General features: G+C 40.6%; 2 protein-coding genes, 2 long non-coding RNA genes and 1 pseudogene across 4 annotated transcripts in view; all 5 read left to right on the top strand.

Annotated features, from left to right (window-relative positions):
- Window positions 1-1769, top strand: part of LOC112193475 (xylan glycosyltransferase MUCI21) — a 3262-nt gene extending 1493 nt beyond the window's left edge. Inside the window, exon 3 of the mRNA XM_024333641.2 lies at window positions 344-1769. Coding sequence (XP_024189409.1) covers window positions 344-1608 — 1265 coding nt within the window. The 3' untranslated portion in view covers window positions 1609-1769. The remainder of the gene's footprint in view (window positions 1-343) is intronic.
- A 12221-nt stretch (window positions 1770-13990) lies between these two features.
- On the top strand, window positions 13991-28496 carry LOC112193186. The gene is made up of 4 exons (XR_002933795.2): window positions 13991-14096; window positions 14933-15009; window positions 27136-27212; window positions 28471-28496. It is a non-coding gene; the product is annotated as an uncharacterized LOC112193186 (long non-coding RNA).
- Window positions 28497-30426: 1930 nt separating this feature from the next.
- LOC112193187 lies at window positions 30427-32998 on the top strand. Its single transcript, XR_002933796.2, has 3 exons — window positions 30427-30622; window positions 31340-31416; window positions 32711-32998. It is a non-coding gene; the product is annotated as an uncharacterized LOC112193187 (long non-coding RNA).
- Window positions 32999-48659: 15661 nt separating this feature from the next.
- LOC112194407 lies at window positions 48660-59252 on the top strand (annotated as a pseudogene).
- Window positions 59253-63984: 4732 nt separating this feature from the next.
- On the top strand, window positions 63985-66790 carry LOC112192812 (xylan glycosyltransferase MUCI21). Its single transcript, XM_024332690.2, has 3 exons — window positions 63985-64611; window positions 64732-64809; window positions 65239-66790. Exons 1-3 carry the CDS (start codon window positions 64395-64397, stop codon window positions 66549-66551), a joined length of 1608 nt encoding a protein of 535 aa, XP_024188458.1. The 5' UTR covers window positions 63985-64394; the 3' UTR covers window positions 66552-66790.
- Window positions 66791-72089: the final 5299 nt, after the last annotated feature.

Genomic DNA, 72089 nt, shown 5'->3' with positions numbered 1-72089 from the left:
GTCGTAAGAGGTGTAATTACCATTATTAGAACTAAAATTACAACATTGACAACAAATTTGTTCAAAAACTTGTAAAATGTCGTAAGATGTGTAATTACCATTATTAGAACTAAGATTACACAAAGTAGGACTCAAATTACAACTTTGACAACAAAATTTGTTCTCACTTTTGTAAATGTGGGTATCAGATACCCACCACTACACTAGAATTTCCCTTAGTTTCTACTAAATCTCATACACTTCTTGTTTTTGTTTTTCAATCTCTCACAACTAGTTGTGTCTTCTTATGTGTTCAAATAAATTACACTAATTAGTTGTAATTAAATTGTCTGTGTTACTGCAGGAGCTATATGTTGTGATAGAAGCAGTATCCGTTCAGATGTTTGTACCATGAAAGGGGATGTAAGAACACACTCGCCTTCCTCTTCTATCTTCGTCTACGAATCGCAAGACGAAGCAGTGAAGAATGAGGAGGATCTCCAACACGAAAAGATCAGACCATACACCAGAAAATGGGAAACAAATATTATGGACACCATTGATGAGTTGGATCTCATTGCAAAGAAAAACACTCTGATCATGAACCATCATAAATGTGATGTCCAACATGATGTTCCAGCAGTGTTTTTCTCAACCGGGGGCTACACCGGCAACGTCTACCATGAATTTAATGATGGGATAATGCCACTGTACATTACTTCCCAACATTTCAACAAGAAGGTTGTGTTCGTCATTCTTGAATTTCACAATTGGTGGGTCATGAAATATTCAGACATTCTTTCCCATCTCTCAGATTATCCCTTAATAGATTTCCGTACTGATAAGAGAGTTCATTGCTTCCCTGAAGCCATTGTCGGTTTGAAAATTCACGATGAGCTGACTGTGGATTCTTCATTGATGGAAAGGAATGCGAGCATAGTCGAGTTTCGAAATCTCCTAGACAGAGCTTACCGGCCTCAGATCAGAAGTCTAATGTATGAACATGCAAAGCTTTCTGTTGTTCCCAAGTTGAAAAAACCATCAAGAATCAGGAGAAAAGTGCAAGAGCATCCATTTAATAAGCCGAAGTTGGTTATTATATCTCGAAATGGATCAAGGGCAATAACAAATGAGAATTTTCTGGTGAAAATGGCTGAGAAAGTCGGGTTTCAAGTCCAAGTTTTGAGGCCAGATAGCCGGACAATGTTAGCAGAGATTTATTGGGCTCTAAATTCGAGTGACGTCATGATTGGGGTTCATGGGGCTGCCATGACACATTTTCTGTTCATGAAGCCTGGTTCTGTGTTCATTCAAATCATTCCTCTCGGAACTGAATGGGCAGCAGAGGCATATTATGGAGAACCTGCAAAGAAGCTTGGGTTGAAGTACATTGGATACCAAATCCTTACGAAAGAGAGCTCATTATATGACAAGTATGATAAGGATGATCCTGTTCTTAAAGATCCAAGGAGTGTAACCAGAAAGGGATGGCAATACACAAAGATGATCTATCTTGAGGATCAGACAGTAAGACTACACCTCCCAAGATTTCGGAAGCAGTTGGTTGGCGCTTTTGATTACACCATTGATAGATTGAATCAGCAGGGTCCTAATATTCAGTCACATTGATGTCATTGATATCATATGGTATTTTCTTTCCTTGCATCACTAGACGTTGTAGATGGCACAAAGTGAACTAGGAAGAGTTGTATGTATAAAGTCAACAAATTGATGAACAATATATACAAGACCCTGTAAAATATAAAAGGATTAGAAAATGATTTCTCTGCAGAAACTCTTTTTTCACGACTCGACTTTTTTATTGTTTGATCTTGTGCATCAAGAGCATTTCTGTTATAACATATATCGTCGACAGAATCCGACCCTGAATGTATTCTCTCTCTCATCCCTTAATTTTTCAGTATCACGTGAGCACTTTGTGATATAAGTTGAAAACTGGAAAGCATGCATATGATCATTGGGCTCAATATAAGAATACATAAATTTACCTGGAGCTGCAGCCATTGATGAAGACAATAGTTTGAATTTGTGAGCTGATGTACTTGGTTCGTTCTCCTCTGAGCTATCCTTTAGTGAGAGTCTCCAATGGGCAGAGATTATGAATTCTCAATTGATGATGGTTGCTGATAGCTAGAGCAGGGACCAAGTAGTCCTATATATAGGCTTTAGTTTAGGCTCCTTCCCATAAAGGTTTTCCTAAACCTATTAGCAATAGGAACTATATTCCTGAAGTGTGTACAGAACAGTTTTACCTAATGTAATAAGGCATGGCCATGTAATACAATCTTCATATCCTTATTGTAACAGGAATGCAATTAGCACAACATAACTTAGTCCAATTACATGTTCTGTATGAAGAGTAATAAGTTACTGTAACTTTAGTTGATATTGATTAGTCCACAGAACCTTACAGTCTCCCACTTGGACTTATCAATTGTTGATGTTTGTGACCTAGGGGTCTAATTAACGTTAAGTAAAGAGAGAGAAGAAAGAGAGAGACACACAAGAAGTATAGTGGTTCATCTCCCGCCTTAGTGGGAGACTACGTCCACTTGAAAGCTTAACTAGTGTGTTTGGGCCTTGCGGCCCAAAGGGACTACAAAAGATGTAATGGGATGGTGATCTAAGTGATTGGAGGTCCCTTTTATATGTAAGGAAGCCTCCCCTCTTACACTTGCTTTCCAATGTGGGATGCAAAACATAACTATTCTAGTGTAGAAAGCATGTTATGGAGGTATGTTGGCAAGGCCGGGAAGGTGGCTTCCTGTCGAGGTATTGGCCGCGTCCGACCACCGTAGCATAGCTTGGACATCGGACTACGGGATGCATGTCGCGATTGGGTCCCACCATGGATTGTGGGCCCCCCAAAGAGGGTGTGATATATGCTTGGTGACATAGAAAATAGCCTTGCTAGTAGAGGTATCCAAGTCCCTGAAGTCCCCAAGTAAGAGGTGCTTCTTGGTTGGGGAGTTATAAACATAATGTCATCAAGCATAAGTGACACACGGGCGGCGCCAAGCCCCTACAAGTCCCCGAACTCTGTAAGCAAGAAGGGAGTCTTCAACAAATATAGGCTCATGCGTATGTAGAATGCTTGTTGTATTGGGCAACGATTGTGAGTTGCATTGATATGCGTTGGCATATACGAATGTACGATGTGTATGATACATGTTGATGTATACGTGTGAATGGCGACGAGTATAATCGTTTATGACGTACAAACTTGAGAACGTGTATGGTTGTGTGAGCAAACGGATTTGCATATGATAAATGCGTGATGCATAAGAGAACGAACGAGGACGAGGTTACGGTTGGTGTAAGTTGCATGAGTGTCATGAATGCAAGTGTTTGTAACTCATGAGCGACGAATACGTGAACTTGTGTTTGTTTGGTTTTCGCTCGTATTAATGGAACACGAAAAGAATTCGATTTGAGGTAATCAACAAATGGTAGAAGAATTCAATGTTCCATTAATGTGCACTATGTCGAGGAGAAGTGAGTGTAAAGCTTAGGAATGCCGGAAGGCAAGAGCGTGAAAGCTCGGGGTTGCCGGGAAGGCATGAGCGGGAAGCTCGAGGGTTGCTGGGAAGGCATGAGCGGGAAGCTCGAGGGTTGCCGGGAAGGCATGAGCGGGAAGCTGGATGGTTGCCAGGAAGGCATGAGCTGGAGCTCGGGGTGCCGCGAAGGAGTGAGAGGAAGCTCGTGAGCGGGAAGGTCGATGGTTGCCGAGAAGGCATGAGCGGTAAGCTTATGGGTTGCCGGGAAGGCATGAGCAAGAAGCTCGGGGTTGTCGTGAAGGAGTGAGCGGGAAGCTCGGGGTTTCCGCGAAGGCGTGAGCGGGAAGCTCGGGGGTGCCATGAAGGCGTGAGCGGAAGCTTGTGGTGCCACGAAGGCGTGAGAGGAAGCTTTGGATGCCGCGAAGGCGTGAGTGCAGAGCTCGTGAGAGGAAGCTCAGGGTGCCGTGAAGGCTTGAGTTTGGAGCTCGGGGGTGCAGCTGAGGCAAGAGCGTGAAAGCTCGGCGGTGCCGCTGAGGCATGAGCGTGAAAGCTTGGGGATTTCCGCTGAGGCAAGAGCGTATCTCGGCGGTGCCGCTGAGGCATGAGCGTGAAAGCATGGCGGTGCCACTGAGGCCTGAGCGTTAGAGCTCGTGAGCGGGAAGCTCGAATATGATGCCCTGAGGCGTAAACGTAAACGTTGCTAATTATGCTGGGCTGTATGTACAAGTCCCCGAAGTCCCCAGTGAAGGAGGGTTTTCTTGCGGGGTTGATACCAAAGCGTAACTTTACGCCGTATTGCGAGCATAATTAGTGCAAGTATGTCATCCATCTAGAATTGGTCGGAGCGAACGCTTATGCCCTTTCGGGTGGGCCCCTGCTAGGCCCTCGAAGGAGTCCCCCACTCCTGGCTGTAGACCTCCGTATGGTCGGAAAATTGTTTGATGAGGGGAGCTGCGTTTAAGTAGTGGGTGCTAGGTAGCGAACCTAATCTTTAATACCCAAGCGTCGGGGGTTACCTGCTGGATCAATGGCTGCTGTGGGCTGTGTTAACCCATCCCTTTACTCTTTCCCGGAGGAGAAAAGCTTGAATGTAATGCCGCGTAGCAGTCATCGTCATTATGAGGCGTTGCCTTACCGCTTGGCGGTTGGTCGTAAACCATAGACTCGTGGAGTCTAGACCCGTTTCGGTCTCTTTTCTGTGGGGAGAATTTGACAAAGTATGGTGCCCGAAGGCTAGACCATATGTTTACATATAGAGTATATGTAAAGTTTATAATTGTATGAACAATGACAAATAAGTATGGCAAGCAATAATATATGGATCTTATGACCATGTAACATGCATAATAGACAGTGGCAAGTGTGATGGTTGTCCATATAAAATTTCAGGAGTAGCTCCTGGTGACTAGTATGAAGTGTTTGTGAACTTGGAACCTTAATTAAAGCATGTTGGACATGATCGAGCAAGTTGGGTGTAGTTGAGCGTGTAGGCGCTGTGCAAGCATGCGGGGCGTGGCCCAAGCACAAGTCATGGCCATACTCGATACCCAAGCGAGTCGTAACCTGAGCAAGTCGTTTATCCGAGCATGTTTAATTAAGTCGTAAGTCTCACAAGTTTCTAGATGAATGTAACATGAAAGTGAATTTAAGCATGTATGTGTATAGCATGTACTTGTAGTAAAGTTGCTAATAACATTTTTGTGTGTTGCAAACATGCCTAAGGATCATGAAGACATGTAAATGCATATCAAGTGTGATATATTGTAGGCATGCTTAGAAGTAGTAAAAGCATGTGAAGGCATGGCAATAGCTCTAATTGCAAGAGCGTAAAAGATAAAATATAGTTACTTATCTTATGCCAATTTGGAGTGAGTTGGAGTTGAAATTGATAAAAGTACCCAAATCATGTTAGAGTTGTCCAAGCATGACGCACCATTGCTCCGGCGAAGTTCCTTAGTAGAAGGATGATGATTTTGCTAATTGGAGAGGTGATCGGTGATTATGTCTCCTTGAAACAAAATATAGGTGATTAGTACATGAGTACGTAAAATCAACACTAGTATCTTGCATATATACTTGATGAGATAGGCCAATTATTTGAATATATGTATCAATTGAGCAAAGTGTACAAATCATGTTCATAGCTAGTTGACAGATGATATGTGTGATTGTGTGTCACATATATGAATTCAAATTGATGATGAATTTATGGAGAATCAACTTTATCATGCAGACAAGCTGCAAGCTTATCAAGCTAACTATATGCACGTAGTCATTGATTAATAGACATTTATGTATGTGGTTACACATGGATCCACCTAACGGTGGCATACCAATATAGAAAGGGTATGTATGCTGCAAGTGGAGTAAGTAATGATAAGTGGACATAGGCATACAATTAATACATGGCACTAACTGGTAATTGTGATGAACTTGGAGCATTTGACTCATTTTGGTATGAGCAAGCTAGTTCTAGTATATATGCAATCATATATCAACAACATTCATATATAATCTAAAATGAAGCATGAAGCACTACTACAATTATGGGCTATTAGGACGCCCTATAAGCACACATTTTTATTGAGGTGTCCTAGTAACCTTTCAAGGACGACCTCGAGAAAACAGGCGCGGCTCGCCCTTTTTTTGCCAAAAGTTCAAATTCTCAATTTTTGTTTTCCCACGCACATCTTAGTGGACCGCTCTCTCACTCTGTCTCATCTGCATCACTTCCTCATTGAATGAAACAAATTGGAGCTCAGATCTAAGGCTTTGAGTGAAACAAATTCACTCACCATGGGTGATTTTCTCACCTTCTCGATCTGCCTCTACTAAATCTGTTTTCTAATTGAAATGCCATATTTCCCTCAAACCCTCGTTTTCTCCCACAGCCCCTCTTGCTCTTTCTCTCCGATCTCGATGTCACCCACCAAATTGAACTTCGTGGCCCTTGGGTTGACTTGGATTCAGGGATTATTCTTTTTGGGTAATCTCAATTAAGTCTTCTCTCTTGTCGAACCCGATGCAACTCGATGATTCAGATTCAATGGCTGGGTCACTTGTGTGAGGCTCGTCCGAGTGGCATACGAAGGCACTTGATCGAAGGAGCAGCAGCAACATGTTCCCCTCCACTATCGCTCATTCAGATGAATATTGTATGTAATGTCTTCTGGTCTTGAGAACCGTCACCTCAAATTTGGGGTATAATTGTTGTGTTTGTAGGTTTTGCCTATGGTTATGTTTACTTTGTTTTTGTTTTATTGCTTTGGGTTCTGGCTTTTGCTGGGTTGATTGTGATTGTGTGGCTTAATTATATTTGTATTGCTTATGGTGTACTTGGTTTCGCATCCTATGTCTGTGTGGACAGTGCAGAGAGATTGAGGTTTATACTGAAATGTGTTTGCTAGAATTTTTTGTTTTAGGGTTATGCTGTATCTACAACTATGGTTATGGATGAGCTATTCTAATCAGGTCCATTGTTTATCTTTAAGACAATGTGTTTGCTAGAATTTTTTTTTTTTGGGTTATCCAGTATCTATAAATATGGTTATTAATAAGCTATTCTAATAAGGTACAAGAGAGTTATACGCTATTGTTTGTCTTTAAGGCAATGTTGGTCAGCACTCCTCGATTTTAGCTTATTTGCACATATTTTGGTGGATGAGAGTGGAAAGATTTAAAAGGGTTCGAATGAATTCTTTTCTTTATTTTATGGTTGATAAGGAGGTGGTAGACGTGGCTTTTATGCTAAAACATACATCCCAGATCATGGATTCGTGATTTTTGTTCAATTGAAGTATCTTTCACTGTTCTTTGGTGTCATCAAACAAGCTGAAAAAAATCAACTTCAGGGATGTTGCCAAATGCAACTTTATATTTTGAACTTATTTGTGCAGTTCCCATTAGCTCTTTCTATGATGTCTCACTCTGCCTTCTAATGCTTTTCTGCAGACAAATCTGATCAAAGAAAGCATAAGAATGGGCTACAATGATTTTGGAGATTTCCATTATTCTCATGGAAACTTGGGGATGCTTTTAAGAGCTATGTTTGTACTCCTGATTATTGTACTACATCAAAGCATATTGTTCATATGTGCATGTGTTCCATTCTGGTCAGCATATAGATGGGTCAATTTACTCATGTCGCAAGCAATGCTAGCAAAGCAAAACAAACACTAGAAGCTATGTCGCAAGCTATGATAATCTTCACAAGTAGTTTGTTTCATGGTTTTATGATTATCATAAATTTTTTGGCCTATTAATGCTTAAATGTACATGAAAGTAAAGTTTTCTATGTTAACTGATGAATGCCTTAGGGACTTAACATAAATTTTTTTGGCCTATTAATGCTTAAATGTACATGAAACTAAAATTTTCTATGTTAACTGATGAATGCCTCAGGGACTTAAAAAATTTCAGTAAAGCTGTCAGGGTACTTATCATTTGCCTTAAGAAGATTGATAGGAACAACTATCTTGAGGTATTATATATCTTCTTTATTTGAGCTAAAAGATAAACTTCTTATGCAAATTAACTTCTGTATTTGATATATGTACTGTTTTATAATAGTTGAACTAAGTATCAATGTCGAAAGCTTGAATAATTTCATAAAAAAGTTAGAAATGATAGAAAGTTTCTTGTTTCTTTTTCTTATCTACAAGAACTCAGTCGTAAGCTTGCAGGAATTCAATTTGGGTGTGTTCAGATGATTCTCTTTGTTCCAAAGCGTTTATCCTTGTAAGGTTTAATTCTCTTTTTGTTATGTGTTATCAACTGATCATAGAGCACGGTACCACATGTGGAAGTCGCCTAAATTGTTTCTGCAGTTGGATATAATTAATGTATAAGATTATGATTTGCCCAGTTTTCTTAGGTATCGCTGCACCAGCTCCAGGACAGGCAGGACTTTTACTTCCTAATTTTGTTCCTAAATATGTTGTAGGACTTTTTTTGTGTGTGTTCGTGGTCATCAGGAAACACCCTGAACTTAAGGATAGGCCTGTAGCTGTACGTCATTCTGATAATCCAAAGGACACTGCTGAAATTTTATCTGCAAACTACTCTGCTCAAGATTATGGTCTGTTTTGGTAACAATTTTTCGTTGCATTTTTTTTTTTTCCTGTCGATCATTCTTTTGTTTCCACTGGGTATGTTCTGTGTGGTTAAAAGTATTTTTAATGTGTATTTTCAGGATTGAGGGCTGCGATGTTTGTCAGAGATGCTAAGGCTCTTTGTCCATAACTTGTCATTTTTCCTTATGATTTTGAAGCGTATGAGGATGTAGGTTATTGGAGGACATCAATGTCTTATGCCTTGAATTGTTGCTAGTTATCTTCTTTGTTTCTTATATCCTCACTTTAGCAAGTTTAGTGGATATCTATGACACATATGATCAGTTGTGCAGGTAGCTGATCAGTTCTATGAATTCTACATAAGCATTGCAGAAAAGTAGAAGTAAGCTTTTGGAAACCTATTTTATTTATCTTCTCAACACTTATTTCTTCAGTTGTGTTTTTGTTAATATGCATGTTGTTGAATTAGGTAGTAACCTATTTCACAACACTTACAAGCATATATTCTTAATACTTGCAACTGTTGTGCTTGTCATCATGAATATTATGTGCAGTCTGGCTTGCTTATATTTTATGGTTTTTATATTAGGTGCATGATTATTTATATGAACTTCCCATCAAGATGCTTCCAGGAATAGGACGCATCGAGGAGAAGTTGAAGAAGCGAAATGTTTTGATGTGTGGACAATTGCGTACGATTCCTAAGGTGTCTTTATTGATGAATCTGATGATAAAACGTTTCAATCTCTTTATTTTTCCTTTTACTGCAAGTTCTATACCTATAGGCTTTGTGTAATATGCTTCCTTGTGCCAGCTCCACTGTTTCCAAGTTTGCTGTATATTGCAGCTAGATCTAGTTTCTTGAATTTTTATTTATTTGAACCTTCCATGCTCTCTGAATGAGCACGCCGTGTTCATATTAGTGACCCTAAAGCCCTTTTAATTTCTCAGGGTGACCACCTAAGTCCGCTGCAGCTACATTACTCTTCCTCCGTATGCACTTGTAACACAGGTGAAGTATATTTGAACTGATATGGTCATAACTATAATACATATTGCTCTAACCAGAAAAACTTTTGATTTTCATCAAATGAAATTTGAGGATAAAATTTGGTTGATATCTGACTTCTTCTTTATATGTACACACAGATGGGTTCACAATTCAAGGGTAAGATACTAGAAGATAATATGGTTGGCATTCTAAAGTAATGGCACGGTGATGTGAGGAGGAAAAGGAAGAAGGAAGAACAAGTATCACAATCTGCACGCACGTCTCTTTCCATGGAATGGAGCTCCATGAGGCATAGCATATGTAAATGCAGATTTCTTACCTCTGGTATGAATCAAATTAGTTGTAGATATTCGAAGCCTACTTAGTGTAGCAGTAACTTTGAATTAAATTGGTCAAAACAGTAGAGTAGGACATTTTGGTTCTATACTCTCTTTTAATGATATGGACATATGGTGTTTGTGGACTACTTGTTATTGGATGTTTTCTATATCAGTTCTCATATTATAAAGACTTGTTGATGTGTCATACGTATGCAAATTTGATGGGAATGTACAGAAAATAGGACACAAAATGCATTCCTATATGTGTCCTAGTACATAAAAGAAGACATATGGGAATGTATTTTTTGTGTCCTCTTATTGATTTAAGGACTCCATTTTCAAATATTTGAGGACACAATTTGAGTGTCCTAGAATAGAAAAGAGGACACATATGAGAGTTTATTTTCTGTGTCCTCTTATGAATTTAAGGTCTCCATTTTCAGAGTTTTTAGGACACAATTTGTGTGTCCTCATATAGAAAAGAGGACACTTATTTGATAATATAAGGATGCAATTTAAGTGTCCTCTTATAGATTTAAGGACACCATGTCCACAGCTATTAGGACACATAAACTGTGTCCTTGTATAGATAAGAGGACACGTTTCTGGTGTCCTTGTTTGGGACTTACAATGACACCCGGATAGAGGACTCTTTTTTAAAGAGTCCTTGTATGTATTTAAGGACACTGTTTAGGTGTCCTTAAATCATGTTTTTGTAGTAGTGAAGCATGTGTTCACTATTTAATAATCAAATAATGTGTATGATTGGGTCTGTGAGCGGCAAAGGGTCTAAGCTAAATAGAAAACAGAGATGCAGACTTATGTTCTATAGTCCACAAGAAGTATAGTGGTTCATCTCCCGCCTTAGCTGGAGACTACGTCTACTTGAAAGCTTAACTAGTGTGTTTGGGCCTTGCGGCCTAAAGGGACTACAAAAGATGTAATGGGATGGTGATCTAAGTGAGTGGAGGTCCCTTTTATAGGTAAGGAAGCCTCCCCTCTTACACTTGCTTTCCAATGTGGGATGCAAAACATAACTATTCTAGTGTAGAAAGCATGTTGTGCAGGTATGTTGGCAAGGCCGGGAAGGTGGCTTCCCGGCGAGGTATTGACCGCCTCCGACCACCGTAGCGTAGCTTGGACATCGGGCTACGAGATGCATGTCGCGGTTGGGTCCCACCATGGCTTGTGGGCTCCCCAAAGAGGGTGTGATATATGCTTGGTGACATAGAAAATAGCCTTGCTAGTAAAGGTATCTACATCAATATTCAACACAGCAAGAATTATCACTTTAAACCAGATATTGTAATTATGAAGTGCGCACTGGACAAGTCATGAATTCCAAATCATCCTCATAGCTCAGTCAATCTGCAGTTAACACCATCAAACAATGAGAAGACAGATGTTCCAGTACCTCATTACCATAATGCAGCAACCACAGATCACAGGAGCAATTATCTGTACACAAAAATATATCTTGGTTACTTTATGAAATATAACAACACATATAAGGTCCTTACTAAAGGATTCAATAACAGAATCAAGCATGCACAAAAATTCAAGTTCATATTGACTCATCATAAGTATGCAAATCTGCAACTGATATTTGACATTCTTGAAAAATTCTAAACTTTCAAGCTTAACAATGTATGAGAACCTTTATAATGATGAGAGCCTTGAACAAATAAACTTCTCAAATAAATTTTACTTAAGGAAATTTTAAAGTTTTCAGATATTAAAGTATGATTCATATAATGAACTCAGAATTAACTCCCACTCATTCAGCCAAGTCAAAATTCTCTAAGACACCCATATTTTTGACATGTACCTGAAAAGGTGCTACTGCAATGGCCTTTGTGAGAGGATCTGCAAGTTGAGCTAGGGTGCCGATTTTGATTGTTTCAATTTCATTATTTCTCACACTTTCTCTGACTACATAGTACTTCACATCTATATTTCTCGAGGTTGTGGATCTCTTATTGTTCTTAGCAAAAAACACTGCAGCTGCATTATCACAATAAAGCTTTAACGATCTTTCTACTGAATCTACTACCTTTATTTCATTCATAAAATTTCTCAACCATAAAGCTTGACCAGTAGCATCATGAATAGCCACATATTTAGCCTGCATAGTTGAAGTGGCTGTTAGAGACTGTTTAACACTTCTCCAAGATATTGCACCTCCTGCCTACATATAGATATACCCTGAGGTAGATTTCAAGTCATCGATGCAAGCTTTGTAATCAGAATCTGTGTATCCAATGACCGCAAGGTCCTGATCTTCAATTCTTCTATACACCAGCATATAATCATTTGTTTTCTGTAAATACCTGAGTACCTTCTTGCCTGGAACCCAATGATCATTCCCAGGATTGGACTGATATCTTGCCAATACCCCAACTGAAAAGGCAATGTTTGGCCTTGTGCACACTTGAGCATATATTAAGCTCCCAACTAGTCTAGCATATGGTCTTTTGTCCATCTCTTTCTTTTCTAGTGAGTTTTTGGGACATTGCCCTAAGTGTAGCTTATCCCCTTTTGAAATTGGTGACTCACCCTGCTTTACATATTTCCATTGCAAACCTCTTAAGCACTTTGTCAATGTAGTTTCTTTGACACAATCCCAAAGCTTTTGTTTCTCTGTCTCTCTTGATTTCTATACGAAGTACAAACGCAGCTTCACCCATATCTTTCATATCAAAATTCTTCAAAAGAAAATTCTTTGTTTCTTTTAACATATTCACATCACTACTTGCCAACAAGATATCATCAACATATAAGATTAAGAAAATAAACTTGCTCCCACTGATCTTCATATATATGCATTCATCTAACCTATTTTCCTCAAATCCAAATGAAGTAATCACTGAATCAAACTTAAAGTACCATTGTCTAGAAGCCTGCTTTAAACCCTAAATGGATTTCTTAAGTTTACATACCTTGTCAATTTGTCCTTTAGCAATAAAACCCTCGGGTTGCACCATGTATATCTCTTCATCAAGATTTCCATTTAGAAAAGCTGTCTTGACGTTCATTTGGTGCAGCTCAAGATCAAAGTGAGCTACTAAATCCATTAAAATCCTGAAGGCATCTTTAGTTGACACTGGTGAGAATGTTTCCATGTAATCAATCCCTTCCTTTTGAGTGAATCCTTTGGCAACCAACCTTGCCTTGTGTCTTTCTATATTACCTCTTGAATCTTTCTTGGTCTTGAATACCCATTTGCATCCCACTGGTTTGTATCCTTCTGGTTTATCAACTAATTCCCAAACTTTGCTTATTTCCATTGACTTCAATTCTGACTACATGGCCTCTATCCATTTATCTGCATATGTTGATTGCAGTGCCTGCGAATAAGTAACTGGATCTTCTTCTTCTCCAAGATCAAAATCTGTCTCTGTCAGAAAAGTTGTTTCGTAACAATCTGGAATGGCTGATCTTCTTTCCCTTTGTGATCTTCTCAATTGTATTGGTTCTTGTTGTTGCTGTTGTGGTTCTATTTCTTGAGGTTGCTGAACATTTTCATCATGTCGATGAGGCTCATCATGAGGTTCTTGTTGTTGTGCAGCTTCATTTTGTTCAAATTGTGGTTGAATGTCATCATGTTGAACTGCAGGTGTTTCAGCTAGAGGCACAACATTATGCATAGCTGGTACTTCAATTTGATCCATCACTTCAGTGCTTATTCCTTCATCGCTGCTGTAAACTAACCACTTAAAAGTATCATTAGTATTTGTAATACCCCGAAAATTCAATTTAATTTCTGATGACATTTTGGAAATGATTTTGTGATCATGGGCACGAGTACGAAGCTTGGAGGAGTTGTGGAATTAGTTCGAACGATTTTATTTTCGAAATCGAACGTTATTTAGGGGGTCTCAAAAAGTGACTTTTTATACATGCGGAATTTGGGAAAACTTCCTTCATGAAAGTTGTAGAGCTCGTCGATACGATCTCGTGCATATGCGGAATGCGAAAATCGGAGTTCGTATGCCAAAGTTATGGGTATTTTTGTGTGAGGGGTATTTTGGTCATTCCATCACAACTTAATTATAAGGGGCTGATCAGCCCCATTTCCAGCCATTCTCGCAGAAACCAGAAAGAAAGAAAGAGAGAGAGAGAGAGAAAGAAAGAAAGAAAGAAAGAAAGAAAGAAAGAAAGAGATCTTCCGGCAAATTCTGGCAGCACAAAAATGGTATCAATCTCTTCCTTACCTCATGGATTTTCTTTCAAGTATAGTATTGCATAGATTTATTGGAGGATTTTTGAGATTGAAATCCGGCTACTATTTACAAATTGGAGTTTACTGTTTTCTTAATTGTTGAGGTAGTTCTAGTTGTTTTCTGAACTTGGTGTAGTTGAGAAAAATGCTAGACGGGTTGAGATAAAGCTTCTGTCAAAATTTGGTGACCATCGGAGGTGGTTGACCCCCGCGTTGACCACAGTCTGACCGCCGCTTGTGGCGGCGCGTCCGACCTTTTTTTGAGTTTTCATTATCTAGGCGATGATCTACGCATCCTTACGAGCGTTTTGATATATAACAAGGTTATTTTAGAAAAAGTTGATAAATAGTGGATTTACGTTTTGAAGTTACTATTTAACGTTTTTACGATTTATATTCAGTTTACGATCTGCGAAGATCAGACCATCGGTTTTACTTCAAATTTTAATATGTTGATCGTATGACTGTCCCGATGACTTTGTGAGGTCACGGGAGAAGATCCGACCGTTGGATCTTCGTATAATTGTAAAACAGAAATTCGGAAGGCGATTCGTGAGAATCCGACCGTTGGATTTTCATATAAAATTATGGAGATATTAGTAGGGACAATTCAAGAAGATCGGACCGTTGGATCTTTGTGTTAATTTAGGTGGATGATCCTAAAGGCGATCTGTGAGGATCCGACCGTTGGATCATCATTTAATTTCGATCAGATCGTTGGATCATCGTTTAAATTCGATCTGACCGTTGGATCATCGTTTAAGTACGTATATGAGTTGTTGGCTAAGTTAAGATCATTATTGGATTAGGTGATCGATGGATTGATTTGGCGGACGATTCGTGAAATTGTTGTTTCAGCTGTTAAGAAGACGCAGCTGGATTAGAGGTGAGTAAACCTCACGTGGTTCATATAATGAACCGAATAAATTTAATTACTTTATTTTTGTCGCAATTGTGTGAAAATATTTGTGGAATAAATATTTGTTTTAAATCATATGGACTTGATCAACTACGGTCCATAGGTAAGTAAAATTATTTTATTATACAAATGAATTTCACGGTTTTTATGCTTGAACTATAGTTGGTATTAGTGGTCATCCCTGAGCGGATGATTACGTATATATATATATATATATATTTACGTGGAATATATATATTGGTCGACGTGTGATTGGTGTGATGAAATGATTGAGAATGGATTGGATATTATACAAGCTATTAATCTCCCATTTAATTGTTGAATAATGAAATGTTGATCATGTGGTGTGAAAGCTATTTTATATGCCCAATTGTGAATATGTGGAAATTATTTTAAGAAGTTTAGATTTGTCTTGAAATAATATGTCTCTTTATGTGGGTGTACATATACATATATACGATCTATAAGCAATAGAATAAAAACAAACCCTGCACAGTCCACATGCCACGACTCGTCTTTTCAGTGATTTACGGAAATCAGATTCACTTTCGGCTAAAGCTTGTCTGCCACAGCACCTCGAGATTCGTTCGGTTCCCTTACGCGCTCTCCACGCGCCAACAACTTTTCCGTGTTTTAGGGTGACTTTAATCCAACGCGTAGTTTGAATCTCTGAGATTGTCCATCCAACGGTAGAGATTTGCACACCTTGTTCCTTAAATAGGTGCATTCTGGGGAAGCGACTGTTCACACCAAAGAAAAGAAAATTTCCCCAGAGTTTTAGCCATTCTCTCTCAATTCTCTCCTTCCATCCGATAACTCAAATCTTTTCTTCCATCTGATAAACTCAAATCCCCAACACCAGTTCATCAACTTCAATCCTTCAAACAGCAATCTCTCTCAAACACTCATCATCATCTTCTTCAATTCTCACATTTTCTCAACCCTATCTTGTGCTCTATATAAACCTCCTTTTGTCTCCTCCAGATTTTACTAGGGTTTGTCTAAGCGTGCAGTTTCAAATTCCTTCTCCTTCCTTATGGTTCGAACCAAGGTCACCGCTCGTATGGGCGTTAATCAACGCCGCGTTCTCTCTTTAGAAGAAAAGGGTCGTCAAGCGGCTGCTTGCGCTGGCCTCACTCGTCCTGGGGACCATCGTCCCATACGTGAGCGTAGCCGCAGTCCCCCTCCTCTGCCTCGTCGTTCTCCCAGACTGCATCCCAGCGAGTCCTCTTCCTCCCTAACTGCTCGTGCTCCTCGGCCTGTGGCCACCCTGGAAAGCTTGTCAGACTCAATTGATACACTGCGTTCCTCTCTCCGTGATGGTATTATGGTGACGGATTGGCGAGTCACATGTATGATCGATTACATCTTTGACATGAACATCTTTTTGATCTGCTGTCACACCGCAATGAACAAGCTTGCTCTGGAGGTCAATAACATGCAGTGTCATCCTCCTGGGTTTCCTTGCAAGGACGTTGCTGCGTCACTCCACAATGACCCTCCTCCTGAGGCTGAAACCAGCAAAAGGGCTGCCAGTCGCCCGCGCACTGCTCCTCATGTTCCTTGGGAAGATCTTGACTCAACCAGTTGTGACTTGCAGGACAGTGAAGAGGTCTCTGATCAGATCACCAAACTCAGGGAGGAGATTGCTGAGCCTTCCCATTCAAAGGGGAAGAAGTAAAAATAATTCATCTTCTAGTTATTGTATTTCTTTTTCCACATTTTAACTTTCGTTGGACAATAACTTTATTTCACTTCTGACTTGTAATAAGACTGAATGAATGTGGTAGTCTTTTCTTAAAAAAAAAAAAAAAAAAAAAACAAAAACAAACAAACAAACAAACCAACAACGACACCATGGATCGAATATGGTTAATATTTTAGGAAAGCCTTGTCTGATGCTTGTAGTTAAGTTGTCTTTAGAAAGTAGCTCTTAGAAGCCTTTTCTAACCTATGTGTAGTCCATTATGCTAGATTATGTTTAGTGTAAAATATTTGGTTTAAGAATATTTTGGTTTAAATTATAGATCACTTTCTTTAATTAGGACCATGGCCAATAGAAGGAATCCACCTATCGACGCAGACGATTTCGTCGAAGCCTTCGCAAGAAGGATGGAGGCAAATCAAGTCGGTGGGAGGCTCACTTATATTTGATCGAGTTTGCTTACAACAATAGTTACCCCTCAAGCCTAGGGATGGCACCCTTTGAAGCTCTCTATGGACGACCGTGTCGTACTCCAATATGTTGGGCTGAAGTTGGAGAAGCCATTCTTCCAGGACCTGATATAGTTAAGCAATCTGCAGAGGTCATCACTTCAATTAAGGAGCGCTTGAAGACTGCACAAAGTCGCCAGAAGAGTTATGCTGATCAACATCGGAGAAGTGTAGAATTTCAGGTTGGAGATCGTGTCTTGCTAAAAGTCTCACCGATGAGAGGAGTTATTCGTTTCGGGAGAAAGATTGCCAAGTTGTCACCAAGGTTTATTGGACCTTTCAAGATCATTGAGAAAGTTGGTAATTTAGCTTACCAATTAGATCTACCCCAACACTTATCCAACGTGCATAACGTTTTTCATGTATCCATGCTACGAGAATACAAACCAGACAATTCCCATGTCATCGACCATAGTACCATAGAACTCTCAGAAGATGTCACGTACGAGGAGGCACCTGTTCGTATCTTGGGTCGAGAAGTACGGAAGCTCCGTACTAAGGAAATTCCACTAGTGAAGATACAATGGAATCGACATGATGAAAACGAGGCTTCGTGGGAGCTAGAATCAGAAATGAGAAAGAAACAGCCGCAATTGTTCATAGAATAAGGTACGTAAAATTCGAGGACGAATTTTCTTTTAAGGTGGGTAGACTGTAATAACCCGAAACTTAGTATCACTGTAGAGCACTCTAAGATACCTTCAACTTAGAAATAATCCAAGTATCTTCTAAGCATTTTTCCGTTTAGAAAAATGATACCACATGCTATACTTACACGTTATATAGGTAATTTTTTTTAATATTAGAGTTCTAGTAAACTTACTAAAATACCTTAGTTCGTATTTCTTGTGTACACTCGATATTTGTTATTGAGCTCAAGACTCTCATCTATATTATTTGTATGGTGCATGTCATTTTAGTAGTAGTTATTGCCAACACATATTTGAACCTTAAGAAAGCATATCAATCTTCGTATTAGTTTGAGTAGATGTGTATCTATATGTATATGTATACACAATTCAAATGCCAATACATCTAGAAGAGCTACTCTGATATTTTCTTTCTAACAACCATAGCATTATAGGAAATTTCCTTGTAAATGCTTTGTAGACTTCCAACTCACTTTTGACTTACAAGTCAAGTGAGAATTGATTTTTAATGCATTTTTCTAGCCTATATAAACATATGATCTGATCATATTTCCTACAAGCTTGAAGATCAAGTGCAAAATTGATCAAAAACTCCCTTAGTTGTAGAGAAAACTCACCTCACAAATCGTTCATTCTTTTTCTCTTGAGAAGCTCCCTTTGTTTTTCTCAAAGAAGTCCAAGCTTGAATCCAAGACCAAAATATTCACTCCATCTCTGAGTTTCTTAAGTAAGTACATGAATACTCAAGAATGTAGGAATGTATTCATGTACTTACTTAAGAAACTCAGAGATGGAGTGAATATTTTGGTCTTGGATTCAAGCTTGGACTTCTTTGAGAAAAACAAAGGGAGCTTCTCAAGAGAAAAAGAATGAACGATTTGTGAGGTGAGTTTTCTCTACAACTAAGGGAGTTTTTGATCAATTTTGCACTTGATCTTCAAGCTTGTAGGAAATATGATCAGATCATATGTTTATATAGGCTAGAAAAATGCATTAAAAATCAATTCTCACTTGACTTGTAAGTCAAAAGTGAGTTGGAAGTCTACAAAGCATTTACAAGGAAATTTCCTATAATGCTATGGTTGTTAGAAAGAAAAAATCAGATTAGCTCTTCTAGATGTATTGGCATTTAAATTCTGTATACATATACATATAGATACACATCTACTCAAACTAATACGAAGATTGATATGCTTTCTTAAGGTTCAAATATGTGTTGGCAATAACTATTACTAAAATGACATGCAACATACAAATAATATAGATGAGAGTCTTGAGCTCAATAACAAATATCGAGTGTACACAAGAAATACGAACTAAGATATTTTAGTAAGTTTACTAGAACTCTAATATTAAAAAAAATTACCTATATAACGTGTAAGTATAGCATGTGGTATCATTGGTTTCTAAACGGAAAAATGCTTAGAAGATACTTGGATTATTTCTAAGTTGAAGATAACTTAGAGTGCTCTACAGTGATACTAAGTTTCGGGTTATTACAGTCTACCCACCTTAAAAGAAAATTCGTCCTCGAATTTTAGGTACCTTATTCTATGAACAATTGCGGGTGTTTCTTTCTCATTTCTGATTCTAGCTCCCACGAAGCCTCGTTTTCGTCATGTCGATTCCATTGTATCTTCACTAGTGGAATTTCCTTAGTACGGAGCTTCCGTACTTCTCGACCCAAGATACGAACAGGTGCCTCCTCGTATGTGACATCTTCTGAGAGTTCTATGGTACTATGGTCGATGACATGGGAATTGTCTGGTTTGTATTCTCGTAGCATGGATACATGAAAAACGTTATGCACGTTAGATAAGTGTTGGGGTAGATCTAATCGGTAAGCTAAATTACCAACTTTCTCAATGATCTTGAAAGGTCCAATAAACCTTGGTGACAACTTGGCAATCTTTCTCCCGAAACGAATAACTCCTCTCATCGGTGAGACTTTTAGCAAGACACGATCTCCAACCTGAAATTCTACACTTCTCCGATGTTGATCAGCATAACTCTTCTGGCGACTTTGTGCAGTCTTCAAGCGCTCCTTAATTGAAGTGATGACCTCTGCAGATTGCTTAACTATATCAGGTCCTGGAAGAATGGCTTCTCCAACTTCAGCCCAACATATTGGAGTACGACACGGTCATCCATAGAGAGCTTCAAAGGGTGCCATCCCTAGGCTTGAGTGGTAACTATTGTTGTAAGCAAACTCGATCAAATATAAGTGAGCCTCCCACCGACTTGATTTGCCTCCATCCTTCTTGCGAAGGCTTCGACGAAATCGTCTGCGTCGATAGGTGGATTCCTTCTATTGGCCATGGTCCTAATTAAAGAAAGTGATCTATAATTTAAACCAAAATATTCTTAAACCAAATATTTTACACTAAACATAATCTAGCATAACAGACTACACATAGGTTAGAAAAGGCTTCTAAGAGCTACTTTCTAAAGACAACTTAACTACAAGCATCAGACAAGGCTTTCCTAAAATATTAACCATATTCGATCCATGGTGTCGTTGTTGGTTTGTTTGTTTTTTTTTTTTTTTTTTTTTTAAAGAAAAGACTACCACATTCATTCAGTCTTATTACAAGTCAGAAGTGAAATAAACTTATTGTCCAACGAAAGTTAAAATGCGGAAAAAGAAATATAATAACTAGAAGATGAATTCTTTTTACTACTTCCCCTTTGAATGGGAAGGCTCAGCAATCTCCTCCCTGAGTTTGGTGATCTGATCAGAGACCTCTTCACTGTCCTGCGAGTCACAACTGGTTGAGTCAAGATCTTCCCAAGGAACATGAGGAGCGGTGCGCGGGCGACTGGCAGCCCTTTTGCTGGTTTCAGCCTCAGGAGGAGGGTCCTTGTGGAGTGAAGCAACAACGTCCTTGCAAGGAAACCCAGGAGGATGACACTGCATGTTATTGACCTCCTGAGCAAGCTTGTTCATTGCGGTGTGACAGCGGATCAAAGAGATGTTCATGTCAAAGATGTAATCAATCATACATGTGACTCGCCAATCCGTCACCATAATACCATCACGGAGAGAGGAACGCAGTGCATCAATTGAGTCTGACAAGCTTTCCAGGGTGGCCACAGGCCGAGGAGCACGAGCAGCTAGGGAGGAAGAGGACTCGCTGGGATGCAGTCTGGGAGAACGACGAGGCAGAGGAGGGGGACTGCGGCTACGCTCACGTATGGGACGATGGTCCCCAGGACGAGTGAGGCCAGCGCAAGCAGCCGCTTGAACCCTCTTCTTCTAAAGAGAGAACGCGGCGTTGATTAACGCCCATACGAGCGGTGACCTTGGTTCGAACCATGAGGAAGGAGAAGGAATTTGAAACTGCACACTTAGACAAACCCTAGTAAAATCTGGAGGAGACAAAAGGAGGTTTATATAGAGCACAAGATAGGGTTGAGAAAATGTGAGAATTGAAGAAGATGATGATGAGTGTTTGAGAGAGATTGTTGTTTGAAGGATTGAAGTTGATGAACTGGTGTTGGGGATTTGAGTTTATCAGATGGAAGAAAAGATTTGAGTTATCAGATGGAAGAAGAGAATTGAGAGAGAATGGCTAAAACTCTGGGGAAATTTTCTTTTCTTTGGTGTGAACAGTCTCTTCCCCAGAATGCACCTATTTAAGGAACAAGGCGTGCAAATCTCTACCGTTGGATGGACAATCTCAGAGATTCAAACTACGCGTTGGATTAAAGTCGCCCTAAAACACGGAAAAGTTGTTGGCGCGTGGAGAGCGCGTAAGGGAACCGAACGAATCTCGAGGTGCTGTGGCAGACAAGCTTTAGCCGAAAGTGAATCTGATTTCCGTAAATCACTGAAAAGACGAGTCGTGGCATGTGGACTGTGCAGGGTTTGTTTTTATTCTATTGCTTATAGATCGTATATATGTATATGTACACCCACATAAAGAGACATATTATTTCAAGACAAATCTTTACTTCTTAAAATAATTTCCACATATTCACAATTGGGCATATAAAATAGCTTTCACACCACATGATCAACATTTCATTATTCAACAATTAAATGGGAGATTAATAGCTTGAATAATATCCAATCAATTCTCAATCATTTCATCACACCAATCACACGTCGACCAATATATATATTCCACGTAAATATATATGTATATATACGTAATCATCCGCTCAAGGATGATCACTAATACCAACTATAGTTCAAGCATAAAAACCGTGAAATTCATTTGTATAATAAAATCATTTTACTTACCTATGGACCGCAGTTGATCAAGTCCATATGATTTAAAACAAATATTTATTCCAAAAATATTTTCACACAATTGCGACAAAAATAAAGTAATTAAATTTATTCGGTTCATAATATGAACCACGTGAGGTTTACTCACCTCTAATCCAGCTGCGTCTTCTTAACAGCTCAAACAACAATTTCACGAATCGTCCGCCAAATCAATCCATCGATCACCTAATCCAATAATGATCTTAACTTAGCCAACAACTCATAAACGTACTTAAATGATGATCCAACGGTCAGATCGAATTTAAACGATGATCCAACGATCGGATCGAAATTAAATGATGATCCAACGGTCGGATCCTCACAGATCGCCTTTAGGATCATCCTCCTAAATTAACACGAAGATCCAACGGTCCGATCTTCCTGAATTGTCCCTACTAATATCTCCATAATTTTATATGAAAATCCAACGGTCGGATTCTCACGAATCGCCTTCCGAATTTCTGTTTTACAATTATACGAAGATCCAACGGTCGGATCTTCGCCCGTGACCTCACAAAGTCATCGGGACAGTCATACGATCAACATATTAAAATTTGAAGTAAAACCGATGGTCTGATCTTCGCAGATCGTAAACCGAATATAAATCGTAAAAATGTTAAATAGTAACTTCAAAACGTAAATCCACTATTTATCAACTTTTTCTAAAATAACCTTGTTATATATCAAAACGCTCGTAAGGATGCGTAGATCATCGCCTAGATAATGAAAACTCAAAAAAAGGTCGGACGCGCCGCCACAAGGGGCGGTCAAAAGGTGGTCAACGTGGCGGTCAAAGACGGTCAACCACCTCCGATGGTCACCAAATTTTGACAGCAGCTTCATCTCAACCCGTCTAGCATTTTTCTCAACTACACCAAGTTCAGAAAACAATTAGAACTACCTCAACAATTAAGAAAACAGGAAACTCCAATTTGTAAACAGTGGCCGGATTTCAATCTCAAAAATCCTCCAATAAATCTATGCAATACTATACTTGAAAGAAAACCCATGAGGTAAGGAAGAGATTGATACCATTTTTTTGCTGCCAGAATTTGCCGGAAGATCTCTCTCTCTCTCTCTCTCTCTCTCTCTCTCTCTCTCTCTCTCTCTCTCTCTCTCTCTCTCTCTCTCTCTCTCTCTCTCTCTCTCTCTCTCTCTCTCTCTCTCTCTCTCTCTCTCTCTCTCTCTTTCTTTCTGGTTTCTGCGAGAATGGCTGGAAATGGGGCTGATCAGCCCCTTATAATGAAGTTGTGATGGAATAACCAAAATACCCCTCACACGAAAATACCCATAACTTTGGCATACGAACTCCGATTTTCGCATTCCGCATATGCACGAGATCGTATCGACGAGCTCTACAACTTTCATGAAGGAAGCTTTCCCAAATTCCACACGTATAAAAAGTCACTTTTTGAGACCCCCTAAATAACGTTGGATTTCGAAAATAAAATCGTTCGAACTAATTCCACAACTCCTCCAAGCTTCGTACTCGTGCCCATGATCGCAAAATCATTTCCAAAATGTCATCAGAAATTAAATTGAATTTTTAGGGTATTACAAATACTAATGATACTTTTAAGTGGTTAGTTTACAGCAGCGATGAAGGAATAAGCACTGAAGTGATGGATCAAATTAAAGTACCAGCTATGCATAATGTTGTGCCTCCAGCTGAAACACCTGCAGTTCAACATGATGACATTCAACCACAATTTGAACAAAATGAAGCTGACAAGCTTTCCAGGGTGGCCACAGGCCGAGGAGCACGAGCAGCTAGGGAGGAAGAGGACTCGCTGGGATGCAGTCTAGGAGAACGACGAGGCAGAGGAGGGGGACTGCGGCTACGCTCACGTATCGGACGATGGTCCCCAGGACGAGTGAGGCCAGCGCAAACAGCCGCTTGATTACCCTCTTCTTCTAAAGAGAGAACGCGGCGTTGATTAACGCCCATGCGAGCGGTGATCTTGGTTCGAACCATGAGGAAGGAGAAGGAATTTGAAACTGCACGCTTAGACAAACCCTAGTAAAATCTGGAGGAGACAAAAGGAGGTTTATATAGAGCACAAGATAGGGTTGAGAAAATGTGAGAATTGAAGAAGATGATGATGAGTGTTTGAGAGAGATTGCTGTTTGAAGGATTGAAGTTGATGAACTGGTGTTGGGGATTTGAGTTTATCAGATGGAAGAAAAGATTTGAGTTATCGGATGGAAGAAGAGAATTGAGAGAGAATGGCTAAAACTCTGGGGAAATTTTCTTTTCTTTGGTGTGAACAGTCTCTTCCCCAGAATGCACCTATTTAAGGAACAAGGCATGCATATCTCTACCGTTGGATGGACAATCTCAGAGATTCAAACTACGCGTTGGATTAAAGTCGCCCTAAAACACGGAAAAGTTGTTGGCGCGTGGAGAGCGCGTAAGGGAACCGAACGAATCTCGAGGTGCTGTGGCAGACAAGCTTTAGCCGAAAGTGAATCTGATTTCCGTAAATCACTGAAAAGACGAGTCGTGGCATGTGGACTGTGTAGGGTTTGTTTTTATTCTATTGCTTATAATAGAATAAATAAAAGAAATATAAGGATAGCAGCGAGAGCAGCTGGTGCTCTAGTGGTTGAGAGAGAAGTTCTTGTACAAGAGGTCTGAGGTTCGAACCTTGCCTTTCTTTTATTCTTATTATGTTCACTTAAGACATAATAAGTATAACATTTGTTTAAGACATAATAAGTATAACATTTATACATATTATTATAAGGACAGCTTGTGCTCCAGTGGTTGGGAGCAGAGCTTTCTTGCAACAGGTTAGGGTTTCGAACCTTACCTCCTACAAATAATTTTTTGGATACGGATGTATATACGGTCAGTACGGTATATATACAGTATGTAAAAACTTCATACCGCAGCCGAGCCGAAGGCAGCTAAACAGTACGGCTAAGCCGAGCCGAGCCGAAGGTTTGTGGGCCGAGTTTTCAGCCCAAATTGGTTTGGGCCGGTTCGAATTGTAGCTGGTTCAGTTTCTTTGGCCCAAATTGCTAGCCCTAATGCCTAACCCAAGGAATGAGCAAGCCCAATGCCATCATCACTGAGAGTGAACGCGTGCTAGTGGACCATCTCAGAGCCCACAAGAAGGCCCAAGTGGCCCATGATGAATAAGAAGATGTTGTGGAGGTGTTTAACCATCTTTAAATTATGAGTGTAGTGAAGCATTGTTCTTCTACACATTGTTTTGCGTGGTTAAGTTTGACTAACATTTGTAGTTAAACTTTTGCCTGTGATTTTTGTTATGGAGTGGTTGTGGGTAGTTAGTTATGTGATGAATGCCTCATGATTGAGGAGATTGTGTGGGTTGGTCGAGGCCACACCTTATCGTGATTGTGTTATGAGATGAAATGATACTTGTTGAGTAGTGAGACGTGATTCATTACAATTTATGATTCAGTTTCTACGAAGAGATTTCGTAGGAAGGAGGTTGAGTTTGTGTAGGTTTGTGGAGTCACCATGATGATGGTGATGCATCTTGTGAGTTGGAATCAGATATGAGATAGAGATATCCACAGTTGTTCGACAATGAGCGTGCTAGAATTTCAGGACGAAATTCCTTTAAGGAGGGTAGATTGTAATACCCTGAAATTTCAATTTAATTTCTGATGACATTTTGGAAATGATTTTGTGATCATGGGCACGAATACAAAGCTTGGAGGAGTTGTGGAATTAGTTCGAACGATTTTATTTTCGAAATCGAACATTATTTAGGGGGTCTCAAAAAGTGACTTTTTATACGTGAGGAATTTGGGAAAACTTCCTTCATGAAAGTTGTAGAGCTCGTCGATACGATCTCGTGCATATGCGGAATACGAAAATCGGAGTTCGTATGCCAAAGTTATGGGTATTTTCGTGTGAGGGGTATTTTGGTCATTCCATCACAACTTAATTATAAGGGGCTGATCAGCCCCATTTCCAGCCATTCTAGCAGAAACCAGAGAGAGAGAGAGAGAGAGAGAGAGAGAGAGAGAGAGAGAGAGAGAGAGAGAGAGAGAGAGAGAGAGAGAGAGAGAGAGAGAGAGAGAGAGAGAGAGAGAGAGAGAGATCTTCCGGCAAATTCTGGCAGCAAAAAAATGGTATCAATCTCTTCCTTACCTCATGGGTTTTCTTTCAAGTATAGTATTGCATAGATTTATTGGAGGATTTTTGAGATTGAAATCCGGCCACTGTTTACAAATTGGAGTTTCCTGTTTTCTTAATTGTTGAGGTAGTTCTAGTTGTTTTCTGAACTTGGTGTAGTTGAGAAAAATGCTAGAAGGGTTGAGATGAAGCTGCTGTCAAAATTTGGTGACCATCGGAGGTGGTTGACCGGCGTTGATCGCCGCGTTGACCACCGTCTGACAGCCGCTTGTGGCGGCGCGTCCGACCTTTTTTTGAGTTTTCATTATCTAGGCAGTGATCTACGCATCCTTACGAGCGTTTTGATATTTAACAAGGTTATTTTAGAAAAAGTTGATAAATAGTGGATTTACGTTTTGACGTTAGTATTTAACGTTTTTACGAGTTATATTCGGTTTACGATCTGCGAAGATCAGACCATCGGTTTTACTTCAAATTTTAATATGTTGATCGTATGACTGTCCCGATGACTTTGTGAGGTCACGGGAGAAGATCCGACCGTTGGATCTTCGTATAATTGTAAAACAGAAATTTGGAAGGCGATTCGTGAGAATCCGACCATTGGATTTTCATATAAAATTATGGAGATATTAGTAGGGACAATTCAGGAAGATCGGACCGTTGGATCTTCGTGTTAATTTAGGAGTATGATCCTAAAGGCGATTTGTGAGGATCCGACTGTTGGATCATCATTTAATTTCAATCCGACCGTTGGATCATCGTTTAAATTCGATCTGACTGTTGGATCATCGTTTAAGTACGTTTATGAGTTGTTGGCTAAGTTAAGATCATTATTGGATTAGGTGATCGATGGATTGATTTGGCGGATGATTCGTGAAATTGTTGTTTGAGCTGTTAAGAAGTCGCAGCTGGATTAGAGGTGAGTAAACCTCACGTGGTTCATATTATGAACCGAATAAATTTAATTACTTTATTTTTGTCGCAATTGTGTGAAAATATTTGTGGAATAAATATTTGTTTTAAATAATATGGACTTGATCAACTACGGTCCATAGGTAAGTAAAATGATTTTATTATACAAATGAATTTCACGGTTTTTATGCTTGAACTATAGTTGGTATTAGTGGTCATCCCTGAGCGGATGATTACGTATATATATATATATTTACGTGGAATATATATATTGGTCGACGTGTGATTGGTGTGATGAAATGATTGAGAATGGATTGGATATTATTCAAGCTATTAATCTCCCATTTAATTGTTGAATAATGAAATGTTGATCATGTGGTGTGAAAGCTATTTTATATGCCCAATTGTGAATATGTGGAAATTATTTTAAGAAGTAAAGATTTGTCTTGAAATAAGATGTCTCTTTATGTGGGTGTACATATACATATATACGATCTATAATTCAGAAAGATTGTATTTTGTGGATTTGATTATGGCTGAGAAGTACAATTGTGAAGCCGGGTGTTATCTATTACCCCGTGCTTAAGTGAATTACTGGTAAATGTGTTTTGGTGTTATGTGGAAGTTAGCCTTGGGCCCTAGTCCCTACAGATAGTGCACTATTATACTCTTAGGAAGGTTGCTTACTTTGAGTATGCATACTTTGGTAGTGTCCTTAGTATGCTGCGGCTGTCCCATGCTTTGGTATAGTACGTTGGACCCTAGCATGTGGATTTATGAATTGTTACCAGTCAATCTGACTTACCCGTGCTTTGGTATTATGGACCCTAGCACGTGGATTTATGAGTTGATACCAGTTAATCCGAAAATTCACTAAAAAGAGAAGTGTACTTATATTATTTTGATCAAATATCTATTTGTTATATATTATTAATATGTGAAGGTGTTAGTAAAAAGAGAATCAAGCATGTATTGCTTTAATGTTATTTCACATATTAATGTTGCAATATTTGTTGGTTGTGATCAGTCAGAGTCCTAGTCTGTATGTTAAATGTTTAGTTTTAAAAGGGAGTATCGAGAAATACTTACTTTTATGTTTCTGTGATTTTTGGAGTTACCTTGTGAGTGTGTTGATTGTTTACTTGAGTTATAAGAATTGTAATTTAATAAATCGACAGTTCTTTCTTGTTTACTCATACGGGCTGTCAAAAGCTTACCGGGTTTTGTGTTGTTGCAATTCCCGGTACACTATTCAAATTGTGTAGCGGGTAATCTCACAGGTCAGGAGAATCAGGGCAGTGATCGTGCGGTTTAGAGTATTAGTATTGGATTTACAGCATTTGTTTTTGTGAGGAGAATTATACTCATTTGAGCTTTACAATTTGATTTGGTGAGAGTGTGCTGTAATAAGTAACTTGAGGATTTGGTTTATGTAATATTAAGAGGTGTAAGGTGTGGTTGTTTCTGAGAAAAAAATTCAGAACGTTATTTGTATTGTTATTATTCATGTTCCGGATTTGAATCCTTAATTCAAAATTCGGGGCGTGACAGTATTAGTTTCATCAATTTCTTCAAATTTACTGATATCAACAATGTCTGAACCATCTAATTCTCCAACAAAAACGGCTCTATTGGTTTCTAATATTCTTGTGCTGCCATGAGGACTATAAAACCTGTACCCTTATGATTTGTTCAAGTAACCAACAAAATAAACACTCGAGGTTCTGGAATCCAATTTTTGTTGCTGAGGATTGTGAATCCTTGCTTCTGCTTTGCAGCCCCATACATGAAAGTGATGTAGACTAGGTTTCTTGTTGAACCATAACTCAAAAGGTGTTTTATTCTCAACTGATTTGCTAGGGGTCCTATTACATATATAGTTAGCTGTCTTCAGTGCTTCCCCCCATAAATATCTCGGTAAACCAGACTTACAGATCATACTTCTCACCATATTTATCAAAGTCCTATTCCTTCTCTCTGCGACTCCATTCTGCTGTGGGGTTCTTGGTGTGGTGTACTGAGCTTTGATTCCACACTCTTGAAGATGGATAGCAAAGGGACCCTTGTTTTGCCTTGATTCAGTGTACCTGCCATAGAACTCTCCACCTCTATCTGATCTAACAACTTTGATAACCTTGTTCAGCTGTTTCTCTACCTCTGCTTAAAAAATTTTAAAAACTTCCAGAGCTTTTGATTTTTCAGAAATAAGAAAAATTTGACAATATCTAGAAAAGTCATCAACAAAAGTAATGAAGTATTGATTTCCAAAGATGGTTTTATGAGGAAAAGGACCACAAATGTCAGTGTGAATAAGTTCTAATAACTCTTGACTTCAAATTGACCCTTTCTTCCTAAGATTGGTGGTTTTACCCTTAAGACATTCTATGCAAACACCGAAATCTGAAAAGTCTAAAGAAGGTAAAACATTTTGTTTGATTAAGATTTTCATCCTTTCTTCTGAAATATGACCCAAACGTTTATGCCAAAGAAAAGCAGATTTTTCATTCAGTCTAGGCCTTTTAAAACCAACAGATTTTTCAGTCAAAAACACTTCAACAGAATTCCTGCAATTCATATGCCAATAACCATCAATTAAAGAAGCATCACCAATAAAATCAGAATTTTTGAAGAAATCTAAACCTTTATTGTAATACCCCGAAAAATCCAAATTAAATTCCGTGGATTTTTAGAATTGATTTCTCGGTATTAGGAGCGAGTACGAAGCTTGGAGAAGTTGTGGAAGTAGTTCGAACGATTTTATTTTCGTATGGAATTTGGGAAAATTTCCTTCATGAAAGTTGTAGAGCTCGTCGATACGATCGCGTGCATATGTGGAACGCAATATTCGGAGTTCGTATGAATAAGTTATGAATATTTGAAATTTGGGAATTTTCTATAAATAGGGGAAATTTCCGGATTTTCATTAAGGACGAAAAAAATCCATTTTTGCTGAACAGTCCCCCGGTTTTCTCCCTTCTCTCTCTTCCGTTTCTCTTCAGTTTCGTCGGGTACCGACCGACCCGACCCGGATCCATCTCCCTCCTCCGGCGTCCTCCGGCCACGACCCGGCCATCCCCGTGATCGCCGCTCTACGACGAGCCTCCCTGTGGTGTCGATTTACTCCGCCGCTGTCCCTATCCCCGGATCGAAGCCACCCAGCCTCCGATCGGTGACCCGACCGGACAACCACTTTTCCGGCGTCCCCTCGGCCGATCCTTCCGATTTTCGTAATCTCCTCCTCCCCCTGATCATCCCCATGTAAGTCTTTCATCACGATTTTGTGTGTAGAACGCTAGATCAAGGTTTGACTTTTTCGACGTCCCTGATTTGATCTAGGATCTGATCGTGCGTCCGAGATTTAATCCAACTTCAAAGCTTGATCTAGGACTATCTAGGCCGAACCAGACTTAGCTCCAGGTATGAAAGTTCATCAGCCCTTCATTTTGAAGAAGTTTGTAGTTGACAACTTTTGCATCGGAGGTGGTTGACCGCCGTGTTGACCGCCGCGTTGACCGCCGTCTGACCACCGCTTGTGGCGGCGCGTCGGACCATATTTTGAGTTTATATTATCTGGACGATGATCTACGCATCCATACGAGCGTTTTGATATATTACAAGGTTATTTTTGAAAAAGTTGATAAATAGTGGATTTACGTTTTGACGTTACTATTTAACGTTTTTACGTTTTATCTTCGGTTTACGATCTGTGAAGATCAGACCATCGGTTTTACTTCAAATTTTAATATGATGATCGTATGACTGTCCCGATGACTTTGTGTGGTCACGGGCGAAGATCCGACCGTTGGATCTTCGTATAATTGTGAAACAGTGATTCGGAAGGCGATTCGTGAGAATCTGACCGTCGGATTTTCGTATAATTTTGAGGAGATGTTTGTTAGAGTGATTCAAGAAGATCTGACGGTTGGATCTTCGTGATAATTTTGGAGGATGATCCTAAGGGCGATCCGTGAGGATCCGACCGTTGGATCATCATATAATTTCGATCCGACCGTTGGATCGTCTTTATTTTCGAATCCGACCGTTGGATCACCTTTATTTTCGAATCCGACCGTTGGATCGTCGTTTAAGTTTATTTCGTGTTTTGTTTACTAAGCAAAGACCGTACTTGATTAGGTACTTGACGGTTTGAGTTGACGAGCGTTTGGAATATCGTTATATTTGACTTTTTAGAAGACGCAGCTGGATTAGAGGTGAGTAAACCTCACATGGTTCATATTACGAACCGAATAAATTTAATTACTTTATTTTTGTGGTAATTGTGTGAAAATATTTATGGAATAAATATTTGTTTTAAATCATATGGACTTGATCAACTACGGTCCATAGGTAAGTAAAATGATTTTAGTATACAAATGAATTTCACGGTTTTTATGCTTGAACTATAGTTGGTATTAGTAGTCATTCCTGAGCGGATGATTACGTATATATATATATATATATATATATATTTACGTGGAATATATATTTTGGTTGATGTGTGATTGGTATGATGAAATGATTGAGAATTGATTGGATATTATTCAAGCTATTAATCTCCCATTTAATTGTTGAATAATGAAATGTTGATCATGTGATGTGAAAGCTATTTTATATGGCCAATTGTGAATATGTGGAAATTATTTTAAGAAGTAAAGATTTATCTTGAAATAATATGTCTCTTTATATGGGTGTACATATACATTTATACGATCTAAAATTTATAAAGATTGTATGTTGTGAAATTGATTATGTCTGAAAAGTACAATTATGAAGCCGGGTGATTTCAACAACCCCGTGCTTAAGTGAATTACTGGTAAATGTGTTTTGATGTTATGATGACGATTAAGCTGTGGGCCCTAGTCCCTTCAGATAGTGCACTATTATACTCTTAGGAAGTGTGCCTACTTTGAGTATACGTACCTTAGTTGTGTCTTTGGTATGCTGCGGCTTACCCGTACTTTGGGAATAGTACGTCGGTCCCTAGTACGTGGATTTGTGATTTGATACCAGTCAACCTGGTTGTCCCATGCTTTGGGAATAGTATGTCGGTCCCTAGCATGTGGATTTGTGATTTGTTACCAGTCAACCTGGTTGTCCCGTGTTTTGGGAATAGTACGTCGGTCCCTATCACGTGGATTTGTGATTTGTTACCAGTTAATCTGAAAATTCACTAAAAAGAGAAATGTACTTATGTGAAATTGATCAAATATCTATCCATGATATATTTTGAATATGTGAAGGTGTTTGTGAAAAGAAAATCAAGCATGTGTTGCTTTAATGTTATTTCACATATTAATGTTGCAATATTTGTTGGTTGTGATCAAGCATGTATTACCTTAATGTTATTTCACATATTAATGCTGCAATATTTGTTGATTGTTTACTTGAGTTATAAGAATTGTAACATAATAAATCAACAGTTCTTTCTTGTTTACTCACGAGCTGTCAAAAGCTTACCGGGTTTTGTGTTGTTGCAATTCCCGGTACACTATTCAAATTGTGTAGCGGGTAATCTCACAGGTCAGGAGAATCAGGCAGTGATCGTGCAGTTTAGAGTACTAGTATTAGATTTACAGCAATTGTTTTGTGAGGAGAATTATACTCATTTGAGTTTTACAATTTGATTTGGTGAGAGTGTGCTGTAATAAGTAGCTCGAGGATTTGGTTTATGTAATATCAAGAGGTGTAACTAGTGGTTGTTTATGAGAGAAAAATTCAGAACGTTATTTGTATTGTTATTAGTCATGTTTCGGATTTGAATCCTTATTTCAAAATTCGGGGTGTGACATTTATTATTGCCTGTAAAAGTACAGCCATTGTTTTTGACTAAAAGAGAGCCTGAAATCAGGTTTCTTTGCACAGAAGGAATACAAAACACATTTTCTAAATCTAAGGAAAAACCAGTTGTAAAAATAAGTCTAACGACTCCTATGGCCTTGACAGCTACTTGGTTCCCATTCCCGAGCTAATCCTAGCTTCATCCTTATTTGGAATCCTCTTTCTTAAAAACCCTGCATAGATGTAATAACATGAATTGGAGATGCAGTATCAAACCACCAAGAGCTACTAGACACACTAACAGTTTTTGACTCTAAATGAAAAACAATTTTATTTTGAAAACTGAAATTATTACCTTTCTTACTCATCCAATCCTTAACACCTCTGCAATCTTTCTTAACATGCCCTGGATTACGACAGAAGAAACACTTAACTGAACTTGACTTTTGATTCTTAAAGTTGTTAGATCCCTGAGTTGCTTCATTTTGTGTTTTTGAGGTAGATGCTGCAGAATACTTGGACTTAAAAGCTTTCTTCTTGAATTGTGGTTTGCTGACCAGATTAATAGCTACCCCTTTTTTCTTCTTAATTCTATCTTCTTCTTGCACACACATTGAAATCAACTCATTCACACTCCATTTTTCTTTCAGTGTGTTGTAGCTGCATTCTAGCTGAGAGTATTGTGCGGGTAAGGAATTCAGAATTAGGTGAACTAGAAAGGGATCATCAATGGTGACACCTAAAGCCTTTAATTTTGCTGCAATTTCTGTCCCCTTCGAAATGTATTCCCTGATGCTCCCTACTCCATCGAACTTCATGCCAGTAAGAGCATTCATTAATGCTCCAGTTTCAGCCTTGTTAGACACTTGATACTTTTCTTCAATATTCTTAAAATACTCCCTTGCTAGTTTTGCATCTGGTATACCTCCCTTGACAGCTTCTGACATGGATCTTTTCATGATAACTAGGGCCATTCTGTTATGTTTATGCCACTGAGCATATTTATCTTTTGCTTCCCTAGTACTGGTGGGTGTTAACTTAGCTGGGGGGGTCTTCATGCAGGACATGCTCACAGTCACTGTATCCTAGGCATAATTCTAGGTCTTGTTTCCATCTCTTAAAGTTCGAACCATTAAGAGTTTCCATTTGGTTGCAATTAAAAAGCATATTCATAGCTGAAAATTTTAGAAGTTTTATTAGTAAACAATGCATTTAGTTAACTGAAGAGGCAATGAATGAAGTGCCTATATGAATGCTGAATGTGTCATGCTTTACCTAGAGTGGCAAAAAGACTTTTGACACTTATTTTGCCTTAATCATATACACAAAATCTAAGAAACTCAACTGTAGGTATCTTGAACATGTTAACACCTAGAGTGGCAAGAAAACAGTTCATGTTACCTTCTTAAGGCAAGTTTTAGACTTTGTTATATGCTGACATTAACCTCAGAAGCTCTAATCATTTATACCTCCTGTATGGAGCAAGGATTCAAGCTACTAAAATCAATGTCACAAGCTGCTGATCCAGTACTAATGTTTTAGTATAAATCTTTTCACAAGGGACTGCTATCGACAGTACTATCTGTAAAAAAAACTTAAACTAAAACTGGACCAAGACAATTATTATAATCTTATTGTGAAGTTTTTTTTTTTTCAATGAAACTGGAGACTAAGCATACTATTCAACAATCACAAAACTCAATCAAAACACAATCAACCTGCAAAAATTACATATATATAGGCCTCAACAAGGCTATTCGAATTTAAATTTTGCAAAAAAAAAAAAAAAAGAATAAAAAACTGGAGCATGTATAAGTCGTGCACCTGGGTTTGAGATTTATGAAGGTCTGATCACTGATGACGATCTGAAAGCAAAAATTGTAGATGCAGAGGCTCCTTGATTAAGGAGTCAACAAGCTATTGGAAGTATTTAGGCGGAATCTTCTTGTTGAAGGCTTAATAGAGAAACCCTGGCATCTGAAGCAAACCCAGAATTGAGAATAACTGTTGTCAAACCTCAAACAACGTTAAAAGAAGATTTGCTTCGTTTATTTTTTATTTTTTATTTTTTTAATTTTTTTTATGTTCAGGCTTTCGGGTGGGGTTGCCAGATTTGGGCCGGGTTAAATGAAGCAGGCCCTAAACAGACATGACTTAATTCTCTCCCCCTTGGTGCTTTTTTTTTTTTTTATAAGAAAATATGTTGGCTTCGATTTAGTTTGTGTACGTATGAAAACAAAAATAATTTTTGCATAAGATTAAGTCGATTCTTAATTGAGCACAAAGGCTTTGATACCAAATATAAGTTGAAAACTGGAAAGCATGCATATGATCATTGTGCTCAATATAAGAATACATAAATTTACCTGGAGCTGCAGCCATTGATGAAGACAATAGTTTGAATTTGAGCTGATGTACTTGGTTCGTTCTCCTCTGAGCTATCCTTTAGTGAGAGTCTCCAATGGGCAGAGATTATGAATTCTCAATTGATGATGTTGCTGATAGCTAGAGCAGGGACCAAGTAGTCCTATATATAGGCTTTAGTTTAGGCTCCTTCCCATAAAGGTTTTCCTAAACCTATTAGCAATAGGAACTATATTCCTGAAGTGTGTACAGAACAGTTTTACCTAATGTAATAAGGCATGGCCATGTAATACAATCTTTATATCCTTATTGTAATAGGAATGCAATTAGCACAACATAACTTAGTCCAATTACATGTTCTGTACGCAGAGTAATAAGTTACTGTGACTTTAGTTGATATTGATTAGTCCACAGAACCTTACATGTGATTCTTATCATAATCTTGAGATTTTGCTTTTCGCAGAGATGATCCTTGTATCATCTTAAAAATAGATGGCAGTTTCACTTATGATATATATGCGGGCCCCAAGAATGCGGCCTTCTATTTTGACCCTCCTTTTTTTGTTTCTAATTAACCTGACTTTGTGAAAGTGCATAAGATAATTGTTTTATTTTCTTTTATGAATGACTAATTTTCAATTTAATCATTTGTTATGTTAGGGAACAATACTTTAGTAATGTGCCTAAAGGACCTAAACTAAAGGAATGGACAAATATAACAATCAAAGACAGATGACACCAACACTAGCTAAGTGCCTTACAATACACAATTAATACCAAGCCCACCCAAGTTCGAATCACATCAATAGAAATCCCACCAATTTTTTAAAATCAGAGTTCATCAAATAATATAGAAGTAGCAGAAGAAAATGAGGCTCTTGTTTTCTCTCTAAAAACTAGGGTTTCCCCGTCAAAAATTTTCCTCGTCCGGCGGCGCACCCTCGTCGGCGTGGGCCTCTGGCCACATTAACGTGTGGCGAGTGTAGTCAGATGGGCTCTGGCCTTTGTGGTGATGTTTCTCTCAATTGGTGAGGATGGTGGTGGCCGAGATTGGGTCACTGTTGAGACTGAACCACTCAATCCTAATCAGATCCGATAGGATCTCAAGTTGAGTGGGTTGGATGGCCGGATAGGCAGCAGTGCTTTGGCAAGGGATGGATGGGGGCAGGCGGTCTGGAGGAGTGAGGTGGAGGTTTAGCGTCGTTGCAGCTACGACGTTGATCTGTGGTTCTAGTGTCTCATCTTGTTTGTTGGTGTTTTGTGGCTGCTTGTGTTCAGATCGGTTGGTGATTTGCATATTAGGGTGGCTGGGCTCTGGACAGAGGTCGAGATAAGGCAGAGGCGTGGTGATGGTGGCGCTGTGTTGGTGGTGGGGTTAGTGAGGCTGTGGTGTCACTAGATTGGGCTGGAATCCTGTTTGTTCCTTGTTGGGTCTAATGGTTATTGGGCCTAGGCTTGGGCTTTGGCTCTAAATTTATTTTTCTTTATATTTTATTGTTATTTATATTTAGTTAATTGTGGCTTTATGCCAGCAATAAGCCCCTATCACTTAATGGTAGGGCGACGTGGGCTTGGTCCCAGCATGCACCTTCAGTGTGCCTTGGCTGGTCTAGCAAGGTGGCGAGCTGCTTATATCAAATGGATGCAACCTCTTAGTGGCAGGATGAAATTGAGTGTTGCCGGATATATCTCCGTGCAACAACATAGTAAGAAAGCTGTGATATTTGTAATGATGCTTCTTCGTTATGGAGTAATCTTTCCGTTATATCTCCGCTTTGTTAAAATAAATAGAGTAGCCAGTTATGCACTCTCTTTGCTAATTGGTGCTTGTCAGAATACATAGACTTAGTAGAGACTCCCAATATTATTTCAGGATGTTCTTTTTATGCTTATGCTTATTGTAATCAGGGGTTCATGCTCTACATCTCTCCCCCCATGTATTATGCAGTTTCTAATAAAGGCTTGAGGACAGCTGCACCAGCTCTTTTTCAGAAAAAAAAAAAAAAAATGCCTTACAATAATAGAGTTTTGCAGCTTATTAGTTTTTGGTGAAATTTTTGATCATATAAGCACTAAGAATATTTTAAATCTATAGAACCTGGTACTAAATCCCAAAGACTAACTTCAGAAATATGATGAATTAGCAAAAGCATTTTGTATTAAGAAATAGCCCACTATCTATTGCACAAAACTAAGGTAGTGTTAAAGAAAAAGCACATTATGTGTCTTCGTCAAAGTGACTAACGGAGAGGAAATCAAGGAATCAGCGATTACCATCAATCAGCAAGAATTACAGATCAATAAGCATTTAATGTCATCATTGTAATTGATATTTCTATTGTAATTCTCTCCCTATATAAAGGGACTATGAAATGAAATGAGTAGACCAATTCCAATTCCAATTCCCATTTTACTTTTACATGTTATCAGCACGCTCAGAGCAAATAGCCAAGAAAAAAAAAAGAAAAAAAAAAATTCTTATTCTCTACCGCCACCAACAAAAAAAAATTTCCTTGCAACAGCCCTACGTCAGTAGCCTCCACCCTCGACTCTCCCTCCGCGCGCACAGGCCACCTCACCAAGCCTCTTCCCTAACGCATGTCTTCGTCTGGCCTCGCAGCCCAGCCTGCGCACATCTGCCCAGCCTCCCCTGCACAACCCATCTGCCACAGCTCCCAGCCCCGATCCCGTCGTTGCCTCTGCCCAGCGCCCCTGCAGGTAGCCAGCCCATACGCATAGAACCAGAAGGAAGGAACTGAGAAAAGAAAGAAGACGAAGACGCAAGGAAAAGAAGAAAAAAGAGAGAGAAAAAAAAATAAATGGGCTGAACAGGCCCAAAAAAAAAAGAAGCAAAGAAAAATAAAAAGGCCCTGCGGCCCCAAAAAAAAAAAAGAATATGCCAAAAAAAAAAGCAAAGAAAAAAAAGGGGCCCAAAGAACAGACCCAACCCAGAAAACAGAAACAAAAGAAAAGAAAAATAAAAAACAAGGCCCGTGATACATTGCTGAAAGAGAGAAGAACCAGCCCAGTTTTTTTCAAGCCCAAAAACATCTCTATGCACGCCTGCATCAACATGCGTGTGCGCTAGGATCGTTTTACTTTTCTTGATAGCAAGTATGTTCTCTTTTATTTATTTAATTTCATACTTGGATATATTTAATTGTTTATAATTAGAACTTTTAAGCATGTTTAATTAGATAATATTGACTTATTTTTTTAAGCATGCCTTGTTATTTATGTTTTATATGATTATCTTTAAGCATGATTTTATATTTTATTGTTTATGTTTTTTTTATATGAAATTTTGAGCATGTTTTTACTTTATTTACGCTTATATAAATTATGTCTACGCATGCTTTATATTATGCAATTGTTTACATTTTATTCTATGCATAATATATTATTGCTATTATTATACTACACATAAAATTTGTTGTATGTTTGTGAAATTTGAGCACGCCATGTAATTTATTTTTATATATGCTATGTTTTATTCTTTATTACGTGCTATGATTATTCTTTATTTAGAATGCTATACAAAAATTGCATTTTGCCATGATAATGAAAATTCATGCGCATTATAAATACATACTTACCGTGATAAAACATTTTCACATAGCATCGGAAAAAAATGTGACAATTACAAATCTTGGTCTTGAAATCTCATTCATATTTTTGGAAGATAATTTACGTGGATGTCTTTATGACTGCGTAATTTATATCTTCTATCTTGTTTATGTAGATGGCTGATCCAACTCGACCTGAATTTGACATTTTGGACTTAGAAGGACTTGAGTACCACCGTTGAGTGTCCGATGTAGAAACTGCCTCTGTGGCAAAAGACTACACTGCCACCATCAAAACTCCCACTGACCCCAAAGACGATGGACAGTTTGACAAGGTGAAAGCAAATGCCTTAATGTTTCTGAGGCGACATATTGATCCTAGTTTACGTTGGGAGTACCTTCAGTTGAAGACACCTAAAGAACTTTGGGATGCCCTTAAGGGACGTTTTGGGAACATTCATGATACTTTGCTCCTAGAACTGACCGTTCAGTGGAATGAAATCCGCTTGCTTGACTATAAAAGGGTCAATGACTTCAACAAAGACATATTACGCCTAAAGGCATGTCTCAATTTTTGTGGAAAGGAACTCACAGAAGATGGTATGATCCAGAAAACTCTTTCCATTTTTCCTACTTCAGCACTTATACTAACAAACTAGTATAGGCTGGAATATGACAACAAAAGAATCACAACCTTCAATAAAAGTTGATCAACCTACTGCAAGTGGCTGAGAGGCATAAGAAGGATCTTTTGAACAACAATGCCAGGACAAAGAAAATTACCGAGGTTAATTATGGCAAAGTGAAAAGTGGAAAGAACCCCAATGCAAACGGGGTTGGACGTGGCAAGGGATGTGGGGGTCGTAGTATGGGCCGTGGAGGCCTTCCCAATGTATGGCGCAGAGATGGTGGTGCTGCCCTAGTGGTCATGGAACCAATGTGCAAAAGGCACCTAAGAACCCTTCAGTCAAACAGGAAAGAGTTGGCAATGAACCATGCTATAGGTGTGGAGTCATTGGGCATTGGTACAAGAATTACCAAGCAAGCAACATAGTTGCGGCCACTTATAAGAGGTATAGGGAGTCTAAAGAACAAGAGACTCACTATATGGAAGAAGGCCATGACCTAGACGTCAATCTCACAATTGAAGACTTCAATGGCAACAAGGAACTTGCTCAGTCAATGGTTGCTCCAAATTTTGACTGATCTGCTTTATTTATCTTATTTTTCAAAGACATTTGTGAAGGCATAATGCCTCATTTTTAATTAGACTATTACTTGGTCTTAAAGTTTATTTCAATAATGGTTTGATGAATTAGATTTCTGAACAAGACCTTGATGATTTGATTATCGTTGGTTTATTAATAAATTTCAGATTTTATTCTGAAGCGTTGAATTTATTCGATTTTTATTTACTACACATATTTACATGGTTCGAAATAGCACTAAAAAGATGTAAAGCAATCCATCGAGAAAAAAATTATTATAATAAAAAGATTATTATTGGGCTAAATACTGGTTACTACCCTGTGGTTTAGGTCCAAAATTAATTCAGTCCCTGGACTTCTAATTTCATCAAAAACACCTGCAGTTTCAATTTTGATCTAATAGATACAATTTGTTAATCTTCCGATAATTGAGTCATTTAACTTGTTGACGTGGCTCATATATGGCCTATGTTTTATCATGTGGTGTTGAGGTGGCATGTATAGTTAATTTAGGAGTGGGTCTCACTGTTAGAAATCTATCAAATAAAAAGTTTTTCATCAAATAATCCAACTATAAGTTGAACCCATAACAGAATATTAACGAATTGGACCTATTAAATCAAAATTGAAAGTACAGGGATGTTTTTGATGAAATTAGAAGTCCAGAGACTGAATTGATTTTGGACCTAAACCACAGAGTAGTAACCCGTATTTAACCCATTATCATTCTACTAAAATAGAAAAACTCTAAAGAATATGAGATATATTTTCTAAATTAATTAACAATACCTTCCATTTATTTGTAGGAATGAATCGAGGAGAACTTGAGTGCTTAGTTGATAGTGGGACTACCCACACCATATTAAGGAATAGGCAACTATTCATTGAATTAATAGTCTATAATTCCTCTATGACTATGATGATTGGATCATCACAAGTAATAAAAGGGCGAGGAACTGCCAAATTTTTGCTGCCTAATGGCACAACATTTAAAGTCACAGACGCTCTATATGCACCAAGAGCTAATCGAACCTTGTTAAGTTTTAAAGATATTCGTGCCAACGATTATCATGTAGAAACACACTTTGAGAATGGAACTGAATACCTTTATATTATCTCTAATGAATGTGGAAGGAAACGCATTTTAGAGAAACTTATGAGTCAATCTAGTGGACTACACCTCACTACGATTTGGATCATTGAATCCTATACTATCACCAATAATAAAATGTGGGACACTGACTCATACATGCTTTAGCATGACCACCTAGTGTACCCCGGTCGTGACATGATGATCTGTATTTTAAAGAACTCACATGGACATCCCTTCTTTCGAAGAAAAAAAAAATAAAATGGGAAAAAAATCCGCCACACTGCAAGGTGTCGGTCCTAGTACTGCTCAAATGTAGTAATTGCCTTCTGAAGTACCAGAAGCACTACCTCCCTCCCATTATGCCTTATTGACTATTTCAAAGGCACATCACTTGTTTTGCAAAGCCTGCTCTTTAGCAAAAACAGGATCGAGACCTTCCTATGCTAAAGACACAAAACAAAACATTCCATTCTTACAAAGGATACAAGGAGATATCTGTGGACCTATCCATCTAGAATGCGGACCATTCAAGTACTTTATGGTTATGGTGGATGCTTCGACACGCTGGTCACATGTCGCTTTATTGTCCACAAGAAATGCTGCATTTGCAAAACTCCTAGCACATATTATGCTTTTAAGGGCTCACCACCCTGATCACCCTATCAAGTCTATAAGGCTTGATAATGCTAGAGAGTTTACATCAAAAGCATTTGATGAATATTGCATGTCTATTGGGATCAATGTAGAGCATCCTGTACCCCATGTGCATACACAAAATGGTCTCGCAGTAGCCACCATCAAAAGGCTACAAATGGTGGATAGGGCATTGGTTATGAGCACCAACCTGCCTATATCTGCATGGGGTTATGCAATATTGCACGCAACTTTACTTATTCATTTTAGACCCACTGGTAGCCAACCATTTTTTGTGTACCAGTTGGTAACTGGATATGAGCCTGACATTTCACACTTACGCATATTTGGTTGCGCAGTATATGTGCCTATTGCGCCCCCACAGCGCACCAAAATGGGTCCTCAGAGACGATTAAGTATTTATGTTGGATACGAATCCCCAACAATTATCAGCTACTTGGAACCCTTGACAGACGATCTCTTTACTACTAGATTTGCGGATTGTCACTTTGATGAGACAGTCTTACCGTCATTAGGGAGAGATAGGAAAAAAGATTTTCCAAGGGAACGACAGGAATTGTCGTGGTTTGTCCCCACTCTGTCTCATTTTGATCCCCGCACTTCACAATGTGAAAGTGAAATGAAATAAATAATCGATCTTCAGAACGTAGCAGATTCGATGCCTGTGCTTTTACTGATATCGTAAAAGTGACGAAATCACATATACCAGCTGCAAATGTGCCTGCAAGGTTAGAAGTCCCCAACAAGGGGCACGGCGCCACAGAAAGAGGTGCTGCAACTACACTTAGTGGAGGTGTGGTTAAGGCCGTGGCTCTCTAAAGGAAGGGGGGGCCCACTTAGTTCGATTGACACTCACCCAAGGAAGAAGGCGAGTAAGGCACAAACCGATCCATTAATTATCAATGTAGAGAATCCCTCTCATGAGATTGTCTCTGATTATAGTTATGTCCATGAATCAATACTGTAGGACGCTCCAATGTTTGAAATGATTCTAGAGAACAAAGAAATCTCAATGGATTATGAGAGTGCATATGAGTTGAAAGAAAGATCTTCCATACACATTGATGATGTATTTGCATACACTGTTGCTCAAGAAATCATAGAGCACGATGATATCGAACCACGCTCTGTTGCAGAATGTCAACAAAGAGTAGATTGGCCTAAATGAAAAAAGCAATCCAGGCAGAACTGGATTCTCTAGCAAAGAGACAGGTATTTGGTCCGGTAGTGCTAACCCCACCAAGTGTAAAGCCTGTAGGACATAAATAGGTCTTTGTCAGAAAGCGTAAGGAGAAGAATGAAGTCTTGAGGTACAAGGCTTACCTTGTGTCGTAAGGTTTCTCACAATGTCCTAGAATTGACTACGAGGAGACATACTCTCCCGTAATGGAAGTTATAACGTTCCGCTACTTAGTTAGCTTGGTAGTTTCCGAAGGACTGGAAATGCAGCTCATAGATGTGGTTACTACATATCGCTATGGGGATCTAGATTTAGATATATATATATATATATATATGAAAGTGCCTGATGACCTTACATTACCTAAGTCAAGTGACTCTAAAACTCGGAGTGCGTTTGCAATTAGGTTAAAACGCACGCTCACTTTACGGATTGAAACAATCCGGGTAGATGTGGTATACCCGTCTAAGTGACTACTTGATTGGGATGGGATATAAGAACGATGAATTATGCCCCTGCGTATTCATAAAGAAAACAAGTTCCGGATTTGCAATTGTAGCTATATATGTCGATGATATGAACATTGTTAATGTTTAAAGTTCAGCGGTAGCTAAACCTTTGTAAACGCTGGTCCGATGGGCTGACCGCTACCTATGATACTCTCAGAGCTCCCGCTACATGTCAAATGAAATACAGAGGGTGTCAGAAGGAGACCGCGCTGGGCGGTCTTCTCTTCTCCGATGCCTAAGTTAGTCAATGTATTTATGTTGACAAAGTAACAGTAGGTAAGTATTAAATGCGTAATTAATGAGGAGAGAGGAGAGAACCTTTTATAGGTGAGGAGAGAGCTGATCTTCTCCATGTTTTTCGATGTGGGACTGATATGTTTCAGTCCCAGCTTCTGGAGCTTCTGATACTATTTTGGTGCAGCATGTGGTGGCGCATCAGAGGTGATCTGGGGGCAAGCCGGGGCTTAGGCGGTAGCCTGCTTAGCTGTGTTCCCGTAGGTCGACACTCCTTTGGCGGGAGTCGGTACCGCTGGGGGGTAGCATGAGTGTGGCTCATTATAGCTAATTATGCTTGCAAATGCCTATGTAAGTACAAGTCCCCCAAGTCCCCAGTCAAGGAGGACAATCTTGGTTGGGGAGTTGCCTAGCGCTTCAAAGCGTTGCTTCCGCCAGTCTTGCCTAAGCATAATTAGCGTCAGTGTGTTGTCAACCATGGACTTACTAAACAAATGCTTTATACCCTTTCGGGTGGGCCCCTGCTAGGCCCCCAAGGGAGTCCCCCACTCCCCTGCTAAGATAGGCCTCTGTTTGGCTTGTGTATTGTTTGTTGAGGGGAGCTGCGCTGAGCAGAGGGTGTTGGGTAGCTAACCCACTCTTTGATACCCAAGTGGTGGGGGTCAACATGCCTGATCAGGGCCGTCGAAGACTGTGTTGACATGTCCCCCTACCTGTCCAAGAGGACCCTGTTTTGACTGCAAGGCCGAGTTGCGGTCGTTGTTAAAGTGAGGCGTTGCCTCGGGAATCGCCTTTGGCGGTAGTCCCTTCGCTGACTGTAAGTGGCCGGCAATATTGAGAGGACCTGCCTGGCGGTAGCCCGGCGAATGGCGTTGCTGTCAGCGATCTTTCTTCCAAGGTGCCGAGGGAGAAGTCTCGCTAGCGGCATTGCGCTTAGCGGAGACTAGCTCGCCTGGAAGATGGAAAGAGAGAAGTTCTGCTAGTGGAGTTGCGGTAGCTGAGACTATCTCGCTTGCAAGATGGAAAGAGAGAAGTTTCGCTAGTGGAGACTATCTCGCTTGCAAGATGGAAAGAGAGAAGTTCTGCTAGCGGAGTTGCGCTTAGCGGAGACTATCTCGCTTGCAAGGGAAAGAGAGAAGTTCCGCTAGCGGTGTTGCGCTTAGCGGAGACTATCTCCCTTGCAAGATGGAGAGAGAGAAGTTTCGCTAGCGGAGTTGCGCTTAGCGGAGACTATCTCGCTTGCAATATGGAAAGAAAGAAGTTCCGCTAACAGAGTTGCGCTTAGTGGAGACTATCTCGCTTGCAAGGGAAAGAGAGAAGTTTCGCTAGCTGTGTTGCGCTTAGCGGAGACCATCTCGCTTGCAAGATGGAAAGAGAGAAGTAGCGCTGGCGGAGACTATCTCGCTTGCAAGGGAAAGAGAGAAGTTCCGCTAGTGGTGTTGCGCGTAGCGGAGACTCCGTCGATTCGTAGTCTTCCTCGTCAGTGGTTACTTCGGGTAGACGCTTCGTTTGACAATGACCGACATGTGGCCGTCACAGATTGGGTTAGTGTGTGTGATAACGTCTTTTCAGCACGCCCGTCCCTTCGCCATTAATGCGAGTAGTTACTAATTTTGAAACCCAGGCAACGCCTCGGTTAATCCGGAGAGTAAGTGCGTTTGTGGGGCACGTGTACGGTTGTGGTGCGATGTTGTTTTTCAACAGATGGCCTAGATTAGTTTGATGTTGACATAAAAGAGAGGGAAACCTGGAGGTTTGACACTTCGTACTTTTTATCTAGTGTCGTCGTCTTCAAGCTTTTCTCTGCGTTCCGAGAAGAAGATTGCTACGATTCCATGAAGTTATCGATCTTTGAAGCAGGAAGATCTCATGCAGTGAAGAGAAGCACCTTCGGTCGCACCAAAGTCTTCACCTTTGAGGTTGGTACTCTGAATCCCATCCCTGTTTTATTGGATAGAAGTGTTTGCTTTTGTCAGTTTCTGGGTTTTTGGATTTGGGGTGCTATCTATTCCTCCCCGGTGTGCTCTGAGGATGTAAAGCGAGTTTTGGGGATGGGTTTTGGTGTTGGATAGAGAGTTGGGGTTTAGGGATTTGCTGGATGGTCGAATTTGGGTCGAGTATATGGGTGCATTTTGTTTTTGTTTTGGTATTTTCTGGGCAATTGTTCTTGATGCTCCTGGATGCAACTGATAAAGGGATAGCCTAGATCCTGTGAAACTGACTAGTTTGAGTTTTAGGGTTTTGGGATGGCTAGCGTCGTAGAGATCTTGAGCGGTGAGGGTTCCGGGTTTGACGAGTCGCTCAACGTGGAGGATAGGGTGTTTATTGACTCATTGCGTCCGTCTGCCCCTGCAGGAACCTCCCGGTCCGAACAACTAGACATTGCACCGCTACAGACCATACCCTGGGAAGTTGCCATGGGTCGTACTGGTCGTCCTGAGAGTTCTAGGGCAGGAGAGGATGCCGCTACTTGCAAAAGGCAGGAGGATTAGCTGGCGAGCAATAGCGCCGCTAGCGGCTCCGCTGATGGGGTCAGAGAGGCTGGCGGGGAAAAGGTTGAGTCAGCCTGGGTTCTCTGCGACTGCACAACGGTTGACGAGGAGGGAGGGCCAATGACGGTTGCCGCCGTCAACAGTGTGAAGCGGGTGTTCCGCCTGCCAGGCATTGTGAAGCTGCAACCGCCGCTGAAGGATGAGAGAGCGTCGATCTTGCCAGCCGGTCATGCAGCCGTGCACGAGGCGATCTTCCTCCAGGGAGTGACATTCCCGCTACTGCCAAATCTTCAGATTTTGGTTTGCGAATTTGGCCTCACCTTTGGGCAGATTTGCCCTAACATGTGACGGTTGTTGATGGCGCTCAACTCGCTATGGCGGTTGTCTGGCTGTGAGGGTCCAACCGTGACGGAGGTGTTACACTTCTATGAATTAATATACGTGCGGCGCCAAGGTTGCAGTGGGCAGGTGAACCTGAGTCGTCGTCAGGGGGCGCCCAAACTAGTCGAGAATTTGAAGGATTCCATGTCACCTTGGTGGGGGACCTTCTGCTTTTCCACCGCCGGATGAGAGTATCAAGCGGGGTCGAATGAGGGGGAGCCGACATTCAGGATTAAGTCGGAATTCCAACCTATTCGAGGTTGTCGCTGGCTTCCGCTGCTCAGGGTTGGTTTTGGTTGTACAATAATTCCTGCTGTAGTGACTCGCTTTTTTGTGTGCAGTGGGTCTACGCTATAACTTGATGCGTGACGAAGAGTGCCGCGTGGCGAGAATTCGAGGCTGTTGGCAGAACCGCAACCTGCTAGATCTTCGCCGACTCACTGGTGGGAGTTGTTGGTCTATCAACAGCTGACACGAGCCCTTGGTAAGTACCATTCTCGGGTGTGTGTTTTCGTTCGTTGTTTTGTCAGGCTAATTGTTTCTTTTGTATAGATTCTCCGCTGGGCAACAGAGTGAACCGCGAGGCGTTTGAGAAAGCCATGGATCGTGCCGAGATCAACAACTTCTTGGAGAGCATGTACGCCTCTGGGCTGGCGCCCAGAAGACCTTTGTTGATCCCGAGACACTCGGCTATGTCAGTCTGAGGTTCCTGTGGTGCTATCGATGCCGCACCACTCTCACCTTGGTGCAGACAGTTCGCCCGTCGTTCAGGCGAGAATTGAAGTGGACCGTGGGGCTGCCGGCTGGAACAAGGCCCCGGCTGGAACCGTGCAGCCAAGAAAGAGAATGCCCGCTAGCTGGCATGTGCCGCAGAAGGAGAAAGTGGTGTCGCTGGCTGAAGCAGTCACCATTGCGGGGTTGGGGCCACAAAAGAGGTCGAGGCTTGCCGCTGCTGGATCCACACAGGCGGTGCTACAGAGGAAGCGTCTCCAAAATGACTCGGATGAAGAGGAAGGAGATGACGCAGAGACTATCGGTGCCCATCAGCAGAAGAAGGCCAGACAGGTTCGGCCCAAGCTGACCTCGTCCGCCAGCGGGGAGGTGCAGAAGAGTGACCTGGACTCTTTAACAGCGGACGCCTAATTTCTTGCTGAACCGGAGAGGGATTTTTTGTTACACCTCTGCGAGAGGCTGGGATTCGGAGGATTGGATGGGACCGTCCGTCCAACGGTGCTGCAGCAGTCGCCGTTTAGCTAAGCCTTTGGCCACTTGTCCGTATGGTTGCATGAATTCTTCCTATCGGCCTCAAGGCAGCCTGAGGTCAAGCAGCAGTTGCGAGAGGAGCTCGATGTCCTGCGGGGGGAACTGGTCGATTCTCAGGCCAGACTGGCAGATAAGGAGCGGCAGCTGACCAAGACGATGCCTCGGATGTTCACGGTAAGCTGAAAATTGCCATCGAGCAAAACCTTGAGCGGAATGATCACATCAACCGGCTTCAGTAGGACATAGTTCAGCTGAAAGAGCAGATGGCAGCCAAGGTTAAAAGGATTGACATTCTTCAGAAAGACTCTACCGCCAAATCCGCCGAGGTAAAAAGATTAGAAGGTGTGGCTGCCCAACTGGAGGCGGAGAGGAGCATTGCTGAGGCCGTAGCTGTGGATGTCTTTAAGCAGTCTGCGGCGTACAAGCAAGCTTTGATGGATGCGGCGAAGGCTGGTGCTGTTGCCAACGTGGAGCTTTTGAATAAAAAGGACGCCATTGATTGGGCGAAGGCGTCCGGGTCCGCCAGCACGCCTAGCAAGCCGTCAGCCCCAGGGGGCGGGTCCTTGGCAGTTTAGCTCGGCTTGCGCTCTGGCAGTGGGGAGAGTGATGATGACCAGGCGGAGGCCTCCCAGTGGACTCCGGTGCCTACCTAGTCCGAGGTCTCCAGGGCCAATGTTGTGGCGGATCGTACCCGGCCAGACATGACCATTATGACCCCCAGCCCGACTGAGCATGGCTCCGACCAAACAAGTCGTACGGGACCGCGGCAACCGCCGGCCGAGGGTGAAGAGCAACTGCTGGTTGAGGGATGAGCAGGGCGGTACTGAAGATTGTTGAAGACTCTGCCCTCGATACCTTTATATTGTAATGCAGCCGAGGCCTGCATATGTACTTTTGCTCTTTTTTTTTTTTTTTTTTTTTTGTAATTGACTATTTTTGGGCGGGTAGTCCCGACCCTTCATGGATGGAAGTGTGAGAATTTTCAGTTTCGTATGCCTTTTGATTATTTGTTGTTTGAATGTTGCTTTTACCGCTAGAGTTTTGAATGCTTTTTTGTGATTCAATGAAACATTAAAGGGATTAAAATTGTTCCAAGTACACGATGTAGCGGACGTAGTCCGCCGAACTTTGTTGGCGTTGCCCTTTAATTCTTGTGCTTGAACTTGGCGACAATGGTTTGAATAATTCCTCGTTTCATTGATAACTGATATGTCAGTGTTTACAACAAGCGGGGTTGTACCCGTTAGGTAGCTTCCCTTAGCTAAATATTGAGTCAAAAATTTAGCTAAGCCAAGATGCTCTAGGGTAGTGGCCTGACTATTTGTAGTAACACCGAAGGTGTTCGGTATTCCATGGGTGGGTAGTTGTGACGCCATCCTTGTCCATTAAGTTGAAGGTGCCAGGGCTAACGACTTCCACAATTTTGTATGGACCTTCCCAAGTTGGGTGGAGTGTCGTTGGTGGCGGAATAACTTCCTTCATTACCCAGTCCCCCATTTGGAGGTTCCGGGTTTTGACTCTGGCGTTATAAAAAAGTGAGACCCGTTGCTTGTTTTGCAAATTGTGCAGATGGGCCTTGTGTCGTTTCTCTTCTAGGAGGTCCCTGTCGAGATTGACGCCTTCGCCGTTGGTCTCGGGGCAGTAGGCTTCGACCCTAGCGGTAGGCTGGGATACCTCAATAGGTAGGATGACCTCAGTTCTGAACATCATACAAAATGATGTTTCCCTAGTGGCGGTTGGGGTAGTCCTGATGCCCAGAGAACTTCCGGCAGCTTCTCCGCCCATAAACCCTTGGCATCGTCGAGCTTCTTTTTTAGCAACTTCTTGATTATCTTGTTTGCTGCTTCGACCTGGCCGTTGGTTTGGGGGTGAGCGACAGATGCAAAACTCATCTTGGTGCCCAGGTTAGCGGTGAAAGATATGAGTTCCTTATTGTTGAATTGTTTGCCGTTGTCTGTGATGATTGTGTGGGGGACACCATAGCGGCAATAAATGTTCTTCCAGAGGAAGTGAGTTACCTTAGCGGTAGTTATTGCCGTCAGTGGCTCTGACTCTATCCACTTGTTGTTGTAGTCGATGGCGACAATGATGTACTTGAACTGGCCTTTGGCGGTTTGGAATTTTCCCATCAAGTCCAGGCCCCACGTGGAGTGAATCCATGGACCAATGATGATCGACAGTGGTTCTGCCGGGGCATGTGGGAGATCAGTGTATTGTTGACATTTGTGGTAAGATCTTGATACCCTCCTAGCGTCGTAGCCGAGCGTAGGCTAGAAATAGCCTTATCGCATTGTGCGATTGGCCAAGGATCTGGTGCCCGAGTGGTTTCCACATTCCCCGCCGTGTATCATTGCCAGGATGACTTTTCCCTCCTCTGGGGTTAGACATCGGAGGTTGGGGTGGGTGAACCTCTGGCTGTAAAGCTTGCCATTTTGGATGTTGTAGCGGGTTGCTCTCCGCTTGAGCTGTCGTGCTTCGACCTTGTCCTCTGGCAATGTCCAATTACGGTTATACTCGATAATCTCATCCATCCAACTGGGATTGACCTCAATGTTGAAGATCTCCGCTAGGGTTTTTGTGATGCTTGGCTTGTCAAGACATTCCACCTTTGTGTCTGCTGGACTTTGGTGTGGCTGAGCGGTTGCTAGTCTCGCCAGTGAATCAGCCTTGGCATTTTTTTCCCTGGGGATCTACGTGATGGTGTGGAATTTGAATTTTTTGAGGAGTGTCTTGACGTAACCTAAGTATGCCGCCAATTGTTGGTCCTTGGCCTGGAAACTGTCGTTGACCTGGTTGACGACTAATTGGGAGTCGCTGAATATGTTGACACTGTCAGCCCCTGAGTCGATGGCGAGGAGTAGGCCGGCGATGAGCGCTCATACTCTGCCATGTTATTTGAGGCTTTGAAGTTGAATTTTAATGTGTATTCCACGTGTAGTCCCCCTAGCCCTATCAAGATGACTCCGGCAACCCTGGCCTTGGCGTAAATGGAGTCGTCCACGTGTAGGTTCCAGTCTGACTGCTGGGGGGCTAGCTCCTCAGCGGTTACCATTTCCGTGTTGGGTTCAACCTGTCGCTCGGTGAGCTCAGCAATGAAGTCTACCACCGCCTGGCCTTTCATGGGGGTTCTTGGTTTATAATCAATGTCGAACTCGCTGAGCTCGATGACCCACTTGTTGAGGCGCCCCGAGTGTTCAGGGTTCTGCATTACCTGCCTCAGCGGTTGATTTGTTAAGACATGGATTGTGTGGGCCTGAAAGTATTGGCAGAGGCGTCTAGCGGCGATAATGAGTGCTAGAGCGAGCTGCTCCAGGGGGGATATCTTATTTCAGCCCCGTTCATGCCTCTGCCGGCGTAGAATACGGGGAGCTCATCCTGGCCGTCCCGCCTGACAATGGTGCAGCTTACTACTGACTGTGATACCGCTAGGTATATATACAATGTCTCCCCCTGTACATGAATAGAGAGGAGCGAAACTGCTGCCAAGTACTCCTTCAAGCTCTAGAATGCTGCCTTACAGTTTGGGTTCCAATCGATGACCTTTTTGTGGGTTGTCTTCAGGAATTTGAAAAATGGGAGACATCTGTAGACATGTGTCCGCTGGCCTCTATGCTCTTTACCAACATATCGTCTACATAGACCTCGATGATTCTGCCCAGATGTTCAGCGAACATAGCATTCATCAGCCGCTAGTAAGTTGCGCCGGCGTTCTTCAAACAGAAAGGCATGACATTGTAGCAGTATAGGCCCTTGTCGGTGGTGAAGGAGGTGCACTCTTGGTCGTCAGGGTGCATCTTGATCTGATTATAGCCAGAGAAGGCATCCATCATGCTGAGTAGCTCGTGCCCAGCGGTTGCATCGACCAGTTGATCTATGCGAGGTAGAGGGAAACTGTCCTTGGGGCATGCCTTGTTGAGGCCCTTGAAGTCGACACACATTCGCCACTTTCTGCTGGGTTTTTTTACCATGACCAGGTTGGACATCCATTGAGGGTAATTTACTTGGCGGGTGAATCCAATGTTCTGGAGCTTGGCAACCTCTTCCCCTATTGCAGGGTATCTCTCCTCATCAAAGGCCCTTCGCCGCTGCTTGACAGGGTAGGCAGATGGCTTGATACTTAATTTGTGTGTGATGATCTCGGGGGAGATGCCTGGCATGTTAGCGTAGGACCATACAAAGACGGCGGCGTTGTCCCGTAGAAACTGGGTGAGCTCGGCCGCTACCTCTGGGTCTAGCTGAGCGCCGATGCGGACTGTCCGTACGGGTGCTCGTCGGAGATGCTGATAATCCTTAAGGATGTTTCTGGGTTGACAGGCTCCTTTTTGACATATTTCTTCTCGCCATCCCTGGGGTCCTCAAAGATATTTGGTGCCGCTGCATGATTTCCCACTGTTAGGATTTCGTGGCGGTGCGCCGATCATGCCACTATTGTGGAATAGCACTCTCGTGCCAGTTGTTGACTTCCTTTCACACAGCCTGTTCCATTGGGAGTAGGGAACTTCATGAGGAGCAAGTATCCGGCGATAATGCACTTGAGTTTGTTAAGTGCCGGTTGACCAATGATGGCATTATATGAACTGAAGCAGTCCACAATGATGAACTCTGTATGGGTTTCCGCTGTTCATGGACTGGCACCGATAACTAGTCGCATGTAGTCAAAACCTAATGGCTGTGTGGCGTCACCGGAGAAGCTAAGCAATGGTTCATGATCCTGCAGTAGCTTTCTATTTCGCCGAAGTGTGTCGTAGCACCTGTTGAAGATGACATTTACAGCGGACCTGTTGTCGACAAGGATCCTTCCCACTGACCATTTATCGAGTACGGCATCGATCAAGAATGGATAGTCCTGGGGCAGATGTACTCCGCGCTCCTCCTCCTTTGAGAAGGTAATGGGCTCCCAACCAGATTTTGGGAGTTTAGCGGACCTCTCATAGCGGATATTGCACACCTCCTTGGGGTGGTTAGCACGTGCATAACTCTTTTTTGCCCTGTGGGACATGTTGGTGATTGGAACACCACCGTCGATGGTGTTGATGCGGCCTAAGGGCTCAATATTGGCTATCACGGGTGGTGGTTGGTGCACCTTGAATTGTTCCATCTTTCCGTCTCGGTATAAGGTCTCAATGGCTGTTTTGAGGGCGTTGCAATTGTTGGTGTTGTGGCCGCTGTCCTCGTGATATTTGCACCACTTACCAGTGTTTCTAGGTTTTCCTACCCTTGGGTATTTTCTTGGGGGTGGTGGCGGGATCTGGTCCTTGCATTGGTCGTATATTTCCTCGTATGAGGCCGTGAGGACTGTAAACACTGCGTACCGCTGGGATGACTCCGTCTGTTTATTACTGTTATCCCTATGGAATGAGCGGCTGCCTCTATTGTAATGTTGGTCCTTCTGCCGCTTTCTCTGGTGGTTGCCCTGTTGCAACTCTCTCTTCTTATCAGTTGGCGGCGCAACAGAGGTTTTGCTAGCGGTTTCCTGATGGTTGGGGAAGGGTTGGGTGGACTTTACAGGTGTTGGTGGTGGGGGGGGGGGGGGGGGTTTCTCCATATGTGATGAATTCTGCCTGTCCATGGATGACAGCCTCGCTCATGACATGGTCGTAAGCGGCGTTTGGATGATTGTAATTGAGGTGATAGAGAAATGGCCCCTTGAGGAGTCCCTGCTTGAAAGCTGCCAGCACCATTGTCTTATCAAGATCGCGGCACTGGGACGTTGCCACTCGCCATCTGGTGACAAACGCCTTCAAAGTTTCCTCCGTCCCCTGCTTGTGGCTGAATAGCTGAGTTGTATTGTGGTGTCCGGCCGCCAACAGGATGAACCGAGAGAGGAAAGCATTTGATAGTGCATGGAATGAGTCGATGGACCCTAGCGGACACTCAAAAACCAACTCATTGCCTCACTATCCAGCGTTTCGCTGAACAAATGGCAGAGGGTGGCGTCATCGAACCCCTTGTTATTGGTGACTTTTTTGAAGGTGTCCATATGGACAAAGGGGTCAGTCACGCCGCCGTAATGTAACATCTTTGGTGTCTTTGCGTGCGCTAGGCGGATGGCATGCAGGATCCTGGCGGTGAATGGTCCTGGTCTGGATGCAAAGAGTGGATTTGGTATTGGTGCTGGGGCGCCTGCCTCGGCCCAGATTAGCCTTTGCTCTAGTTATTGCATCCGCTCCAGTATTAGGGCGGTTGTGTCTCCATTGGGTCCCGTTTGGATGTTCCGCTGCACTTGCTCTCTCCTGGGGACAGGTATATTACCCTCGGTTCTAGCCCTGATTGTCAAGCAGTTGGTGTGTGGTTGTGACTCCGCCTCCTGCTCCAATATTAGTCTGGGCGGAGGAGGTGGTCCCATTCCCGTAGCTCTGGTGGATTCAGCGGTACCTGCATCTGTATGGTTGGTCCGGGTACCAACCCGCCGGTGTTGGGCTGACTGCGCCTGGTGCTCCGCGATTACTTGCTTTGCGTTGGGTTGGCGTTTGCTTCCAGCGCCTTCTTCAGCTCATCAAATCTTTACATCAGTGTGGCCACTTGCTTTTGGGCCTCGGCCTTTTCTCTGCGCTCCTGCTCGCGCTCTTGATTTGCCATGTGAAGGTCCGTTAGTGCCAGCTCATACATAGCGGCGAGGTCGTGCACTGGTGGGTGGCTGCAGCTCGGCTGAGCCTCCGTTGTAGTTTGGGTTGGCGGGATCTGGGAAGTAGCTTGGGGTTCCCCGCTGGGGTTGACCGGTGTGTTGAATAGTGCTCCATTAACGTTAACTGCTGGATTGACGTTGATCGTTGGGTTGGTGGGATGGGGGTTGGCGGATTGATCCGCATGCTCCTCAGCGTTTCCCCCGCTACCGTTAGTCATGGTGGATGTTGTGGTGGGATGGCCTTCTGTTCAAGGATTCCCACAGACGGCGCCAATGTTAATGTTTAAAGTTTAGCGGTAGCTAAACCTTTGTTAAGCTGGTCCGATGGGCGGATCGCTACTTATGATACTCTCAGAGCTCCCGCTACCTATCAAATGAAATACAGAGGGCGTTAGAGGGAGACCGCGCTGGGCGGTCTTTTCTTCTCCGATGCCTAAGTTAGTCAATGTATTTATGTTGACAAACTAACAGTAGGTAAATATTAAATGCATAATTAATGAGGAGAGAGGAGAGAACCTTTTTTAGGTGAGAAGAGAGCTGATCTTCTCCATGTTTTTCGATGTGGGACTGATATGTTTCATTCCCAGCTTCTGGAGCTTTTGATGCTATTTTTGGCGCGGGGCATGGCGGCCCGTTAGCGGTGATCTGGGGGCAAGCCGGGGCTCAGGCGGTAGCCTGCTTGGCTGTGTTTCCGTAGGTTACTCCTTTGGCGGGAGTCAGTACCGCTGGGGGGTAGCATGAGCGTGGCTCATTATAGCTAATTATGCTTGCAAATGCCTATGTAAGTACAAACATAATAGGTACTCTTGATGAAATAAGAGAAATTGTGAGCTACTTGAAATTCGAATTTGAGATGAAGGATCTTGGGAAAACTCGATTCTGTTTAGGCCTTGAACTAGAACACCGAGTTTGTGGAATACTAATCCACCAGTCTACATATGTCCAAAAGATGCTCAGGCAATTTAACATGGACAAAGCGCATCCTGCTAGCACTCCCATGATCGGTCGAAGTTTGGATGCAAAGAAAGATCCATTTCGTCCAAAGGAAGATGATGAGGAGGTGTTGGGAGCTGAAATTCCCTATCTAAGTGCAATAGGCTCATTATTGTACTTAGGCCAATGTGCTCGACTAGACATTGCTTTCTCAATGAACTTGTTAGCTAGATTTAGCTCAGCACCAACGCAGCGTCACTGGAACGGTGTCAAAAACATCTTCCGATACCTAAAAGGAACCATTGACTTGAGACTGTTCTTTCCCTACAAAGAGACAAGAGGGACCCCAGATGGAATACAATCCCTAAAGGAAATGTTGATGGCGAAAGCGCCACTCACTACATGGAAACCCCAAATGATGTTTTAGTTGGTTTTGCTGATGCTGGGTACCTCTCTGACCCACATAAAGGTCGTTCCTAAACTGGTTATGTATTTACCATTGGGAACACGACGATATCTTGGATATCAACTAAGCAAACCCTTGTGGCTACCTCCTTAAACCACTAAGAGACTATTGCTCTACATGAGGCAGTTCGTGAGTGTGTATGGTTAAGAGCTATCACGACACATATTCAAGGGACTAGTGGTTTGAGTTCTACCACTGAAAAGCCTACTTGCATTTATGAAGATGATGCAGCTCGCATCGAACAGATGAAGCTACGATATATCAAGGGTGATAATAAAAAACACATATCGCCAAAGTTTTTCTGCAATCAGCAACAACAGGCTCTCCTCAAGATTCAAGTGAATCAAGTAAGTTCTGACGAGAATGTGGCAGATTTGTTCACCAAATCATTATCTAAGGCCTGCATCGAACAGATGAAGCTAGGATATATCAAGGGTGATAATACAAAACACATATCGCCAAAGTTTTTCTACAATCAGCAACAACAGGCTCTCCTCAAGATTCAAGTGAATCAAGTAAGTTCTTAGGAGAATGTGGCAGATTTGTTCACCAAATCATTGTCTAAGGCCACATTTGAGAAACATGTGAAAAACATAGGAATGCAAAGACTTTCCAAGCTCCCTTGATTAATGTAAGTATCAGGGGGAGGTGTAGACGTCAGGGGGAGTCTAACACACATATATCATCAAATGTAAAAGGTGCGTTGTGCTCTTTCCTTCGACGAATGTATATTTTTTGTCCCACATGATTTTTATTGTTATTTGGCAAGGTTTTTAGTGAGGCAACAACTCATGCACCATTTCATCTTTGACTTGGCATAAGGGAGAGTGTTAAAGGAAAATCACATTATGTGCCTTCGTCAAAGTGACTGACGGAGAGGGAATTAAGGAATCAGCGATTACCATCAATCAGCACCGATTACAGATCAATCAGCATTTACTGTCATCATTGTAATTGATATTTCCGTTGTAATTCTCTCCCTATATAAAGGGACTGTGAAATGAAATGAGTAGACCAATTCCAATTCCCATTTTACTTTTACAGGTAGCTATTTATAGATTTGATTGCTGACTAAGAGCAACTCCAACAGCTTCCCCATATTTTGTAGAGAAAAATGAGCCTGTTTTGCTCCAACAGATTCCTTATAACTATCTCTATTTTAGAGAAAGTGAGGAAAGAGAAAACCAAATTCCCTATATTTAAAGCAATCTCTAAAATTTTAGGAGCAACTCCAACAGTTTTCCTATAATTTCTGTATAATAGGGAAGCAAAAGTCAAACCTTTAGCATCTTTTTCTTCTCCAACTCCAATAGATTCCCTGTTTCATAATAATCTCTAAAATCTCTATATTCTTCCTTAAAATTATACAGAAATTATATGGAAACTGTTAGAGTTGCTCTAAGGCTGCCATTCTGGCTTAACCACCAACAAACTCATAGACTAAGAAAGAGCTATATCCCCCTTGTCACTACTTAACAAGTTTGTTTCCTAATAAAAAATTCCTAATAGAAACAAGAGCTAACTACCTATATATATAAAGCGTCCTTCCTATATGCCATTATGTTTTTTCATATGCACAGAGCTAGAAGAAACACAACCAAGCCCTCTATTTTTGCATCATCAATGGTACACTACTATATATGTGCGATATCAACAGGGAATGAAAGGTTCACATCAGCCTCAAGAAGAGGACGAAGTGTGCCGAATCTTTATAATATCTTGTTATTACAAGAGACTAACAAGGCCCAAGCTTCTCTCTTTTCACTTCTTCTGTGTTCTCTCTTGCATCTTCATATTAACCCTCATCTTTGTTTCTCTAACGCCATTTTCTCTCTATTACGTAAGTTGTTTCTCAACTCTCCACATCTTTTCCTATTATTCCTTTTAATTATCTGTAACTGTTAATAACATACAAAGACGTACCTGTTGGTGTTTGATTTCTGTATATTCACCAGAAGTAAACAGTGAAGGCCTTGCTCCTGTTATGGATGTAAACCTCTTTGATTCTTCAATCTCTAATGGTTAATAATTTGCTTCTGATCAGTTTCTCTCCTTGGCTGTTTTTGTTGTTACTTGTTACCTTACTAAGTCGTATCAAATAGTAGTTGGATGAGTTCAAACCATTTCAGAGTCCTTTGTAATTTCTCTGTGGGTGCAGGAACTATAAATTCTTATAGAAGCAGTTACCAATCAGATACTTGTATCATGGAAAGGGGATGTAAGAACAAACTCTGCTTCCTCTAGTATTTTTGTCTATATATCCATAGACAAACCAAGCTTCATGAAAAATATGTCAGTTGTTATCGAGGAAAATGGATAGGGTGACAATGAGGACGAAATCCAACATGAAAAGATCAAACCATATACTCGAAAATGGGAAGCAAATACCATGGCAACCATTATTGAATTAGACCTTATTGCAAAGAATGATAGTACGATCCAGGCACACACCATCCATGTGATGTCAAACATGATGCTTCGATAATGGTTTTTTCAACTACAGTCTATACTGGTAATGTACGTCTACCGGAATTCAATGATGGAATTTTGCCATTGTACATGCATGACTTTATAACACTTTGACAAGTAGGTTGTGTTTGTAATTGTTGATTTTCATGATTGGTGGGCTACAAAATATGGAGACATTCTTTCCAACTATTAGATTATCCTCCTATAGATTTTGTTGGATATATGAAAAACTCATTGCTTCCCTGAGGCCATTGTTGGTCTAAAAATTCATGATGAGCTTAGTGTAAATTCATCATTGGTAGAAGAAAATCAGAGCATCATTGATTTTCAGAATCTTCCAGACCGAGTTATAAGCCTCGAATCAGAAGTCTAATTCTAGAAGAAGAAGCACAAGAAAAACTTTCTGCTTCTGTTTCTCCAACATGGAACATATCAATAGAAAGTAAGGCAGAAGTGGAAGCACCAAAATTGAGGAATTCAAAATTGGTTATCATATCGAATGAGAACTTCTTGGTGAAGATGGATGAGAAAATTGGTTTTCAAGTTCAAGTTCTGAGACCCGAGCCAACAACGGAATTAGCAAAGATTTACTGGGATCTAAATTCAAGTGATGTCATGATTGGAGTTCATGGTGCAGCCATGACACATCTTCTGTTTATGAAGCCTGGATGGGGAGATGAGGCCTATTATGAAAAACCTGCAAGGAAGCTTGGCCTAAAGTACACTGGCTATCACATTCTTACCAAGGAGAGCTCATTATATGAGATATAATAAAGATGATCCTATTCTTAGAGATCCAACTAGAGTAAACAAAAAGGGATGGGAAGATTAGACCTCGGAAAATTTCGTAAGTGATAGAAACACTATGACACTAGTAGCAGCAGCTATTCTTTCTTCAATTCTTATAAGACTTCATTATTATAGAATTTTATGACAATGCCAGGTTTGAGATTTTAGGAGCGCAAGGAAAACCATTAAAATTGCGCGAAAGATGTTTTAGCAAACAGAACCAATGACATGATGAAAAAATTAAGCAACTAGCAGCAGTGACACCAAGAGTATGACTTTTTTATAATCCATCATCATACAACATGTCCATCGCTATATACTACTTTAACTACATAAGTAGATACCATCTGGTGTACATTGACTAAGCTAACTATTGTTTTTTGTTGTCCTATTTCCTTGGAATTTAGAATAGGGTATGAAACAACTGCAATAGAAAGGTGAGTTGCTGCAATCTGCAACCTTCATAACACCAAGAGTATTAGTTTTGATAATATATCCATCATCATACAACATGTCCATCGCTATATACTACTTTAACTGCATAAGTAGATACCATCTGGTGTACATTGACTAACCTAACTATTGTTTTTTTTTTTGTCCTATTTCCTTGGAATTTAGAATAGGTTATGAAGCAACTGCAATAGAAAGGTAAATTGCTGCAATCTGCAACCTTCATAACAAAAATTTTTAGCTTCTTTAGTTCTGCTAAGCCCCACTATCCTAATGTTCTTGGTCCCTCTATTGCAGGTACGTTAAGTTCTTGGATATATAGTAACTGACAATGATGAACTATAAAGCACTGTACAACCCGAGACCATAAGAATCAATAAAAATACTCCAAATGCAAGTATGTAGCGCACTTAAAAGGGTGTCCATAATAAGAATTTAACTAAGAATGTCGATAATGTCATTCAAACCTGTGTGATTTATCATTTAGTCATAACATGAATCGAGAAGAATAAAATCCGGACAAAAGAACCAGGAAATAATAGAGTAATTAGAAGAGTAACATACTGAATATACTTGTTATGTATTGGGTCAAGCTCAATTTCACAAGCTCTACAAACGTGTGCCCAATGACCGGACACTCCACATTGGGAACATACATCTCTGTGCTCAGACTCCATTTATTGAGGCTGGCTCTTAATGTTGGTGGCGCCACCAACACGGCCAGAGGCGTTGCCTCCCTCTCTCTTTCCACGTTGACCTCTTCGGTTCTGTGTTCGCCTATTTTGGCGGTTACCTTCCTTAGTGGAGTGATTATATGGACCAGAACGTCCAGAAGTATTCCTAAGATTAGGGTTTCCTCTTAGCGCCCTCTCTTACAGCGCGACTATAATTGGACACCGAAATATATGCTCTGTTTCTACAGATCTTGAATTATACTTCTTCACAAGGATGTTGTCATGCTTTTCAATGATATTCATAGCTCCAATGAGCTCATGAAATCTTGTGATCCGTCCTGCAGTAACATCGATTCGATAGTTCTTAGCAACCATCAATGTAGAGACGGGGAAGGTAGAGAGAGTCTTCTCAATCAACATTGCATCTGTGATCTCTTTACCATAGAATTCCATTAAGGATTTAATACTAAGTGCTTCCAAGTTGTAGTCAAGAACTGACTTGAAATCACAGAAGCGGAGGCTATGCCATCTCACTTCTATGTCAGAAAGGAAGGAGTCACGGACGTTGCCAAATCTTTCTTTGAGTGAGACCCACAGTCTTCTGGGGGCGTCTTCATTCATATACTCGTACTGGAGTGAATCATCCATATGACGAGTTATTAGGATAATGGCTTTCACCTTATTTGCCTCTAAGGCTGCTCTATTTGCTTCCAAAGCTTGAGCTTGCTCAACAGTTAGCACGTCCTAGCTAGGCTCGAGAATCGTATCCAGGATTCCATCTGCCTTGAGATGCTGGCGAATGTCACGGTCCCACTTATGATATACAGAGCCAGTTGTTTCCAATGGAACGAAGTCCTGTTTGTTCAAGTTACTCATCCTCAAAAAGAACAAGAAATTAGGGTTAGTTTTGGAGTGTAAAAGGTTACCATGAAAACATATAAATTTTTTTAGCATAGTTGGTCTCAAGAAATTAGGGTTTTCTGAGCGTAGTCGCTTCCAAGAAATTAGGGATTTCTGAGGTAGTTGCTTCCAAGAAATTAGGGATTTCTGAGCGTAGTCACTTCCAAGAAATCTTATTCCAAGAGGTATTAGATTAGATCGAAACAATGATGTGTTTGTGGTCGATCATAACTTCTCAACAAACTTTAAGTTTGGAGGACTCCAGAAGCTCCAAGCTTGGAGTGAGCACGAAACCCCATTGTTTGGCTTTTAGTCTCTCCTATGAAGAAGAAAGGGGGTAGAAGAAAGGAGGTTGCATGTCCCCCGAGAAAAAGCAGAGAAATTGAAAAAACTCAAAAACGTGAACTTTTAGTAAAATATACCTCTTAGGGTTGTAGAGTGCCTTTGATCCTTATTGTAGGATTCCAAACGGGCTTCAGTCTTAGCTTAGTTATGTGCAAGACTTGCAGGATTGCTGCTTTCTATCCTTGGTCGGGATTGCAGAGGCTGCTTCAATCCTGATTACGTGCAAGTGCCTTTTCGATGTAGGATTGTAGTCGAACGTCGATCCTAAGCTAGGATTGCAATTGGTTTGCAATCTTGGTTGCAGCAGATGGCGAAGCAGGTGCTTTTTCCTTGTTGTAGGATTGCAGTCGAACTTTGATCCTAAGCTAGGATTGTAACTGGTTTGCAATCCGCCGCAGATGGAGAAGTAGGTACTAGGTGGATGTGGTGCTACAAGGGCAGGCGACTGAACTTGTGCATAGGCTCGTAGTGGTAGAGGCTTGTAGTAGGAACAGGCGCACGGGCGCGCAGGGGAGGTGCACGGAGAATGGCAGTGAACGAGAAAAAGGATTTTTGGGTTTTTGGCTTCTTGAAGCTAGGGTTAGGGCTCGTGCTAATAACGTGTTTAAGAAAATTAAAATTGGGAGAGAATTGAGACGTACTTTCATTGATAATATGATCCTTTTTATATAGAGGATTACAAGGCATAGAATCAGAGTTATATAAGAAATCGTAATATTACATTGATTGGATATCTCCAAGATTCTCCGATATTATCTCTAATTCTAACCCTATTACCATTAGCTCAAGTAACCTAGAGTTTGGACCAGACACATATTCTGGATTTACTTGAACATGGTTGAAATACATGCTCTCCAACTTTGAAAATAACTAGTATTTATTAATATATATGTACATATATAAATTATCATTGGGCTTTTCGAGCCGAGCTTTTAAGGGCCCGACCGGGCCTTGGGTAGGGCCTCAGCTTTGAACCCTCTGCCCTAGCCCTGCCTTATGCCCACGTGGGCCAGGTCGAAACAAACTTTTCTTCTGGCCAGGCCGGGCTTTTCTTCAATGGGCCGGGCGAGCTTTTGACGGCACCTAGGCCCGCGGGTCAAATGATGATCCCTAATCTAGCCATATAAAGCATCCCAGCAGATGTCATTGGACGATTGCACTTTGCCTTCCCACAATTTGGTATTTTGATTATTCCACTGACCCCAGATAATCATGAGTAGTTTCACAAAAATGTCAAGTTTAAAATTAAGAGACTGCACTAGCATCCACTCTCTAAAGTCCATGTTTGGCATAATAGTGTGTTGCAAGGAAAATGACCTTATTTGCTACTGGCCCAACATAATATAAGCATTAATGACTTAAGAGTGAATTGTTCAACATTGTTACGTTTAATTTTTATTAAATCGTGGACAATCATATGGGTCAAAAGTCAATATCTGTGTTCACAAAAAAAGGAGAGTCAATGATGACTCTTTATTAGGTTTATGAAAGAAAGATCTCAAGTATTTACCCAAAATTACTAAAGTAAAGAGAGGATTATTAGACATCCAATTTCAATTTAGGAAAAATTCTTCCATGCAACAGCGGTGCAAGTGAACTAACAGATTTCAACCGTTCATATTGATAGATAATTTTTTTTAATAACAAAAAAATATACTTGATGTTATTTGGTCCAACTAATTTTTTTTTTTTTTGTTAAATTTGCTCCAACTAGAGAAAATTTCTACCATCATAGACCTTGTCCGACCAAATTTGGTGATTTAATTTGGTCGTTAACAAATTTAAACCATGTCAAAAATTTATTCGGATTCTCAAACCGGTCATATGGGTCGTTTCTGGGTAATAATTTCTAACCCTAGTTGCTCCCCACAATAAAAATGCTCCAAACTATAAACAAAAAGATAATTTTAAAGATCAGCTAGAAGGGGCCTGTGTTTGTGGATTTGTTATGTAGTTTTGTTTTCTTTGTTGCTTAACAAAAGATTTTTTGTTTTTTGTTTTGAGGATCTACTTTTTACTACCTATTTTATTGTAGATGCTCTTAACATGCACCTATGCCTGTGTCCAAAATCTTATCTTTACTTGTTAACTGGTCTGACTGCAGATTCTTTTCTTAGTGGCCAATCCATTCCACCATAAATTGGTCCGTAATCTAAATATGTGTAGCAGTGCCAAGCTGCACACAGCTTTGAAAGGCACGTGGGAATGGGTTGAGTGCACAAATTAAATTTCCCAAGATGCCAAAGAATAGGAAGATGAGGAGCCAACCGAGGGAGGGAGCGAGGAAAGAAGGACCAGAATTCCAGCACAACTGGACTCAACAGCTCTTTTCTGCGATACAAAGTCCATCTTTCTTTACACGTATTTGACTGGCCGCAACTCCTATAAAATATTCGATTTCTTCAAAAAAAAAAAATTGAACGAATGAGCCTCCCTCCCTCCTTTCATTTCAGTCTCTGACAGCTCCCTCTCATTTTTTTAACTCTTTCCTTCCTTACTTTAAAAGCCTCAACTCACAAGCACCTTCTCCAATAAACTAAACCCCAAACCCACGTCTCTCTCTCTCTCTCTGAAACAGTGGAATCCAAGAGAGAGAAAAAAACCAGCTTTGCTCTTGCTCTTAATCTCTCTCCTTTTCTCATCTGGGTTTTGTTCCTAAAACAATCACAACCCATAAACCTCTCTCCTTTCTCTCTCTCTCTGTCTCTCTCTTTCTGGGTTCACTGCAAAACCAGCCCAGGTTGAAAAGCTGAACAGGGAAAAGGTGAAAACCGGAGAAGAGAAAAATTTAAAAACCGAAGCTTTATCAGAAGACAATGGTGCGCTATCAGCGGAGTCATCAGTGGAAAAAAGGTGAAAAGCATATAGACGAAGATGAAGAGTCTCAGACGTTTCTGATGGAGTTTGCAAACTCTGGTTATTACAAAAGATCAAGCCCCAAGCTTCTCTATCTTCTCTTCATCTCTCTTCTCTCTTGCAGCTTCATATTAGCCCCTCACCTTTTCAGTTCCAGCACCACTTTCTCTCTCTTATGTAAGTTCCTATCTCTGTCTCTCTCTCTCTCAAAGTTTTTATTAATTTATTTTTTTCAGTTGTTTTCTCTGTTCCAGTTTATCTGTATGTTTATAACGGTGGATCTTTTGTGTTTCGTAGATTCAACTCTGATAGAAGATGAAGGGCTTGCTGGTGATATGAATATAAATGCTCCCCTGTGTTCTTCGATCTCTGATGGTTAGTACTCTGCCTCTCCCTTTCTATATTTAAATTGTTTGGATGATCAGTTTTTACCTTTCAAAATTTTGTCAGACATGATTATTGGATGGCTAAAGGTGTTTTCTTTTGATTACTAACATTCACTGATGACTGCTCCTTTTGGTGCCTCAAAAGAAGATAATCAAACAGTGTTGAAAATAAAATTCTAATACTATTGAGTGCTTTGGCTTTGTTGAAGTCACTAATAGAATAGTGTCTCAAATTGAAATTTCCTTCTCTATGTTCTTCGGTTTTCTCAGTAATGAAGCTGTGTAATTAATTAGAAGTTGAATCATTTCCCTCTCTCATTTGTCTTGAGTTTGATCATGCTATATATCCTATGATAAAGTTTCATGCTTTTGTTCAGTTAAAGTAAAAATTAATTGTAATTTCTTTCTGTATGTGCAGGAGCTATATGTTGTGATCGTAGCAGTATTCGTTCAGATATTTGTATCATGAAAGGGGATGTGAGAACCCAGTCTACTTCCTTTTCGATCTTTGTCTATGGATCTGAAGACAGAAGTAGCTCCAAAAGTCTGTTTTCAGGTATTGTTGAGGAAAATGAGGAACTCCAACACGAAAGGATCAAACCATACACCCGGAAATGGGAAACTAGTGTGATGAACACCATTGATGAATTACACCTCATTGCAAAGAAAGACAGTACTCTAGGCCCGTACCAACAACAGTGTGATGTCCAACATGATGTTCCAGCTGTGTTTTTCTCGACTGGGGGCTATACCGGTAATGTTTATCATGAATTCAATGATGGGATTGTGCCATTGTACATTACCTCCCAGCATTTCGACAAAAAGGTTGTGTTTGTCATTCAGGATTATCATAATTGGTGGGTCATGAAATATGGAGACATTCTTTCACAGCTATCAGATTATCCACCTATAGACTTCAGTGGAGATAAGAGAACTCATTGCTTCCCTGAGGCCATTGTTGGTCTGAGAATTCATGACGAGCTTTCTGTTGATTCTTCACTGATGGAGAGGAATAAGGACATTGTTGATTTCCGGGATGTCCTAGACAGAGCTTACTGGCCTCGAATTAGAGGTCTAATTCAAGATGAGGAACGAGAAGCGCAGGAGAAGCTTTCAGTGTCTCCCACATTTGAAAGCTCCTTAGAAATCAAAAAAGAAGTGCAAGAAGATCAACTTTTGAAGAAGCCTAAACTGCTAATCATATCTCGGAATGGATCAAGAGCGATAACTAATGAAAATTTATTGGTGAAGATGGCTGAGAAAATCGGTTTTGAAGTTGAGGTTTTGAGACCAGACCGCACGACAGAGTTGGCAAAGATTTATCGGGCACTTAATGCGAGTGATGTCATGATTGGAGTTCATGGTGCTGCTATGACTCATTTTCTCTTCATGAAGCCGCACTCTGTTTTCATCCAAGTTATTCCTCTCGGAACTGAATGGGCAGCAGAAGAGTATTATGGAGAACCTGCAAAGAAGCTTGGCTTGAAATACATTGGCTATCAAATTCTCGCAAGAGAGAGCTCTTTGTATGGCAAATATGATAGAGATGATCCTGTTCTTCGAGATCCACAGAGCGTAAACAAAAAGGGATGGGAATACACAAAGAAAATCTATCTTGATGGCCAAACTGTGAGATTAGACCTTGGGAGATTTCGGAAACGTTTGGTTCGTGCTTATGATTACATGTTGAGTAGAATGAACCAGCGTCCCCATCTGCAATATTCACAGTGATTTCAAAGGTGTACTGATTCTTTACCTTGCATAAATCATTTTGAATGTTGTAGGTGGTGTAAAATGGCTATGCTAGGAAGGTTCTTTGTACTCGGTAGAAATTGTTGAACATATATATATGAACTCTGTACATCAAGCATTGGACAAAGAAGCTTAGTTTTGGTAAATACTACTTGTTCTTCTAGGAATTTTTTTTATTCTTTAATTATCAAGTGTATCAAAAGCAATTTTTTCTTTAACTGGTTCTGTGACTAATATTGTTGACTTTTGATTCTTCGATATTTACTTTGGCTGCAAAAATCACGCCGAAACAAAAGTTTCTTTCTGCATTTTTCTTTCTTCACTCGTGAGTCGGTTATTGTTTGATTAGTTAATAAGTTTAGGAGGCTTGTGTAGTCGTGTTTACACAAGGTCTCTTGAAAAAAGAAACCATTACTCGTGTCCGGTACTTGCAATTTGTCAAAAACAAACATGCTGCTTGGGAAAGGAATCCCCAAGATTTAAGCAAATCAAAGCCATTTAGCATCTTTGGGTTTGGTTTTCCATATCTGTGGGAAATTGAATTCTGACACTTTCATATCTCTTAGAGCATTTTTAGCAGACTCTCTATTTTGACTCATTAGTTATTTTGGAGAGTATGTATAGCTTTTTATCTATTTTAGCAGCTGCACCAGATTCCTAGGTGACTCTCTATTATAACTTTTAGTTATCTCGCTATAAAGAGCAGGATGAGGCTCTCCATAATTTAAAACATTGGAAATTATTCTATGCACCGACGGTGTAAGTGACCCAACCCTTATAAAATAATCTCAACCCTTGATATTTATTATCAACTTTATTTTTAATAAATAAGAAGTGTATTTAATGCAATCTAGCCATTCATTTATGTTGGTGCAAGTGCACGGCGGTGCTCTGAATAATCTCTGTTAAAACATTCTTTTTAAGTTATTTTATGTAATTTATATTATGTAATTTATAAATATATTTAAATTATTTAATTTTCATTTAAAAAATAATATAAATTCAAAACTAGCTAAAATAGAGAGCATTGATGCAGACGTAATTCTAAAGTGGCTAGCTAAAATAATTTTTTAGCTACTTTAGCTAAAATTTGACTCAAAAATGGCTAGCATTGCTAAAAATGCTCTAAGGACGGAAGTTTGTAGGCTTTTTGGATTTCTTTACCATACATTTATCCATACATCAAGTAAATTTATTTATTTATTTGAGTGTGGTAATGCATACATCAAGTAAATTACTTTGATACAAAGATAGACTGACTTAATAAACTAGCTCAATTACGACCTTAGGGAGCTGATATATTGTTATATGAAGTTGATATATCTTGATCTACCGATATGCTAATATACCATAAAACTTTCATATAAATGTAGTGATGTTATACTTTGTTGGATAATCCTACAAATTAGTGTTGCTTGACCAAAACAAACCGTGCATAATATTCCAAATTGTCAGATATACATCTCTGTTATGTATGCATCATCTTTAGGCACCAGTGACCGTTGCCATATTTTTGTGTTTCGTGTTTGGCAGAGGCACACATGGCACGTGAGTGTTGTCTGCGTCTGTTTGGCAATCAACCAAAACAGGTCCATGACAGGTCAAACAAAAATCTATCTAACCGTTTGAGGTATGCATGAGGGATATAGATGGATAGAAAGGTTCGTAACTCTCCATGTGAAGGTGTTTCAGAGTGGGAATGCATTATTGCAACTGAACCAAAATGATGGGAGAAGAAGCATAGATATAGTACATATCTTGAAAAGGGCATGCAGTTTTGCTACTTGTTCTATCTTTTAACATGATGAGCACATTCAATTTCCATTATGCAGATCGCAGAATAGAAAATGATGATTGCATTGAGGTTCATAAACAAAGACTTTTTGTGTCACATGATAAAGAGCTAAGCCTATTCAGGAATTGATCAGAATAGAATGGTTCCAAACACAACCTTATAAAAAAATAATTATGGAATAAAAGCTCCACAAGGAGGCAGATAATGCACAAATGGACCATGAACCCACATGGCCACTGCCACAGGAACTTGTCAATTGTCATTGTACTTTATACCTAGTTACAGAACGTGGTTATCTACATAGATAGTGGATTGCCCTCGGTTTGTCATTTCTTAGGGAACAATTTTTCACTTTTTTATATTATTATTGGGGCATCATTTGTGTTATGTTCTCAGGTTTTTGCATTAAGTAAATAAGTTTAATGACTTGAATGCTAAAATATCTATTGAAACCTTATTTTCGCCCTCAATAATAAGGGATGCTCGCTAGCTGGTCAAAGTTCTTTGCTTCCCCGACTATTTAAGTCATTACACTGCACTCACTGTTCTTTTTAACAGGGTTAAGATGCCTTGAATAAGTGTCTTAGAAATAGAAGGTCCTGTAATTTAAAAAGGAAGGAACTTTGCTAACCAGCCCTGGGTAGCTTGGGCTGACCAGGGCCAATAATAGATCAACACGTGTCAATATAAAAAAAAATTAATGCGATTGAAATAATTAACTAGCCTTGGGTAGCTTCTGCAAATACCCCTTTTTACTTCCAGACTGTAAACTCTTCTGCATTCTTCAATAAAATTTCTTCAGCAAAATTCATGGGAATTCGAAGCACGCTATGAGGATCAGCGACAAAAAGTGATCAATTCTGGGTATGTAGGTTTCGATTGTGTTCTTTTTTAGTTGTTCAGTCATACTAAATCCTCAGTCGTGGGTTTGTCCTCCTTTTGGTATGTGTTCGAAGGCTTTGACCAAAGGAGAAATCAGCAATGTTATAGAAAGCTTTACTGTCATGCTTTCTTGGAATGGCTAGGCCGATGTCACAAGCATAGGTGCATTATTTCTCGAAAGAACATTGTTGTTGACTATTCGTTTGTTTGATAAGAAGTAGCAATTTCATATGTATAAAGCTTTTCTTTTCTTTATGATAAGAGAGCGAGATTGCTACTTCTCTTTTGCTAGCACTGCATATATTACATAGCTTAAAGATGGTCTTGACAACATCTATGAAATTGGATGGAAATGGTGCCCCCAATTTTTGAGGGAAGATTGATTCCTCATCAAGCTAAACTTCAATCCAGTCCATTAAATATTCCACAAATTTTGGAGCAGAAACCTCTATTGGTTTCTTGAATGTTAACTCCATCAACTCATCTGTACTCATACTTTGGTCCTGCAGACATTGTTGGACAACTGACTGGCGCAGAATTTGGTTAGAGTACCAAGCAGAATGTTAACTTGGTTGAAAAAATCATCAGTGTTCATTGAGGACAAAGTGGTGGGAGCAAAGAAAAAAAGTGGTGGGAGCAAAGAAAGAGGAACTGCAGCAGACTGTACAAAGAAAGAGGCCACAAAGCTTACGATCACTACTATATAAATGTAGACATTTATATTTAACCTTTTGACTTGTACAAGTCTGGTGTCATACTTGTGTCTTTCATTTGATATCTGCAAAGCTGAACTTATGGTACTTGTAAGTTGTAACTACATCTTAGCTCTTTTCATGGTCGGAAAGAATTCAATTTGGTGAACGGTAGTATATAGAACGCTACCATTGCATATATCACATCATGAGTTCATGACCATATTAATATTCCACAGAGCAATACAGGGGTGGTGTATAATTTTGCTTATATCACTCGGATCATGAACTTGCTGCCAGTAATCCATGCAGTGATACACACACATATTGCAAAACAAATTCGAACAATCACAAAACAAAAAAATTGAATTCTACACTGAAAGTAGACTAATTTGTTCTTCAATGGAGCAACCCAGCAAGAGATACGACAAGAGCTAATCATCAGAATCAGACCGCTGGTCCATCGGAAGGCGAATTCCTTAGCGGAGTGATCCGATACTCCATTGAGTCTTTTGTCAATGCAGACCCACCCAAGAAAAAGGGCCCGTCTTTGATCCCAACCAGCATTCGCCGGAAAAGAAGCTTCTTGACGCGGGTCACGCGACCTCACGACATCCGAGCTATTCGGGTTCGACCCTTCTGAACGCGCCACCTGAATCAGTGAGCCGCTGCTTCTTGTTCCATCTTCCTCGGGTTTAGAGTAGAATCGTACCATACATAAATCGAACAAAAGTAATTGAAATCTAGTACCCATCTTCGTCGAATTCCTATGGGTACTAAAGAAATCCAGATCCAGTACTCATATTCGAAACCAATACCCATCGCTTCAAATCCCTATGAACTTTGCTGAAGAATGCAGAAGGAAACCCAATTTGGAACTGAAACTGTTCTTCTCCGTCTAATATTTCAATAGCATTAATTTTTTCTTTTTCTTTTTCTTGAATGGACACGTGTTGATCCGTGAGTGGCTGTGGCCAGCACTTGCTAACCAGGGGCTGGTTAGCGAAGTAATGTCCATTTCAAAAGGAATTGGGGTGTTGGCGAGTTAATTTACAGGCTATTTATGCGTTATTCTGATCTTAATAACAATGCTTTTGAATTTAAAAGTAATTCTAGCTAGCATTTTCTTATGTCATTGCCGTCGTAGTGACGTGGGAACTCACTCATAAAAATCGATCACATACGAGACATTGCACTCAAGGAGGATTTTGATGCGTCTCTTCACTTGTAAGCATTTTGGTGCGTTAATGCAGCTGCTAAATTTTCCCTTTGTGCTTGGAGTACTTAATTGTCAAGATATATATCACGCGTAGTTCTAATAATCTGCTCCATTTGCTTACTCATCCGCGTTAAAATATCTTCGATCTCCAACCGAGTGGGATTGTATAATTCAATCCAGACTGTAATTTTCCGTTGTGCTTCGAGTACTTGTCAAGATACTCCTCCATTTGCCTACTTAATTAGCCGCGTTGAAATATCAGAAATGGATTGCTCTCCAACCAAATGGGATTGTGTTAGTAGGCCAATAAGTTTAATGACGTCAGTTCTAATCCAAACTATAATTTTCCCTTTGTGCTTGGAGTACATGTCAAGATATCACTAATTCTAATAATCTGCTCTATTTGCCTACTCACCCCGCGTTGAAATATCAGAAATGGATTGTTCTCCAAGCTAATGGCTTCAGTTCTAATCCAAACTGCTGTATAAAGAAAAACTGGCTTGTTTGTGTCTACCATGACCAGCGAGCAGTTTTACTTTACAATAAAACCTCGATATATGAATATTCGATCGGTCAAATAATAAATTTTATTTGGTTCCAACTTAGGCCAATGTAATAAAATAATAATCTCGCTAAATGCTTAAGATGCTAAGTTTTCCACACATCTTTTAGGGCTCGACGAATCTTTTTTTATAGTGAAAATAGGAATGATTTTGTTCAAATCATGGACTGTAATTACAATCACACTGTATATGTAAAGCATCCAGCACTAGGTCTGGAACTCTGGAGCTTGATCAAACCAAGTCTGGTTGATATTAGACTCAAAGGCCATTGCTGCTATCCTATGCTCTACTCCATTAGCTGTTCTAGAAGCATGAACAAACTGTAAGCCTTGCACAGTTAAGATTCCAGGTAGAATATCAACAACT

The sequence above is a fragment of the Rosa chinensis genome, chromosome 3 (assembly GCF_002994745.2).
Source record: "Rosa chinensis cultivar Old Blush chromosome 3, RchiOBHm-V2, whole genome shotgun sequence".
Lineage (NCBI taxonomy): Eukaryota > Viridiplantae > Streptophyta > Magnoliopsida > Rosales > Rosaceae > Rosa > Rosa chinensis.
This window is presented reverse-complemented; position numbering and strand designations above follow the sequence as displayed.

Excerpts from the sequence above, each read along its gene's own strand:
- LOC112192812 (XM_024332690.2), top strand. The coding sequence starts at position 64,395 with ATGGTGCGCTATCAGCGGAGTCATCAGTGGAAAAAAGGTGAAAAGCAT. Across the intron at positions 64,612-64,731 it reads CACCACTTTCTCTCTCTTAT|ATTCAACTCTGATAGAAGAT; the intron begins GTAAGTTCCTAT and ends TGTGTTTCGTAG. Across the intron at positions 64,810-65,238 it reads GTGTTCTTCGATCTCTGATG|GAGCTATATGTTGTGATCGT; the intron begins GTTAGTACTCTG and ends CTGTATGTGCAG.